This window comes from Silene latifolia, chromosome Y (assembly GCF_048544455.1).
Source record: "Silene latifolia isolate original U9 population chromosome Y, ASM4854445v1, whole genome shotgun sequence".
NCBI classification, from domain to species: Eukaryota; Viridiplantae; Streptophyta; class Magnoliopsida; order Caryophyllales; family Caryophyllaceae; genus Silene; species Silene latifolia.
In genome coordinates, this window is record NC_133538.1 from 275,733,327 (window position 1) to 275,805,415 (window position 72,089).

The 72,089-nt window shown below is 37.8% G+C and overlaps 5 protein-coding genes and 1 long non-coding RNA gene across 6 annotated transcripts; 5 read left to right on the forward strand and 1 right to left on the reverse strand.

The window, feature by feature from the left end:
* The first annotated feature begins 10,962 nt into the window (after nucleotides 1-10,962).
* LOC141630722 (uncharacterized) lies at nucleotides 10,963-12,434 on the forward strand. Its single transcript, XM_074443488.1, has 2 exons — nucleotides 10,963-11,588; nucleotides 12,101-12,434. Exons 1-2 carry the CDS (start codon nucleotides 10,963-10,965, stop codon nucleotides 12,432-12,434), a joined length of 960 nt encoding a protein of 319 aa, XP_074299589.1.
* A 7,249-nt stretch (nucleotides 12,435-19,683) lies between these two features.
* LOC141630723 (uncharacterized) lies at nucleotides 19,684-20,214 on the forward strand. Its single transcript, XM_074443489.1, has one exon. The coding sequence runs from the start codon at nucleotides 19,684-19,686 to the stop codon at nucleotides 20,212-20,214; it is 531 nt and encodes a 176-aa protein (XP_074299590.1).
* Nucleotides 20,215-31,696: 11,482 nt separating this feature from the next.
* LOC141626752 (uncharacterized) lies at nucleotides 31,697-32,549 on the reverse strand. Its single transcript, XR_012536338.1, has 2 exons — nucleotides 32,090-32,549; nucleotides 31,697-31,980 (listed from the first exon to the last, which is right to left on the reverse strand). It is a non-coding gene; the product is annotated as an uncharacterized LOC141626752 (long non-coding RNA).
* Nucleotides 32,550-34,126: 1,577 nt separating this feature from the next.
* On the forward strand, nucleotides 34,127-35,423 carry LOC141630724 (uncharacterized). Its single transcript, XM_074443490.1, has 2 exons — nucleotides 34,127-35,156; nucleotides 35,215-35,423. The coding sequence occupies exons 1-2, from the start codon at nucleotides 34,127-34,129 to the stop codon at nucleotides 35,421-35,423; spliced, it is 1,239 nt and encodes a 412-aa protein (XP_074299591.1).
* A 13,184-nt stretch (nucleotides 35,424-48,607) lies between these two features.
* Nucleotides 48,608-51,132, forward strand: LOC141630726 (uncharacterized). The gene is made up of 4 exons (XM_074443491.1): nucleotides 48,608-49,208; nucleotides 49,322-49,568; nucleotides 49,660-50,077; nucleotides 50,299-51,132. Exons 1-4 carry the CDS (start codon nucleotides 48,608-48,610, stop codon nucleotides 51,130-51,132), a joined length of 2,100 nt encoding a protein of 699 aa, XP_074299592.1.
* Nucleotides 51,133-51,231: 99 nt separating this feature from the next.
* On the forward strand, nucleotides 51,232-51,672 carry LOC141630727 (uncharacterized). The gene has a single exon (XM_074443492.1). The coding sequence runs from the start codon at nucleotides 51,232-51,234 to the stop codon at nucleotides 51,670-51,672; it is 441 nt and encodes a 146-aa protein (XP_074299593.1).
* Nucleotides 51,673-72,089: the final 20,417 nt, after the last annotated feature.

A 72,089-nucleotide genomic window follows, 5' to 3' on the forward strand; every position in this document is an offset into this window, starting at 1 on the left:
ATTTCCATTAGACACTCGATTATCATGGCATATTCAAATTGTTCTTCAAGCTCACTAATCTCATCATACTTAAATTCCATGACAAATTCTTCTTGCTCTTCTGTTTGTACGATGTTATCTTCAATTGCTTGCTCTTGTTCCATGGGTTGATATGCTTCCACAAGGATGTTATTTACTAATTCGGATTGCTCACGAGTAAGTTTTTTGTTGTCTAGAGCGGCCTCAAGAAGATCTACTTCCAATTCCCAATGCATATTTTTGGCCTCACTTGCTTCTAAGGCTTCCAATGCTTGCAAGGGGTCTTTGAAGAAAGGTATACTCAAGTGTTCCACAACAAAATAATCTATAATATCCATCTTGCAAAATATCGAACAACTCGAAAATAATTAGAACAAACCTTGAGGAGTTTTACTTCCCCAAGGCAAAGAAAGACACAACTCAGAACAATCAAAGAAAATCAAATCAAGTTAACACCGTCCCCGGCAACGGCGCCATTTTTGGTCGGACTATCGTTTTCGGTTACTTGTCGTTAGGAGCACCTAGACCAAAACAATATATATAACTTCACAAACTACTCTACTATTAGTAAAGAGGTAAGTAAAGATCGGAACCCAAGGGACGGGTATTGATGTAGGATTTTCGATTGCAAGTAGTGGTGTCTAAGGGCGTCAAATTTTGGTTGAGATAAGAAGATCACTAAACTAAATAACAATGTAAATAAACAAGCAAGATGATAAAAATGAGATGTAAACAATTGATTAAAAGCACTAGGGTATCATGGGTTCATAGGGGATTCATGGGAATTGATCATACAAATATATTCTCAAATTATAAGCAAGCAATTATTATTGTGATAGGATCGAGTTGGTTTATATCTTACAATCCTAAGAAAGTTTGGGTCCCGAAGCCGAACCGATTAGATTGTACAACACTTACAAGTCGACTTAATCCTCCTTACTCAACTATATGCATGGTCTAATGAGACTCTAGTTGGTTTATGTCTTACAAGTCTCATTGAAAAGGTAAGTGATGGGTAAAAAATGCAAGGATTCATAGGCTCACATTTCATCAAACATAACATGTGCATAAGTTGAGATCACAACAAGCAAGCAAATAAATTATGTGAACATATTAGATTAAGCATGAATCACCCCCAATGTTGGTTTCCCCTAATTCCCCATTAACCCTTGCTAAGGAAACTATTCACTCATTATCAAGTTTAACATGCTAACAAGGTTGTCAATCATATTAACAAAGCAAAACATGATGAATAAATGTAAATGATTAACAATAATTAAAACAAGGGTTAAGAGAATTATACCTAATGATGATTTCAAAATAATAAGCAAAGAATAATAGAAGTACTTGATGATTGATGGAAGGTTGTCAATCTCCCAATAATACCCAAATAATCTTCAATTACCCAAAATAAATGATGAACAATAGAGAAATTAAGGAAATGAGATTTGTATTAATGCTTAATTAAAAGTTGATTACAAGATTAAAATGAGATTAATATTGCATAAGAAGAACATGCTAATCTAATTAGTACAATGAGGTATTTATACTAAGGATTAGGTACATAAATTAGGGTTACTAAGGGCTTAAATGACGATTAAGACCCTTAAGAAGAGTTGAGGAAGTGCTCCTCTCGAAGAAGATGCTCATCTCCGCTTCGCTAGTCTTCAAGGAATATGCGCATCCCGAGTGGATCAAGGCAGAGGACGTTTTGCACTGTGAAGGAATCCGAGCGGCCAGATGGTCGGGACGAGCGGATTGTGGAAGTCCAGGACGAGCGGACTGGGTGATGGGACGCTCGGATTCTGGAGGGCTAGGACGAGCATCCCGAGGCTGCGACGAGCGGATAGTAGCTCAGCAAGCTTCTTCTTCATTTCTCTTTTCTTCTTCCAACAATCCTCAAGGATTTTGTTGGGGATGCAAGGATCTTCCCATCATTGCCCATCTACTACATTATTTACATAGGCCTTCTAGTCTTATCTTCACTTTGATGCTTGGTCATTAGATTCGATCAATTTAGCTCCATTTTGCCATGAAAATGCAAGGTTTTCACTCCTCTCCTACCAAGGAAACAAAACCTCAAAGAATATGCAAAACGAAAGACTAAAGATAGTAAATGACCCAATTATGCACTAAAAAGCATAGGAACGAGGCTAATTCGGGGACTAAATATGCTCTAATATGAGTCACATCAGTACATGTACATGACTCTACGACAATGTGTACCACCCGTAGGATACCCAATCATATAGCTGTATAAGAACCCGTATGCCTTAGTTCATTATTCTTTGCCCTTACTTTAATTATTCCAAACTTAAAAATATCCCAAAGATAGTCTCTTATTCAAAGTATATTATTTCAAAGGTTCGTAAGTGAACTATCTTTTTATTTTTTCAAAACAAGAAGCTTAGACTTCACTTTCAAAAGTATAAAATAAAGGTAAAATAAATTCAAAGTTACAAATTAGTAAATTTACTGTACCAAAGCTTAGAATAAGCCAAAGATTTAATGTATTTTAGTAAGATATATAATATAGGGCCTTAACAAGATAAACTCTTAGAATCAGATTTTAAAAACAGGACAGTGGTACTGTAAAATTCATAATTAAATACAGAAAAATCAAAATGACACAAGACCAATATTTTTGGTTTCAAGTAGCTCTTAGCTACAACTTTCATTTTATAATCAACTTCAGAAAACAAAAGCAATAGGGGTCTAATAAAAATCGACACGAATAATGTTTCAGTTCATAGAACGACTTTAAGAAAACATTTTAAGGAAAAGTAAAATTCTAAACAGAAATAGACATTCCAAAATTTATGTAGGAAAAAGATTAGCCATTGTAGAAGAAGTTAAAGTTATACTAAAAACAAGTAGTCTCCCTTGTGACATTAAGTATCCGTCACAAGGGAGAGACGGGTATAATTGATAACATATTATTGTAAATGGAGCAGATGGACCCGTCAAACATAAAAAAAATAAAGAAATTTGATTGGGACATGGATTTGACATTTTGGATTAAAAAAACAATTCTTTCTTCTTTCCCTTCTCCATGCACACGGGTAACCGCAACACAACACAATCACTTTCTTCTCTCATCAAAATTTTTCAAATCCCTTTCCTCTCTCATCATAGACTCCTCATCTTCATCTCCGTTCATCTTCATCTCCGCAACACAATCCCTTTAATTCTCTCTTTAAGCAATAAAAAACCACAACTTTTTTTCATCATCTTGATCGACTCTTACAGTGGTAACATTTGACAAGGAGGATGGGGAAAAAGCATATGGCGAGGAGGACACCACCGAAGAAACAAATGGAAGGTATTTCTTCATCTTTAATCGCCATTTTTTAGTAACATTTTTGTTTAGTAATCAGATTAGGTTTTAGGGTTTTTTTGGTAACATTTTGATAACAAACTAATGATGACATTGGCATAAAAATCTTCAAATGAGGGCGTAAATATGAGACAGTAATCAGATTAGGTTATAGGTTTTTTTCAAGAGAAATATGAGACAGATTAGTCAGATTAGGTTTTTAGGGTTTTTTCCAGAAAAAAATGCTTTTTTTTTCGGGTTTTTTCCAGAAAAAATGTTTTGCATGTAGCACAAAATGGCTTGGAATGTTGATCAGTTTAAGTTTTTAGGTTTTTAGGGTTAAGGGTAATTTTTGATTATATTTTTGTATTCAAATGTCACCAGGTGATAAGAAAGGAAAAGGAAAGGTTTGCATGCAGAAGGGTAAAGAGAAGGTCAGATCTGGGGTTTCCTTTAGAGAACTGATGGATACAGATGAAAGGGAAGACAGTGATGGGTTAGAAGAGATTTCAGACGAGACAGAAGCAAGTAGTGAGGGGGACGGGGAAGGCAGTGGTGATGACAAAGGCAGTGTTGAGGAGGATGGCAGTGGTTAGGACGAGAAGCAGGGGTCGGAATCAGACGATGGTTGTTTGGCAGAGGTGCTTAATAAAGTGGTGAAAATGGCAGCTACTCTTGGGGAAAAGAAGAAGAGGAAGGAAGATAAGACGCCAGTAGACGGTAAGCCTAACATCTTACCATTTTATTTGAGAAATGTTAGCAAAGAAACTGAGAAATGTGACCACATCTATGATTGTGAAGTATGTTTGTGGCATGAATTTGTGCTGATATGTCACCACATTAGTGTAGACTAAAATATATTAACATGGATTAAAATCATAACATTTATACATAAAACATAGTTACATATTTGAAATCTTGCTTATGTGACCACTATAGATCAACAAAATCAACTTTTCTCTATTATTTAAAGGTTTGAGCATCATATTGACAGGCTAACAACTATTCTAAACACATGGTCACATAATTCTGATCTTTAAAATGTGACCATATGTGGTGAAATATGACCACCTTACAAAGGAAGGATGTGGAGGATATAGGGTTTGGAGGTCTTCTCGAGCTGAAGGCGTCTAAGTTTATTCATACCATGGTTGATTGGCTGTTGGAACAATATGATACGCACACTAGGCTGATGTTGTTTAATAGGTTTGTTCATTTCTCAATTAGTAAGCATGATGTTTACGATGTCTTCATTTTACCGTGTGAAGGGGAGGATGTGCCAACTGTTACAGAAAATAAAGAGCTAGTACACATTTGGAGAAAGAGGTTTGGTGCTTTACCAAAGAAGGATATACATCTGGACAAAGTTAGAGGTGAGATGCTGCAATTGGTGGACGGTGGATCAGAATTTAAGAGGATGTTTGTGTTGTTTGCAATGGGATCGTTCTTGGCCCCGACCATGCACAATCGAGTCGACACTAGGTTGATTGGGGCAGTGGAGGATGTTGCTGCCATACCGAAGTTGGATTTGTGTTCGTACATTATGGATCGTTTCGACCATTTGGTTGAATCATGGAAAGAAAACGATGGCAAAAGCATTGGGGGTGCCTAATGGTCTTCCAGTTAGTGTACTTTCACCGCCTGATTTGGAGGGGTTTGCCTGAGAAGAGGACACTAATCATGATACGTCATTGGACCTATGACACAATAAAGAAGCGAGTTAAGTAGGAGTGCAAAGCTTACACCGTGCAAAGGGACTTTGGTATAGGGGTGTGGGATCTGACCACGTATCCGATACCGCTTAATCTGGAAAACACATTCTAAAAAGTTGCGGTTGACAGGGTTGATGCTGAAGTGACCACTATCAGGCAGGAGGCAGCTCGACCGGCCGAGATGGACGACGCTGGAGTGGAAGCTATCAGGAAGGAGGCGAGTCGTGCGGCCGAGAAGGATACAATTGCAGAGGATACTGGATGTAGGACTGTGACATTCACACTTCCAGATGACCTCCCTTCTGATGAGGATCTCCGCTTTCTGTACAACGACGTAAGTCCTAGCACTTTAATAAATTCAAAATCAATTTTTACTGAATAATATGTACAGACAATCCTTACACTGCTGCAGTCTGAATTGTGACAGAATCTTATGTGTTGAAATCTTTAAAATGGTCACATTTTGGTTAAAGTTGGCTACATTATGATTCAGTCCTAAAATGTGACCATTATAGTCGAAATATGCTGGTTTGTAGTAGAGATAAAATGGTGACATTCTGATCATAGATGGTAACATTATCCTTTTCTGTGATATGTTGGTGTTATAGGGCCAAATGTTACCATGGTAGTTGTACTACATTAAAACTAAAAATGGTGACATTCTTGCTTAAGATAGTTACATTTCGATTAATAAACTAAAAATATGACCATGGTAGTTCTGATATCTAGTTGTTTTAGTATGAAGTGTGAGAACATCTTCTTTTTTATTAATAAACTAAAGGGTGACATTTTGATAAATAATGGTTACATTCATATGGATTGTGAACTTGTGACCACTATATCTTAGATATGTAGGGTGTTGTATTATGAAATAGGACAGAATGTTGTCTGTGTGTAATATTTAAAATGGTGCCACTGTATCTGAAAATGGTTACATTTTTTTAAACATTTCTTATATTCTTATGGAGTATTGACATGTGACCATCATAGCTATGATATGTTGGTGTTTGTTGGAAATTTTAAATGCTGACATTTTGACTACAGGTGGTTACATTATGATCCATTGTTAAAATGTGAGTCATCTAAGTGTGATTTTTTGCTGTGTATTGACGTTAATATTGGTGTATTCACGTGACATATTATTTTGAAATGTGCAGCCGCGTGTACTTAAATGGTACCAGACAAAGAGGAACCAGAAGTTGATTTCACGCTTACATCGTGACATGGCAGTGGAAATGATGGCGGATCCTCCCCTGTCTCAGCAGGTGCGGCAACAGCAGGACGGAATTGGTGAAGCGGCAGGTGAAGCGGAGCAGACCTTCTCGCAGAGATTGGATAGCGACCCTGGATTCTATGCTGAGTTCATAACAATGCTTGATCGGGTGGACACAGCTTTGGAGAACCTGGTCTTCCCGCCGTCCTTTGATCTGGGGTTAGATGACATTGGAGGAAAAGCACCCGCCAGGTCGTACGAGCTAAGGTACACTCGTGCTCGAGACCGTCTACCAGGAGGACCCGTTTACAATGCCGCTCCGGAAGTAAGTCGTTCACCGAACCGTCCAGTACCAAAGACTGCAGGAAAGAAGAAAGTAGTTGCTGCCGTATCTCGTTAATTTAATTGTTGGTTTTTATAATGAAGACTTTGTAGTTGTTGGTCGTTTTGGTAATGTAGTATTCTGGGACAAAATTTTGTGTCCTTCGGGCTGTGAACGGACTGACAAATAGTCCTTGTTTTGTAAATGTTTTAACTACCCATGCTATGACATGGGTGCACTAATGTGGTGACATTATTAGCAGTAATGTAGTTACATTTTAAGCATGTCTTAAAATTGTGCAAATTTTATTAAGCAATTAAACAGCAACATGTGTTTTGCCTAAAAGGGCAACACTGAACCTTAAAATGGTGACACTATGGTAAATTTATATTGTGTTTAAAAATGGTAACACATGGCATTGTGATTGTTGACAGTGTGTATAATGTCGCCATTTTATAGAGTTTATGTAGTGTAAACAAATACAATAGATAATCATTGTCTTTCATATATATTGTCAATGTGTAGGATATAAGGTGACCATATTAGAGTTAATTGTTACCTTTTTGAGCAGAAATTAATGACTAGTCATAGAATGAGTTATTTTAAATATATTTTGTTAAAATGGTAACATATGGATCAAACAATGATACATTTGTTAGCAACAATGGTCACATATGGAGCAAAATAAGCAAACGTTGCTATATATCAGAATGTTTGCACAAAATCCGTGTCAAGGTAAATTTCCAAGTTGACCCAAAATAGAGGCATTTAGATAGCAAAACCCATACAACCAAACATGGGCACATAAGTCCACTGGTTTGGTGACATTAGTGATATTTGGTCCACATTAGTACAAAACAACTAAGGATTGCAACGTAGATGGTATGTCATATTAGACGCGGCACAACGACGTACATAGTACTCTCCCCTGCCCCAACTTCAGACCCTTTATTAGCCTTCTTCCTCGTACCCATGTTTCTTTTTTTTCGTTGACTTTGACCCTTAGTAGTACAATGTACGGGGTCAAGAATAGGAGGCACAGACACATCAACAGTTGGTTCATCTTCCTCCATATTAAGCTTAGAAAGTAACAATTCGACCTCCTCATTCACTTTAATAAAGAGCTTATCCACGACAGCTCTTGCATCAGAAACACTCTGACATTTGGTGATGAGATAGTTCATAGCCGTCAACATTGATCGACGCCAATTGATGGCGTCATGAGCGGCATTTCTGCGTATGTCGCTTGGGAGGAACCTCTCCCACACTATAGTATTTGAAAATTTGGTCCATCTACGGAGTATGTACCTTTCCGGTATCTCGACAACAGAATACATGTGGAGGACACGGATGATGTGACTGCAAAGCATACCCTTAACCTGGAAGTTTCGGCACGTACATTCTGTTAGGTTGTTCTTACAATCGTACGTCACGTGATGGTTGTCCTCCTAATGGGCAGCAGGGTAAACACGATACAACAACACCTGAGGGTCATCAATCGGAAGGATGACAGCACTAATACCCATGGCAAGCGCGAATTCTTTCTCAAACACTCGAAAGAGCTCCAATGTGTAAACCTGAGATGCATGTAGTAACAAATCCACTAGAGGGTACACAAAAGATGGTGTGGATCTTATCCCGTTGAATTCTTTATGCTCTTCCTCACCCCGCCATCTTTTGACCGTGTTTTCAAATATCCCAAAGAATTCGGTAATGGATGTAGTCTTAGAAGCTTGAAAGCCCATCGCATGGTTTTTGCTCTCACTCCTTTGGGACGATAAAATCCCGGCTGAAAAGAATTGATTCTTAAAAGCAGTGCTCCATTTGGATCTATGTTTGTACAATCTCTTAAACCATGAATGATTGACTAACCCATAATTTGACAATATTTTATGCCAAGTCTGCTCAAATTCAGCCTCATTGTAGCAACTATGAAGGCATTTGTTGAATAGGTTCTGGAACGGATGATCACCCTTTAGTTTCCCGAAGTGAGATATGTCATTTTGTTGAATGTGCCACTGACATAGACAATGTCTGGTTTGTGGATAAACCTGTCACCATTTTAACGTTATCAATACTGAAGTGGTCTATAGACAATATGGGAAAATGTAACCATATTAGCAAATGTTTCTATAAACAAAGATGGTCACATATATGGCATATTCTGCTGACATGAGAAAATAGGACATAATTTTACTATCTTAAGTAATGTTAGTGTTAAGCAAGATGGTAACATTTGTGGCGAAACATGGCGACACAAGACAATATGACCCAGTGTGACCATATTAGTAAAAAATAAACGTCATACCGTTTCAATTGCATTTGCTATTACTTGGTCTTGGTCAGTGAAGATAGAGACAGGATGACATCCTCACCCATGGATTCGTTGAAAACATTGAACAACCACTCGAATGATTCTTCCTTTTCATTCGACAGAAAAGCACAACCAAACATGACATTGGACCAATGGTTGTTAATACCAACAAAGGCTCCACAAATGAGATTGTACGTATTGGTGCGATAAGTTGTATCAAATATTTTAACATCTCTGTACAACAAATAGTCATCTCTGATCATCGCATCCTGCCAAAAAAGGTTACTTAATCTATCTTTTTTGTCAAACTGAACGCGGAAAAAGAAACCTGGCTCCTCCGCTTGCCTACTAGTCATGAGGTTGATCAAAGTGGCTGCATCGCCACCTTCAATTGATTTCATCTTCAATATGTTAACGTAATTAATATGGTCTCGATTTGTATGACCGACAAACGCATCACCACCAGCCCCAGCCGCAGCAACCCTGAATTAGACTGAAGGAGGAACATGTGCTTCAGTGATTGCCTTTATTAACTCACCCTCCGCTTCTGTAATTTTGCGCTCCGACCTATGATGATGCTGCCACTGGACGGGTGTGAAAGGATGATTATGCTCAAGCACGTGCTGCACTACCTCCCATAATCCATCAGCATTTACTTTTGTCCTAACATAGGCTTCACATTTACAGCGAGTAATTGTTGCGTTCCTACTACTGACTTCATTCCCGTTCGCATGTACACCTTCACAAGAGCATCTAAAGTATCTCTCAATCAGCGGCCTGTCTTTCACTTCAGCCCTACGAGATGTTGATTTCTTGATACTAAAGCCCTTGAGTTGCGAATGTTTCTTATACAAGCTGAAGATGTGTTCCGGTAACCGCCGATCCTGTAATTCCGGTGGCGAAACCTACTTGGGCTGAACGAATTTCCAAATCTCCTGTTGGTATGGAACTCCATTTGGTTCGTGGTTTAGCTGATAAAGGTGTTGTTATTGATGAAACTGATATTGTTGAAGAGCTTGATTACTGGGCTAATACTTTGGTTGGACAATTTATTGGAGGGAAGCCTTCTATTGTGCAGGTTCGGGAGTTTGTAAGTAAAAACTGTAATCATGTGCAGAAACCTGAGGTTTTGTACTATAAAAAGGGTTGGTTCTTCTTTCGATTTTCAAAGGATCAAAACCTTTGCACTATCTTGAGGGGTAGTACTTGGAGCCTTGGTACTCATTCTCTAGTTTTCAAGAGGTGGCATCCGAATATTTCTAAGGAGCTTGATACTGTGTCTAAGATTCCTGTATGGGTTACCTTGCCAGACTTGGACCCATTATTCTGGTTTGAGAAAGCTTTGAGCAAGATTGCAAGCAAGATTGGTAATCCCTTGTATGCTGATCCTGTTACAGCTCATAAGGAGAGGCTCTCTTTTGCTAGGATAATGGTGGAGGTGGACTTGTCTTAAAAGCTCACTGAAGATGTTCTCTTATATACTCCTTATTGTCAAGTTTTGCAATGGGTGGTATATGAATGGCTGCCATTTTACTGTACTCACTGCAAGAAACTTGGGCATGAAGAACATAAGTGCAGGCTGCTCAAAAAGAAGTCTGGGGATGCTCCAGTGGTTGAGAAAACTATGGTGAAGGATGCTGGGCCAGTGGTTGCTGCTGTTGTTGCTACAACTCCTGCTACTGAGGAGACTGTTATTATATCTCCTGCTATTTAGGAGACTGTAGCTACTGCTATAACAATGGATAAGGATGACCATAATGTGCAGGATATAAATTCTGAGGGCACTCTGGAGCAGAATGTGATGTAAATGGATTCAGTTACAGTGGAGAAACCTCTAGTCACTGCTAGGACAAGGAGTATGAAAATTATCCCTGTGCTTAGTGTTGTGACTGGGGACAAGGTGGAGCTGCATTTTGAGGAGCAGGATTATAGTGAGGAGGAGGACCCACCCCCCTTACTTTCTCCATGAAGATAGGAGTTTGGAACATCCGAGGTATGAATAAAGACTTCAAGAAACATAAAGTAGTGGATTTCTTTAAAGCAAATAAATTAGATATTATGGGAATAATGGAGACTAGAGTACGTGCTCCTAAGTTTGATTATATAAGAAGGAAAGGTTTTAGGTTATTTCATGTTTTAAATAACTATGAACATCACTCCAATGGGCGGTTGTGGGTGATCTGGAATAAAGCCAGTTTGAGGATTACTGCCCTCTCTAGTGGGAATCAATGGATTCATATTCAAGTGGAGGACCCTGGATGTGCAACTTTCCAGGTTTTTTTTGTGTATGGTCTTAATTCTGCAGAAGGAAGATATGATCTCTGGACCTTCCTACAGCATATTAGACCCCACCATCCTTGGGTATGTCTTGGGGATTTTAACTGTGTCAGAAAGGTTGAGGAGAGAATCAGTGATACTGTACCTAATTTGCAAGCAATTGATGACTTTAACGAAGCTGTCTATGGGGCTGGGTTAGAAGATTCGCTTACTCATGGATGCAACTTTACTTGGACTAATAAGCAGGAGCATGGGGATAGGAAGTGGATAAAACTGGATAGAGTGTTAGTTAACTCTGCTTGGCAGACTATCTTCACTTCTTCTTATGCTGATGCCTTGGCTGCTGGTGTCTCCTACCACTCGCCCTTGGTGGTCTGGGGGACACCTGATGAGCCTTCTAGGCCAAAACAATTTAGGTATTTAAACTGCTGGGGGGGATGAGCCTGCTTTTCTTAGTCTGGTTAAGGACACTTGGAATGAGGATATTAGAGGCTGCACTATGTACATGCTTCTGAAGCATTTGAAGCTCATTAAACCTAAGCTTAAGTCTAATACATTAGAGGGATTTCTCTAATATTAGTGGGAGAGTTAAAGATGCTAAGCTAGAATTACAGAGATGCCAACTCCTTCTTCAGCAGACACCTTTAAATGCTGAGTTGCTCAGTTAAGAGAAAATTCTCTCTCAGGAGTATTGTAAGCTCAGAACTGTTGAGTTGAGTATGGTTTATCAGAGGGCCAAGATACATGATATTAAAATGCAGGATGCTAATACAACTTATTTCATTGCTAAGATGGCAGCCAGGAGGAATAGATGTCAGATTAGCAGGGTCTATGATTTACATGGTCAGGAGTTCTAAACCTTTGTGGGCATCTCTGATGCTTTCCTTGAGTATTACAAGGGACTTTTAGGGACATCATCTCGGGTCAGGTGTTTTGATGAGGAGATTATTCTTTCTGGGACCTGTTTGGAGGACACCCATGCAGCCATGCTGATTTCTGATGTCACTGAGGATGAAATCCATGATGCTTTGTTCTCAATTGATGTGAACAAAAGCCCTGGGCCAGATGGGTTTTCATCTGGATTTTTTAGGCAAGCTTGGAGTGTTATTAAAGGTGAGTTTGTGAAAGTTGTACATGACTTCTTTAGGTCTGGTAAGTTGCTGAAGGAAATAAATTCCACTATTATTTCCCTCATCCCCAAAGGTGATAATCCTAGCTCTGTTCAAGACTATAGACCAATCTCCTGCTGCTCCACAATATAGAAAACCATTAGTAAAATTCTTACTAAGAGATTGAAGATGGTCATGCCTACCTTAGTAGGATTAGAGCAAGTTGCCTTTACCCATGAGAGATCTATTATGGATAATATTATGCTTGCCCATAAACTTGTTGCTGGGTATGGGAGGAAGGACTTATCTCCTCATTGTGTCATTAAAGTGGATATTAGAAAGGCATTCGATTCTGTGAACTGGGACTTTCTTAGGACCATTCTCCCCTTATTTGGTTTGCCTGTAAAATTTTGCACCTGGGTTATTAACTGTGTTACCTCACCCAGATTCTCACTCAACATCAATGGTACTTCTGTGGGTTATTTTGAGGGTCAGAGAGGATTGAGGCAAGGGGATCCCCTCTCCCCTTTGCTCTTTGTCCTATGCATGGAAGTTTTATCTCGAATTCTAAGAAGGTTACCTGAGCAACCTCTTTTCAGCTACCACCCTAAATGCTGTAGGATTGGGCTATCTCATCTTGTTTTTGCAGATGATCTGCTGGTTTTTAGGAGAGGAGATTATCCTTCTGTCAAAGCAGTGGAGAATTCTTTGGCTTTGTTTTCGAGTACTGTGGCTCCCACCTAACTTGACTAAAACTAACATTTACTTTGGTGGAGTGTCTCAGGAGGTTAAGTCCCTGATTCTTAATGAGACCAGTTATTTGGCGGGAGCATTCCCCTTTAAATACCTGGGTGTTCCTCTTCACTTCTCTAGGTTGACAAGGGATATGTACCATTCTCTGTTGCAGAAGATAACCCGAAAAATTAAGCATTGGTCTAATACTTTTCTATCTTATGCTGGAAAAGTGCAGCTTCTAAACTCAGTTGTTTTTGGTATTGAGAGTTTCTGGTGTGCCAGTTTCCTGCTGCCAAAAGGGGTTATGTTGGAAATTGATAAACTTTGTAGGGGGTTTCTTTGAAATTACCAGAGTAGTACCAGGAGAATGGTGTTCTTTTCCTGGCAGAAAGTTTGTAGGTCTAGAGCTCAGGGTGGTTTTGACATTCGTGAAATTCTTAGATGGAACAAATCTCTTATGCTCAAGATGTTTTGGAGACTCAGCCATGATACCCAATCAGTCTAGGTCCAATGGTGTAAGCATTACTATTTTCACAGAGCTGACTGTTGGAGTGTGTAGACAGGTTACAGCTCTACAACAGTTTGGAAAGCTCTGTTGGCCACTAGGGATGAGTTTATAAGCCAGGCTGGTTCCATTGTTGCTGCTCAGGCAAGGCTCCAATCATGGACCAAATCTGGTAAGCTTATAATGTATCGGGTTTATTCTACTTTTCATGGTCAGCATCCAACTTTGAGATGGGCCAAACCTCTCATGGATAGTGTTGTAATGCCTCGGCATTCTGTCATTGTGAGAATGGCTGTTCAAAATGGTCTTCCCACGGTGAACAATTTGATGAATAGAGGATTGATTATGGTTAATAGGTGCAGCTTGTGTTGTGCAGCTTTGGAAAGCATTCCTCATCTCTTTTTAATTTGTCCCTTTTCTAACTCAGTCCTGCAGCAAATTTTACTATGGCTTGGCATCACCAGAGGACCTTTGTGTCTTAAGCAAGAACTTCTTCGTCTTGCTAAGTACAAAGGTTGTGGTTGGAGGAAGAAATGGGCACGCTGTTGTGCAGCTGCAGTGGTGTATTTGATCTGGCAAGAAAGGAATAGACGGCTGTTTAATGGTTCCTCCAGGACTGTTGAGTAGTTAGTCAAAAACATTAAGTATTATGTCTCTGTTAGATTATTTTCTAATGTTAATGATAGTTTACTAGAGGAGATAGTAGCATCTTTGATTCCCTAGAAATTTGTAAGCTTGTTTAGTGGTTGTACTTTGTAAGAATCTCTTTCTTATTTTAATGGGAAGCTGATTTCTGCCAAAAAAAAAAAATAATATGATAAATCCGTACCTATGACAACATATATTAAGCATTGGTTAACAGGGGAACACTGAATGATAAACAACTTTACTAAGAATGTCACCATTTAAACATTATTAACACACAACATGCAGTCACATTTCAGACAAAAACAACTACATATCACACATATAATGGTCACATTTTCATGGTACATAATAAGGTTATCATATTAAGTCAGAATGTAACTATTTTAAGTTGTAAACAAACAAAACATTCTGTCACCTTTCTTACTAAAACGTCTACATATCAAGCTATCCTGGTCACATTGTAATATTTAATGAAAATGTAACCAACTTTAATCATAATGTCACCATTTTATGCTTTTTAATACAAAATATGATGTCACACTTAATACTAAACTAACAACAAATGAAGACTATAATGGTCACATTTTAGTAGAATATTAGAAGGTAACCATTTTCAGTGAGAATGTCACCATTTTAAGTTGTAAATACACACGTCATGTTGTCACGTTGTTACTAAAACGTCTACATATTATAACTATCATGGTCACATTTTACAAGTAAATAAGAATGTAAGCAACTTTAGTCAAAGGTCACCATTTTAAGTTAAACAATTCTCTCAAATTTCATACTAAAACCACTACAAATCACAAGTATAATGGTCACATTTAATAGTACATCAGAAAGAAACAATATTCAGTCAGAATGTAACCATTATAAGTTGTTAACACACACAACTTGCTGACACGTTTCTTACTAAAACGTCTACATATCATGACTATCATGGTCACATTATAATAGAATATCAGAATGTAAACAACTTCAGTCATACTGTCACCATTTCAAGTTTAAATATTTATAGTTAAAACGTCTACATATCATGAGTATCATGGTCACATTATAACAGAATATCAGAATGTAAACAACTTTAGTCATACTGTCACCATTTCAAGTTTAAATATTTATAGCTAAAACGTCTACATATCATGACTATCATGGTCACATTATAACAGAATATCAGAATGTAACCAAATTTAGTCATAGTGTCACCATTTTAAGTTTAAATATGTTCTAACATTTCATACTAATGCAACTACAAATCAGAATTACAATGGTCACATTTTAATAGTAAATCAGAAGAGAACCATATTCAGTCAGAATGTCACCATTATTAGTTGTAAACACACACTACTTGCTGTCAGGTTTCTTAATAAAACATCTACATTTCATCACTATCAGGGTCACATTTTAACAATACATCGAAATGTAACCAACGTTAGTCATAATGTGACTAATTTAATTTAAAGGGTAATAGCTAAAACAAAAGAATGGGTTTTGACAAAATAATGCGCTTTGCTTAAAAGGGCAACACTGAACCCTAAAATGGTGACACTATATCGTAAAATGATAATCTGTTGAAAACGAATTTTGTGCGTCTGTCAGGTTAGCAGCTGTAAGCTTATATGCACGGTTAATCTTCATCTTCATCTTCAACTCCAACAACATCACAAGCTTGTCATTCACATAAAAAAAAAGCTCATTCTGTATCTAATGAACAAAAGCTTAATAAATTGAATGATCAAATGAGCGAAAAATTCGCTTATTTTTTGTCCCATGGTGTTTCCTTATGCACCTACCAATATTCATCTAAAAAATTTACCTAACACCTCATAAACACACAGATCTAAATCGTGAAAAATGTCATTCAAAAAAAACATGGTAAAAAATATACCTAAAATCTCATGAACACAAGATGAAAAAAAAAACTTCACAAATACAATCCTTTATGCAAGTAAATATGAAAAATTAACCTAAAATCGTCCAACAAAATCATGAAGAACACAAAGATTGCATATTTATGCGAAGAAATTAAAAAAAATCAAACAATTTGATGACTATTGCATATCGTCCAATCAAAACATCACCATAATCAAAACAAAATAAAAAACAAAGCTTTGCTCATCAACATCGTCGCAAAATCATCGTCTTTACCATCAAATAATTCAAACTCAGCAGTCTCAACATTACCAAAATCCGGTGCAGGCTGAGCGGTCTCAAAATCAACAATTTGTTAATTATTATCATCCTCCATTGCCGAGTTCTCATCCATACCCATGGTGTTGTGAGAAAACTTGTAAGCGATGATTATGATTGTGATAATTTGTATGAATATTTGATGATAATTATGAATTCTTCTTTAGAAAACCATCAACAATGTGATTAAAAAATGGAAATTTGAATGAATGTTTAGGGTGTTAGGGTTGAGGAAAGTGAAAGCATGGGAGGAGTAAGGTCATCTATCATCAGTAATTTGGGACGTAACGTTTGATTTGGTGGAGGATTTCATGCAAGATGGCTTTTAATGCTAATGTACCACTTGTTCTCCACTCAAACCCCACCACTAATTTTATATATTATTTGTTTGCCCCACCCATATGCACTACCCCATTTACAACAATGTGGTATCGATTTGCCCCGTCTCTTGTTTGTGACGGATAGCGTTCGTCACAAACAAGAATCTGCGTACTAATAAAAGTAAAAATCATTCTTTTGACTAGTGACAGATTTTTATTTTACAGGCGATCTGTTCACAAACAATTTATTCTGAGAAAACTATACATCAGAAACCAATGAAATTTTACAAAGGTAATCTATACTTAAAATAAACAGGAGTCTCTTTTTTAATTTTTCTGGTTTGAGCAACTTAATCGGACGAAATGCATTTTACAAACAGCCTGACAGAATTGATAGATTTCATAACGGTTTTCACAAAAACTTGTAAAATGCCTATAAAATCGAAAACAATGTTTCACAACCTAAAATTTTACACACACCTAAATCTACAGTGTCTCGGCCACATATTAAATTTTCGAGAATTAACATTAAGATTTGGTATTTTAAATCGAATTAAAATAGTTCGGCATTACTAATATCGCATAAACCGTATAAACATTATAAAATGCAAAATAAATACTAAAAATCCGAAAGAAATACCACAAAAATTCATGGTAGCATAAAATCAAATATAAACTCCAGAAATAAAATTTTCTCCAGAAAAATAGAAATAAAAATCGAATTAAAAATTCTAATACCCAAAACAACGATTAAAGCATAAAAATGATTATATCACCCAAACAAATTTCTATTTGACAAAATAAAATACATATGACCAAAAATTACATAATAACACCATAAAACCATATTCACATAATTTCGAGAATTATATAAATATGTAAATCCTCATAAAAACATCCTAGTACATGCAACTATAACATAAATATCGCGTAATACCGAGTAACATCGAAGTTACCTCAATTCGCTATCCGAGTCAACAAGAGATTTATCATAAGGATCCTTTTGAATCTCGATAGTCTTGACAAGGAACACAAAAATCAAACGAATCCATGCCTCTAATCAATTTTGCGCACCAATCAATCGTCCACTCCGATCAAAAACAAACTTGAATTAAATTAGGAAAACAAGAATATTAACTGTAGTTGTACATGGGTCGAAATAAAGAAGCAAGAAGGTAAATACGTACGTAGAATCGTTTACATATGGAAATGAAGAAGTAAGAAGGCAAGCACGTACGTAGTATTTTTTTTTTTAAGATAGCGTAACATTTGATTTCTTTTTCCTTTTTTTTGTTTTTGTTTTGTGAATGATGATAGAATGAATGTGGTCTAAGTTAAGAGAGTTTAAGAGTGAGTAAAAAGAGGAAAAACAAATGAATAAAATCTTTCTTTGTTATGCTATCTTGACGGACCAAGGAAGGCTAAGAAACCAAAGACAAAATATCTTCTTCCTTTCTTGTTAAATAATCAAAGTTAGTTTAAATAAAAGAATTAAAGAATAAATCATGTTAAATGATTAACTTGTTTAAAAGTAACAAACACACAGCCCAAATGAAAATGGGCCACCAAAAATATATTTTCCAATTGCTTATAAAATGTGTCATTTAAATAAGAAGTCGGTCTGAGAATAAATCAGACTAAAACAAGATGTAAAATGGAATAAATTCAACGATTTAACGAAAACCGATAAATTAAAATTAAAACTTTAAATCTCATAATTAAAAATAAAGTAAATGCGACTAAAAATTTACGGGTGTTACATTGTATCTCGGCTACTCACCAATTTCTTGTAAAATTTGATTTGATCTCAATAAAAAATTCCGGTTTTTTTTAAAAAAAAAATAAAAAAAAATAAAAATAAAATAATAATAATAATAAGAAGAAGAATAATAAGAATAAGAATAAGAATAAGAATAAGAATAAGAATAAGAATAAGAATAAGAATAAGAATAAGAATAATAAGAATAACAATAACAATAACAATAACAATAACAATAACAATAACAATAACAATAACAATAACAATAACAATAACAATAATAATAACAATAATAATAATAACAATAATAATAATAATAATAATAATAATAATAATAATAATCGATGGGCATGAAAAGCCCCTACGTCTGGCGGATCTTTTGCTTTATTTTTGGGACAGGGGAAGAGATGTGTGTGTGAATTTGACTGGATCATCTCCTTTGACTCGGTCCAGGATGTCTGACTTTATGCCCAGACGCGTGGTGGTTGATGCTGCGGAGCGCAAGTGTGCCAAGTATCGTAGCTTGTGTGAGGCAGTTGGATATGGGTTCTTACCTTTTTCTTTCTTTTCGTTGGGGGAGTTGGGGACGGATGTTGTTGCTTTGCTCAAGCAGATTCATAATTTTTCTGTTTCCCAGGATGTCGGGGCTCGCGCATCTACTTTTATTTTTACTAGACTCAGCTTTGCTATTGTTAAGGAAGTGGGTGCCCAGATTGTATCTCGGCTACTCACCAATTTGTTGTAAAATTTGATTTGATCTCAATAAAAAGTTCCGGTTTTAAAAATAATAATAAAATAATAATAAAATAGTAATAATAATAATAATAATAATAATAATAATAATAATAATAATAATAATAATAATAATAATAATAATAATAATAATAATAATAATAACAATAACAATAACAATAACAATAACAATATTAGAAATAATAATAATAATAATAATAATAATAATAATAATAATAATAATAATAATATCTTCGCTATGGCTCGAGGGAGAGGCAGACCTCCAAAATCCAGGATATCTTCGGACCCTCTACTTCTCCTACTGTGGTTTCCCCTCCCTCTGCTACTTGTGTTCCAAATGCTAAGTCTTGCTCCCCTAACCCTAATAACCCTAGTGTTCTTCAGGGTAACCCTAAACCTAGCTGGGCTGATATAACAAAGAAGAAAACCCAGAAAGGTATGAGTCTCTTCTTCTATTAAGAAAGTGCTAACTCCACTGAAGTGGACATTCACATGGAGGAAGTAGCAGATGAAATCTCAAAATGGAAATTTACGCTTATGGGTAATGTGTTGGGTGCTAAACCCACTCTGAAAACTATCACAGAGTTTGTTCAAAAGCATTGGAATCATGGTCCTTTGTCTCTAGTTCAGTACTTCAAAAAAGGATGGTTTAGCTTTAAGTTTGATTGTGAAGAGGACATGAATGAGGTCTTAAAGAGGGGTCCCTGGACTTTGGGGCCAAACTCTCTAGTTCTCAAGCAATGGTCACCCTATTTTTCCTGCATCATGGAATGTGTGTCAACTGTCCCAGTTTGGATTTTGTTCCCTGACTTAGATCCTTACATGTGGATTGATTCTATACTAAGCAAAATGGCTAGCAAGATAGGCAAACCCCTCTTTCCAGACCTTCACACTACCTGTCAAGCAAGGCTCTCATTTGCCAGGGTCATGGTAGAGGTGGATGTTGCTAAAAAGCTACCTGAAGATGTTGTCATTAATGCCCCTTTCATTCGAAACTCTGTGCAAAGAATCATTTATGAATGACTTCCTTACTATTGCCATACCTGTAAGAAGCTTGGGCATTTAGATTCCTCCTGTAAGAAGAACAGGCCTGTTGCAGCAAGATCTGATACTGTTGTAACAACCCGGATTTTCATACAATAAAATATGAGATAAGTAAAGTGAATTTCATTGATACAAATGCCCTCGGTGGCGGAATCACCAAGGTAAAATTTACAAATTTCAAGACTCGAAAAAAATTATAAAATAACAAGTGATATAGATTCATTCCTTTTCCAATTCGCAAGCTAGCCCAAACCAACCCAAGCAGCAAATAACATCATCAAACTTTCTACAACCTTTCAGTCATAAGAATGACAGCCACAGTCAGTGGGGAGTAACTCGGACGTCCTCCCAGCCATATTACATCATGATAAAACAACAAGTAATTAAGACGGAGCAACAATGTACAAGTGACATATCAACTAGTTTATTGTGCACTTTAAACTATATAACTCATTCTGAATTATTAACGGTTCAAACTAGATAACTCAAATAGCTCATTTAACAATCGTAACCTTATTATACAAACATATTGACTCATTTACCACTCAGTAATGCAAAACGTCAAGGCAACCCGTCACTGTTACCTTATCCCCATGGTAGGACAATGATACTATATACGGTCCTAGTCTAAGTATGGCCACACTCTCGGGATAAACATACCCCAATTCGACTATCACCAAGCCTATAAACATCCGGGTTGATGACCCCATAGACGCCCAACAATTAGGCTTTAAGAACCGGGCTAACGGAACGACCCCAACCTGTCTAGACCGGCTACACCCCAGATACTAGAATGCAAGAGAAGTGGATATCATAAGACGGTTCTTTATTACTTGAGTTGGTTTACTAATTAATACTTCCTCCTTTCCATTCATTCCTATACATTTGCTTTTTGCACTAAAATTAAGGTGGGTTATGTAATTACCTAATTACCCTCCCACAACTTGTTTAATAGTCAACCTTTTTTGGCTGCTTTAGGCGTGTGATAATTTGGGTCCAATTTTTTGGCTCCAAATTTGGCTCCAATTTTTATGACACCAAATTTTGGCTCCAATTTTTTGGCTCCAAATTTTGGTCCAATTTTCTTGGCTCCAGTTTTTTATGGCACCAATTTTTTGGCTCCAAATTATGGAGCCAATTTTCTAGTTTCAATTTTGTCACCTTGAAAAATTCAAATAATAGAAAAATTCATTTGATATTCAATATTCCCTCCATCATCTACTATAAATACACTTAATATCCATAGTTAATGCATCAAACTTACTCATGTCATCTTTTACAATTAATAGTGGCTTACCACCACTTCAACCACTAAGTCAAAATAACTACACCATTTCCTCTGCCATTTCAAATCTACAAAATACACCACCATGGGTTGATGAGGAGCAAGTACTAACAACTAGAAGTGGCATTTCCTCTGCCATTTCCTCTGCTAGGCAGCAAGAACAAGGCAATAGCAGTAGCACGCAGCAGCAGCAGCAAGGTAGTATGGTAGGGCAGCAGCAGCAAGGCGGTACAACAGGGCAGCAGCATGGGCGTATGGTCCAACGCACACAAAGAAGGAGAAGACAAAACGAAGAGACGATATTAGTAGCACGTCAACAACAACAAACCATTTCAAAAATAAGGGGGTGGGTTAGTCAAATTGCAACAACTGAACAACAAGAAACACCAACAAATGAGCCACTTATAATACCAAGAATCAAACAAAAAAGGTTAAAAAATGAGGAGAAATCAGCAATAAGTCAAGCAATGACATTGAGCTATCGAAATGGAAAACTCAAGCATGGGTATATCAATGAACTGAGTGTACAGTTTGGGGTGACAAGGCTCACAATTAGCACAATTTGGAAGGATGTACGTGAACAACTAAAGGCGGGAAAGGTGATAAACGTGGCCAGAAAATACAAGGGAAGCAAGGCAACAAGGTTCATTGATGTCGAGAAGGTAAAAACTATTGAACTTAAAGATAGAATGTGTCTTAAAGATTTAGCATTTGGTTTAGGCCTACCCATCACCACGGTTTGGAGATTAGTTAAGAAAGGTGAAATGAAAAGTCATACTAGCGACATTAAACCATCTTTAACTCCACAAAACAAAATAACTAGGTTGCATTGGGTCTTAAGTAAGATAAGTGCAAGTTCATTAGGTGGAAATTTAATTTTTGATGCCATGTATGATGTTGTTCACATAGATGAAAAGCATTTTTACTTAACTAGAGTCACTACAAGGTATTACTTGTTGCCAAATGAAGAAAAACCACATAGAACATGTCAATCAAAGAGGTTTATAACTAAAGTTTGGCGGCCGTTGCAAGGCCTAGATATGATGAGGATGGTGATGTTTTATTTGACGGTAAAAAAATTGGTATTTTTCCATTCATATATGAAGTGGAAGCAATGAGGTCAAGCAAGAATAGAGAAAAGGGGACTTTGGAAGTAAAACCCATTGAAAGCATAACCAAAGAGGTTGTTAAGCAATGCCTACTTGAGAAGGTCATCCCCGCAATCAAAGCTAAATGGCCTCTAAATGTAAGTGGAAAGATATGGATACAACAAGACAATGCCAAACCCCATATTTCACCAAAAGACTTAGATTTTCTAGAAGTTGCCAAGTCGGATGGGTTTGATATGGAACTAATTTGTCAACCTCCAAATAGTCCAGATTTAAACATTTTAGACTTAGGATTTTTTAGATCCATTCAAACCCTTCAACATAAGAAGTCATCTAAGTCTATACTTCAACTTGTGGATGTGGTTGGTAGAGCTTATGATGAGATTGATAATGAGAAGTTGAAATTTGTTTGGGTTTCACTACATGCATGTATGAATGAAATATTAAGGGATGAGGGTGGTAATTCATACCCAATTCCACATGTTGGGAAAAAAAGGTTAGATAGGGTTCAATTGCTTGAAAATAAAGTCAAACCCGACATGGTCTGTTTAGAAAGGGCACTACATGTATTGGAGAACATGAACAATGACACCCAAGAACCAGCAGAAGTTTTTACAGCAACACAACCCAACAACCAGCAGCAGTAGAAGCATAATGGGTTGAGAAAAGGCTATTTTTTGCAAGCAAGCATATGAAAAGCAACAATCAGCAGCAAAGGGCTGTATTTTTTTGTAAGTAGCTAACAACCGACTAGAAGTTTTTGTAAGTAATTAAGCACTGATGACAGATTGGAAGTTTTTGTAAGTACTCAACTATGGAATGGAATGTGCGATATGTTGGTTTATATTTAAGTTTCTTAAATACAGTAGAAATTTCTGAAAATTTCACATACACAATTAAACAAATTTTATGAAATGTGAACAATTAACAGTAAACATCAATTGCTAATGGTCGATTGAAAAAAAAATCGATTAACAGTAAACATCAATTAACAGTAAACAACACAAGCGATTAACAGTAAAAAAGCGATTAACAGTGAACAATTAACAATTAACAGTGAACAAAAATCGATTAACAGTAAACAACACAAGCGATTAACAGTAAAAAAGCGATTAACAGTGAACAATTAACAATTAACAGTGAACAATTAACAATTAACAGTAAACAAGCCAAGCAAAACAGGCGAACTAATACTCTGGACGACTGAAAACAGGCGAAACAACACAAGCAGGCCATCAATTAATCCGATTGAAATATAACCAGAAAAAAACCCTAAACCCCAAATAAAAACAGAAACAAAACATACGATTAACAAGCCTACTTCAATTAACAGTAAGAAAAAAATAAAAACAAAAAGAAATCGGATAAAGAAATCATATCCAGATTAATTATGGTCGGATTTTGTTTTTTTAGTAGCAGGATGAGACGACACCTCGTCTTCAGAGCTTGTTTCCTTCGGTTTCTTACGTTTACAGAACTGTCTATTCCAAGCCGAGTCCGAATCAAGAGATCCTTCGTAGACAACCAAGGATCCGTCATCATAGCCAACATAATCACCATCCTCATTCAACCAACACCCTTTATAACCTCTATACCCAGGCCTTGAAAATGTAAATGTTGCCTCGGATGAACTTTTATCATCACTGTTTGTATCTGGACCCGAAATATCCTTAAAAAATTCTTCGGGATCGATATCGTTGATATCTATACCCTCCCACCGATTACCTACCTTTGCAACCTTCTCCTTACCTTCAACTTTCTCCTTCCCTTCAACTTCATCAACCTTCTTCTCGGAATCAACCTTGCATGTCATAGATTTAGAGGAAGACATGAGTTTTTGTGGAGAAATTGAGGGACGATCGAATGAAAATAAATGAGATCTGTTTTTGGTGCACAAAATGAACGAGAAAGAAGAAGAAAATGAGGGAGATTTGTGAAGAGTGAAGATGGCAATAAGATTTATGAGTGACAAAGAAGAAGAAAATGAGGGAGATTTGTGAGAGTGAAGACGGGTGAATGGAGAGAGAGAGGACGGCTGTTAGAATGATAGGGTTTGGAGGTGGGTTGGGTGATAAATTAGAGAGGGGTAATATGGTCTAATTGATGTAAAATATTAGATTGAATTAGAAATGGATAGAAATGAATGGAAAGACCATAAATGGAATATGTATAGGAATGAATGGAAAGGAGGAAGTACGAGTCACAATTTATAAAAGTTACGATGGTTAATCAACTATCAATACGAGCTGGATACAATGCAGTCATTACTCAAAATCCGTAATTTCCATCAAATATTTGCGTAAACATTTAAAATAATTATTAAACAAATCTCAGCCACTCATATGTTATATGAACTACTGGTATGTAATTATATTCCCACAAGTAATAATTCACATTAGAAAACTGGCATCACAAATAAGACTTAGATACGACACCAATAATCAGAGTATAAATCCAAAAGTTGTTTAATCACCGCCATTTATCCAATACCACTGTATTACTTATACTCTTACATAAGCGACCCTGAATATAAATGTCATCATCATGTAACTCAAAGCCATAGATCGCATCATATTCTTCGTTACAAATAAGTGGTAATAAACCTTTCGTACAAGTTGCTGTTAACCAAGAATTTCTAAACAACATAAAAACACATGGGATTAACAACCAACAATTATCAACCAAACTAGCATTCAAGACCGCAAAACCGTGACGCAATAGCGAAGACTATCGTCTATGTTACCTTTAGTGCTTAATATTCAATGGCGGCGTCAACGACGTAAGAGTCGGTATTTGGGTCGTCCAAGTTTGAACCTATGTCGAAATTGGAATGGAATGACGTTAAACATATACGTTTTCAGCCACTGGGAAACGCTATACTTGAGATGAAGTGGAACGAAACTAGTACGAATGTGAAGCTTACCCCAAGATGAAGAGATTGGCACAAGAATCAAGAAAAACCACTGAGAAACGAGAGAGAACTGAGTTAACGAAGATGAGTGTTTGAGAGCAACAAGGAATGTATAATGGTCGTTCGTGGAACAAGGAAGGGTGGAGGTACTTGATTGCCTTTTCCTTTTTAAATGGAGATAATGCGGATCTAACACGAGAATCATGGGCTTGACCCACCACACCCATATTTTACTAGTTTTGACTTGGTCTAGTTAGTTGGGAATTAGTGCTTAAATTCTTTCATCTCAAGACTACCTAACACGATGATAAAATAAGAGGTACAATAAAAAAAAGGGTTAATTTATAGGAATAATCCATACTATTACCCGTCTTCTCAAAATAACCCAAACTATATTTTAATCTAAAATAAACCTAACTTTGCATAATCTCTTCTCAAACTACACTAGCTTCATTTTGACCTGTTATTTCAGGTTACTTATGACCTGCTAAATCAAAATATCCCCTCTCCCTTCAGAATCATAATTGAAGCAAAACTCTCACCGGCTTCTCTAAAAACACATTAATTTACAATTTCTCAACTTACCCACCCATAAACACCAACAAATTACAACTCCTACGCACATCGCCTAATAATAAAACTTAACTCGAACTAAAGCAGGTACATTGCCACTAGTAATCCACACCCAAATGCCCAAATTAAATTTCCCATATTTTTCTCGCACAAACCATCCTATGCTTCATCAATGGCCATTTCACCATCAGATTCATAAAGACCATGGCAACTCACCATCATTACCATCACCAATCGCCGCGCTGACATTGACCTACAACCACGCAGGTACATCGACAATCAACATCACCTTCGCCCACCATTCGAGTCGTCATTGGCTCGACCCACCTGCATCCGAGCACCGCCCTGTGGTGCGAGCACCATCATTGCTCAAGTCAAGCTACTTTATTTGCGTGTTCAAGCACCGTGTGAAACGAAATGAAGGAGATTGTGAAGCACTCAAGCACCGAATAAACCATGATTTTTCAAAACCCTAGATCCCCATTTCAATTGGATGGTAATCGTTAATTTGGGATTATGATGGTTGTGGGGTTGCGTTGTTATGGTGGCCGTGGAGTGGATGTAGGAGGTCCGTGAGTTGGGATACCGGTTGTGGTGGTCGTGATATGGTGAGGGAGGAGTCAGGACTCAGTAGGGCCTAAGTGAATGGGATTGAGAGAGGAAATAATTAAGAAGGGGTTGGGATCAGTTAGACTAAAAAAAATGAAGTTAACCGGTTAAACAAGTAGCCAGTTACTCAGACTGTTTTGAGAAGAGGGAGGTAATAGTATGTATTATTGTGAGTTAAAATAAAGTTCAGATTAATACGAGAAGACGACCTATTGTTTGGATTATTCCTATCAAATAACCCTAAAAAAAATATGATATGATAATAATTAAATAATTATGCTCTTTACAAAATGACTTTACGACCTAACTAAATACGACTATTTTATAGAAAATTTTATTATTATCTTATTTAAATAAAGCTCAAAAACAATAATTATTGTGACGAAAAATCGTGGGTGTTACATTATCCCCTCCTTTTAAAAAGTTTCGTCCTCGAAAATAGAAATAAAAGTCAGCGGACGTGGGCAATAGCCAAGAGCTATTTCTTAACTACATGATGTTTGTAAAAATAAGAAACTATAGTTTGATAATGGACGGCACGGATTCTCGCTGAAGTCAAGAACACTTACGAATCCACATATAAAAAAAAAACATGGACGGAATAAAAATTTCAAACTTTTTAAATAAGCGTTAGTAAGAGCAAAATTGGTAATTAGACGTCTCCAATTTCCATTTCGAGTATCATACTATACGCAAAACAAAATGAATGAGCTTAATTTACAAGCTTGCAGTAAAATGCCAAATAGGAAGCATATTTTTAAAATAGTTAAAGTACAATAGTGTTAATTTAAGGTAATTTGAAACTTTTACTGTAAGGAAAAAGAATTAATGATAATATAATAAAAGTGCACTGAACAATTCAATGATCACTGAGAACAAACGTATAAACGAAATAGATAAATGGGAAAACTCGACCTTCTATAAATAGATAGTTGAGTTTGAGAGAATAAGCGAATTGCGAAGAAGGGGTATCCTTGGAAGGCGGGGAGTATATTTTAAGGGCAGAAATTTATAAAATTTAAGGTAAGAAACAATAAGGGTGAACAGAGAACAGAGGTATAACTAATGAAACTCATCACGGACAGAAATGTTGCGCACTCTGATCCTGCGATAATTAAAAAAAAAAAAAAAAAAGACTGAAACGACTCCTTGTGTTTCTCTCATATCCCAATTCTGTAAATGACATGGCTCAATTGAACATTCTAAAAATCAAAAATTGTCAAACTTGACATACACAATCAACCCAACGAATACCGATATCCTCGACAATTCAGTAATTCAACAAATTCTGAATCGTTAATTTCCTTCAAGGAATTTCTTATCCATTTGGAGACTAGATTTACTAACACAGACCCTAATAAGTTCATCCACATCTTCTACTAGTAATTGAGAGGCTCAAAACTCAGCAAATTCTTCAAGCAATGAATCATATCTTCAGAATTTTAACCTCTCATAAATAACTCCCAATTAGAACTTTCAAGTTGACTTATAGTACTAATAGCATTCCGTTGTTTCTGTGATACCACAACCTCAATTAAAACCAGAAGCTTACAACCAAAAGTTTTCAATAAGCATGACTGTTTCAAAGTCAAGTTATTGACACCGTTAAGTGCCACGACAAATTACTATTTACTCCTCAAAGATCAACACCAATCACCTAATATTTTACAAGCTAATATCTCGCGTCCTCAAACCTTTCAACCATGATTTAACAATAATACTGATCAAGCCTTCATGTTCGGAGACAACTCAAAATTTCGTTAGTTAAAAACTGGACGACTATTCATAATCACTCTCTACTCGAGCACCACTTCCTTAAAACATAAATTTATCTAAGCAACACAAATTTTAGAATCTGCTTCTCTCAATTCAGCTCTTAGGTGCGCATATAGCTTAACGATAGCAAACGAGGTCTCACATTCACCTCCAACCTCAAAATAACACTCAATGTCTCAACATGTAAACTTATCGTTACTACTAGGGTGGACTACAACTACTAAATTATACTCAATGCAACCTTAAACTTACTCGGTTAGCCCAAAAACATAAATTAAGCCCAAAGCTCAAACACCACTAAACCAATATCCAACAAGGTCTCTAAACTTAGCCACTCAAATTCAGCCTCCTGACAAGGAAATCACTATCTTATACTCCATACAAGATAGGTAGGATACGAAGAGAGAAAAATAGATTCTGACGTGTTCGAAGGATAGGGTAATTATAGATGACACCCATATTTAAGTGGTTTATACGAAGGAATATTTGAGATGAAGATTATAGGAGTCCACCAGACTAAGAGACGAAAAAAAATTTGGGACTAGGAGAAGCAATTCATATTAAACTTATTATAACCAATTACCTCGTCATGTGAAGGAAACAAATTCCTTAGATGACACAGAAATAAAAAGTGAATCTAACTCACAATTCACAAAATCCTAACGGGCGCGATTAGGATTATGCTCCTTCAGAATTATGGATACCTTTAAAAGTTAAGCTTCTAAATACCAAAAACCGGTCTCAAGAGTTCGACAAGGCTTTTAGTCAAATAAAAAACATTTAGTTGGTCGCTCGGCAAAATTAAACCCAAAATAAGGTATCTTACATTAAGACCTTCGTATTTAATGGATACATGCCCTAATTTTAGCCCATGAATAAAAAAAAAAAAAAATCAAATACATCCACCTTCAACCTAGCCTCGAACCTCAGACTCTGAATTAACTACTACAACATAAATCTTGTTACTCAAATGTTCCCTCATTTCCTTCACAAATCTTTATGTCAAATCCATATATCATAATATCATTCCATAAGTCACTCGGGGTGTCAAAAAGGTGACAAATCGCTCAAGTTAATCAAATAACAACGATTGGAACTCGTAACAACACGGAAGATATATAATAAAAACCTCACCTGTCCAAATTGAGTTATAAAACCCAAAATTTTTACATCTTATCTTTTAGATGTCTAAGGAGATCCTTTAAACAATAGTGATGGTTTTGTGACAAAATACGAAGCGGATAAGTGGTAGTTGAGTATGTGCAATCACAACGCCAAAAATATAAAATCCTGAATTTTCGGCATATTCACATTAAAAGTAATATTTCCTAAATCGTAAACCAGTTCTAGGAAAGATCAATTGTATAGGAAATTTAACTCAAAATTCTATCAAGAAACTTAAATCATAAAGATGACAAAACCGCGCGATATTATGTCCTTCATCTTCAAGCTCACTTAACGAGTTAACTATCATAGCAGCACCAATAAATTTCCCAAATTACTACTATAACCTCGCCATCAATCCATCCAAAGACTCAAAATCCTTTCACAAATCACCCTGCTAGGTCCTTATAACTCTCAACCCAACACACAAGAGGACGACAACAAGTTTATAAAAGTAGAAGCAAATATAGGCACCAGTATATAAACAACAGTTGAAGATGAATAGAATAGTGTGGTCAAAAAAACATATTTTTATTAATTAATGAAACAATATGCGAACATGTATAATATTAGACAAACAAATGACATCAAAAGGTGAAAAACAATAGTCGATACAAGGTATGCCCCGAAGAAAGAACAACATTATGCAAGCATTCAATTACTCAACTCAATTAGGAAACACCTATAATTAAAGACAAGTAAGACACCATGTAATTTTTTAGGGTGTTCTACCCAACTCTCATTTAGTCATCATATTAAGGTGGTCTAATATCTAATTCTTTTTATTTGGGTTATCGAGAAGGCGTCGGGGGCGAGAATGCTCTAATACCAACTGTAACAACCCGGATTTTCATACAATAAAATACGAGATAATTAAAGTGAATTTCATTTATACAAATGCCCTCGGTGGCGGAATCACCAAGGTAAAATTTACAAATTTCAAGACTCGAAAAAAATTATAAAATAGCAAGTGATATAGATTCATTCGTTTTCCAATTCGCTCGCTAGCCCAAACCAACCCAAGCAGCAAATAACATCATCAAACTTTCCACAACCTTTCAGTCATAAGAATGACAACCACAGTTAGTGGTGAGTAACTCGGATATCCTCCCAGCCATATTACATCACAATAAAACAACATGTAATTAAGACGGATAAACAATGTACAAGTGACATATCAACTAGTTTATTGTGCACTTTAAACTATATAACTCATTCTGAATTATTAACGGTTCAAACTAGATAACTCAAATAACTTATTTAACAATCGTAACCATATTATACAAACATATTAACTCATTTATCACTCAATAATGCAAAACGTCAAGGCAACCCATCACTGTCACCTTATCCCCACGGTAGGACAACGATACTATATACGGTCCTTGTCTAAGTATGGCCACACTCTCGGGATAAACATACCCCGATTCGACAATCACCAAGCCTATAAACATCCGGGCTGATGACCCCATAGACGCCCAACAATTAGCCTATAAACAACCGGGCTAACGGAACGACCCCAATCTGTCTAGACCGGCTACACCCCGGATACTAGAATATAAGAGAAGCGGATATCATAAGACGGTTCTTTATTACTTGAGTTGGTTAACTAATTAATACGAGTCACAATTTATAATAGTTACGATGGTTAATCAACCATCAATACTAGCTGCATACAATGCACTCATTACTCAAAATCCGTAATTTCCATCAAATATTTGCGTAAACATTTAAAATAATTATTAAACAAATCTCAGCCACTTATATGTTATATGAACTACTGGTATGTAATTATATGCCCACAAATAATAATTCACATTAAAAACTGGCATCACAAATAAGACTTAGGATACGACATACATAAACCATAACCAATAATCAGAGTATAAATCCAAAAGTTGTTTAATCACCGCCATTTATCACATACCACTGTATTACTTATACTCTTACATAAGCGACCCTGAATATAAATTTCATCGTCATGTAACTCAAAGCCATGCTCATTATGTGAGACCATCCTAATTAAAACACCAATTAAATACTCATTGGATTTTATTCAACAAATAGATCGCATCATATTCTTCATTACAAGTAAGTGGTAATAAACCTTTCTTATAAGTTGCTGTTAACCAAGAATTTCTAAACAATATAAAAACACATGGGATTAACAACCAACAATTATCAACGAAACTAGCATACAAGACCTCAAAACCGTGATGCAATACCGACGACAATCGTCTATGTTACCTTTAGTGCTTAATATTCAATGGCGGTGTCAACGACGTAAGAGTCGGTATTTGGGTCGTCCAAGTTTGAACCTATGTCGAAATTGGAATGGAATGACGTTAAACATATACGTTTTCAGCCACTGGGAAACGCTATGCTTGAGATGAAGTGGAACGAAACTAGTTCGAATGTGAAGTTTACCCCAAGATGAAGAGATTGGCACAAGAATCAAGAAAAACCACTGAAAAACGAGAGAGAACTAAGTTAACGAAGATGAGTGTTTGAGAGCAACAAGGAATGTATAATGGTTGTTCGTGGAACAAGGAAGGTTGGAGGTACATGATTGCCTGTTCCTTGTTAAATGGAGATAATGCGGATCTAACACGAGAATCATAGGCTTGACCCACCACACCCCATCTTTTACGAGATTTGACTTGGTCTAGTTAGTTGGGAATTTGTGCTTAGATTCTTCCATCTCAAGACTTCCTAACACGATAATAAAATAAGAGGTACGATAAAAAAAAATATGAGATGATAATAATTAAATAACTATACTCTTTACAAAATGACTTTATGACCTAACTAAATATGACTATTTATAGAAAAAATTATTATTGTCTTATTTAAATAAAGCTCAAAAACAATAATTATTGTGACGAAAAATCGCGGGTGTTACACTTTGGTCCAGGAAGATCCTGGGGTTTATGAGGGTGTAGGTCAAGCACATAGGAATAAGCCTTCTGGTAACAAGAAGAAACAAGTTTACATACCAGTTGCTCCTAGAGTTGTTTCTGCTCTCCCTGTTCAGAACAGTGCCTCAGTATGCCACAAGCTAGGTGGTACCTCTGCTCCTCCAGTGGAGGTGGTAGTAGTGGACCCAGTAGCAGAGGGTTCAGAATGCACTGTGCTAGGCCACACTGCTCTGGATCAACCTATTTCTGTGTTGAAGCTAGTGTCCTCCACAGTTAGTGTGATAACGTGTATAAATCTCTTATAGGTTCACAAGGTATACTTAGTATTTTATCAGTTGATTAACGTTTACTAATAACGGTTGGCTTGCTAGAAGTTTGACGTTATTATCATACTGATGGCGGTGATCAACTGGTCCCTAAAAGTCACACCTAAAGGATGTGTTTGAGAGATGTGATTATATGAAAATATAGTCACATTGATGCCTTATATGACTAAAAGGTTAGTCCATGTATTTGACTAAAAGGTTAGTCAATGTGATGATGAGTCGATTATTTTATACAATTAAATAATATCAGCTGAGACGAATTAATTGTTAATTCGTAAATTGAATATAAACTGTTATATTTAATTAATGTATATAATGTTAATTAGCTTAAACGAATTAAGATATTAATTCGTAATTAAACATAAACGGTTATATTTAATTAGCAAATTATAAATATGCGATATTTATAGTTAATGTATATATTATACAAAATTGTCATAATAAATGATGACAGACCGGTATTAATAAATCGACTACAAACTGTTGTGTGTGGACTTATTAATACGTGACGACATAAATGACAATTGATAATGATACACATTTTATACAATATGATAACAACCTAAAATAAGAAAATTTTTCTCCTTATTTGTTTGGTTGTTACATGTTTAAAGGGGAGAAAAATAAGAAAAAGATCTTTCCCTGTTTTCTCCTTTTGGACGGTTAAATAGGAGAGAGGGTAGGATCATTTTCTCTCTTGATTTTTTCTCGATACTCTCATCACAAAACCCTACAAATTATTAGGAATTAGGGTTCTCTTTCTAGCAAGAAAAAGGCATTTCTCGGAGCATTTTGGGTGCAACGATTAGGAGAATATCGATCTTGATATTTGTTCTTAGGCCAAATTGCTAGGACCGTAGGTTAATTCTAATGTATATTCTTTTGTTTATGCGTTTTGTTTATGACTCGTAATTTCATATTTCATAATTTCGTTATAATCCGAATTTTCTTGATGAAATATACCGATATTTCTAACATTCTGCCCCTTTGGAGGGTGCTGTAATGCACTCAGAATGCTGTGTGCTAGGGCCTAGTTTTGAGCAAGTTGAGTATATGACTAGCTCCATGAAATGTCTGACCACTGACACAGATGGGATTCTAGAGGTGGCTGCTACATCTACTTCCTCTCCTAACAGATTCCATGTGTTTGGTGTAAGGGTCTCTGAGTCATTGGTGCAATGTGATTCCTTATAGGATAAGCCCCCTGATAAAACAACACAATGATTATAGCTTCCTGGAATATTAGAGGATTCAATAAGCTTGTAAAGCAAGTAGAGGTTAGCACTTTTCTTAGAAATCATAATAATGATATTTTAGGCCTGCTGGAGACTAGGGTTAAAAAGAATAAAGCCCCTAGGATTTTACAAAATAAATTCCAGAGGTATCATAACTATACAAACTATACTACACACAATAGTGGGAGGATCTGGTTGCTTTGGAATCCTTCCACCACTTCTGTAAAAATTGTAGAGGAGCATAGCCAGGTTATCCATTGCCATGTTAAGCACTATGCTACTGGCATATCTTTCTCCTTATCTGTGGTCTATGGAAGCAATAGTGCTGAAACTAGACTGAGCCTATGGCAGTCTATGGGTGCTTTTGCTCAGAATGCTGGTCCATGGGTTGCCATGGGTGATTTCAATGTGGTTAGGCATTTCCATGAGAAAATTAGTGATACCCCTCCAATCTTTACCGAGGTTGCTGAGTTTAACTCTTGTCTTTTGGAGTGTGGTTTGGATGACCTTCAAGGCACTGGGCACAAATTTACCTGGTATAACAAGCAGGATCCATCTTCTAGGGTTTATTCTAAACTTGACAGAGTCATGGTAAATGAAGATTGGCTACACATGTTTGTCCAAACAGCTGCCCAATTTTTGTCTCCTGAAATTTCGGACCATTATCCTGCTCTCCTGACCTTCCTTGGTGATCTAACACCGAGGAAGCAATTTAGCTTCTTAAAATGCTGGATTAAGCACCCAGACTATCTATCTCTGGTTGCTAGAGCCTGGGATTGTCACATTGTGGGTAACCCAATGCACAGACTGATGGGAAAACTCAAGCATGTTAGATTAAGTCTAAAAGGCTTGCATACTGGTTTTTTCTCTAACATTACTCAAAGGATCAAAACTAAGAGGCAGGAGCTTGCTCAGTGTTTCCAAGACCTGCAACAGAATCCTTCCTCTCCTGCTCTGATTCTAACTGAGCAAACACTATCTAAGGAATTTTCTCAAATTCTGGCAGCTGAATCCAGTATTCTGGTTCAAAGGGCAAAGCATCATGACACTAAACAGGGGGATATCTCATCCAGCTACTTCTTCTCCAAAAATTAAAGAAAGACAGCAAAGTCAAATCATTGGAGAAATACATGGCATTGATGAGATTTTGTACTTTAGACTGCCTGCTGTTGGTGATGCTTTTGTTCAATACTATGAAATGTTGCTTGGCTCTTCTACTCCTGTGCAACCTCTTGACCTGGCCATGTTGCAAAGTGGGCCTTGTGTGGTTGAGAATGACTAGGATAGGCTCATTGATCCAGTTAGTAAGGTGGAGATTAAATCTGCTCTTTTCTCTATTGGCTCTAATAAGAGCCCAGGTCTGGATGGGTTCTATGTAGGCTTCCTTAAATCAGCTTGGGATATTGTTTCCCCTGATTTATGCATAGCAGTGGAAGCTTCTTCTATAGTGGGTTCATGCCCAAGCAGGCAAATGTCACTCAAATCTCTCTTATACCCAAGAAGAAAATTGTTCACTTTGTTAAAGACTATAGACATATTTATTGTTACTCTGTCATTTACAAGACCAATACCAAAATACTGACTAATAGGCTCCAGTGTGTTATGCCTAAATTGGTGGGAGATGAGCAGGCTCCTATTATCCAAAATAAGAGCTTGTTTGAAAATGTAATGCTTACCCAGGGTCTGGTTAAAGGCTATTGCAGGAAGAACCTCACTCCTAGATTCTTGTTAAAAGTAAATATAAGCAAAGATTTTGACAAACTTCAGTGGAGTTTTATACAGAGTATGCTTTTTGGCCTCAATTTCCCTCCTCGTTTTATTCAATGGATCATAAGCTGTATAACTGGCTCTTGGTTCACCCTTAAAGTGAATGGGACTAACACATGCTTCTTTAAGGGTAAGAGTGGTGTTAGGCAAGGAGACCCCATATCTCCTAGCCTTTTTATCCATAGTATAGAAGTTCTATCCAGGTGCTTGCAAGCTATGTGCAGTAAGCCACACGTCTCCTTCCGTCCTAAATGTGCTAAAATGGGGCTCAATCGTCTGGTCTTTGCTGATGACCTGATGATTTTTACCAGAGGAGATCTTCCCTCATTTAAGCATGCCACTGATACTCTTCACATTTTCTCTACCTGGTCTGGCCTTAAGATTAATATAGACAAGACTGATGCCTATTTTGGAGGGGTCAATGCTGCACTAAAACAAAAAATCCTTAGTGAGACTAAACTCAGTGAAGGGTCGTTCCCTTTCAAATATTTAGGGCAAGCTATTTACCCTTCCAGACTGAGCAGTAGCATGTATGAGGGGCTCACTGTTAAACTTTCTTCTCTCCTCCAAAGATGCAAATCTAAGTATCTCTCCTATGCTGGCAAAATTTAGGTAATACAGTCTATTGTCTTTGGCCTAGGGAACTTCTGGGGTAGCAGCATCCTTCTACCAAAGAATATTTGTAACTACATCAACCAAGCTTGTAGAAAGTTGTTATGGGGGTCACCTGGTAAACAAAGAAGCATGATTTTTAAAAGTTGGCAATCCATTTGTATTCCATGGTCAGAAGGAGGGTTCCACTTCAAAGATGTTTGCATCTGGAATAGGGCAGCTATCCTTAAATGGTTGTGGCATATAGATCATGGTACTAGCATTGTCTGGTGTACCTGGATAAGGCATTACTTTCTCAAAGAATGCAGCATCTGGGACCTCCAAATTAAAGAGTTTCATCCAGAATGCCTCAGTGGGGTCTTGATTGCCAGGGACAGGACTGCAAATCAGCTGGGTGGGATGCAGCATGTGAAAGAGCTACTTCAGACTTGTCTCATCAAGAACAAATTCTTAGTTGGCACTGAAAGATCATAGATCCTAATTAGACTCTCTAATTAAAATTCAAAGTATCTCTTAATTTGTGTTTATGTGATCTATGTAACATGCATGCAATATTAAAGCATATTAATATAAAAGATGAGGAAAATAATTTTTCTTACATTGAGAAATGGTAGTATTTGGGCACAACCAAGATCACCCATCTTGGTTGGTCTTGAGCTATTCATATTGGCAATATCCTCCTAGAATCCAAGTCTCTAAAAGAGAAGACCTCCTTACATAATGCACCCAAGAACTTACCCAACAACCTTACAAATATTAACTAGATATTTGGTAAGATTACCCTTGAAATAATATGTGAATAATACTAACTCTTAGTATTAATTTTAATCACTAACTATTAGTAATTTTATGTGTTTTTATTTTTTAGAGAGATGTAAGAACTTTTTACACTTTATCTCACATGCAAAATGTTCAAGTGTGTAAAAATGAACCAAAAAAAGATGGAGTGTAGTAGAGGGGAGGCCGGCACATGTAGAGGGGAGGTGGAGTGTTGATTTTGTCTTGTTTTAATATGCCCAATGGAGCATAGATTTAAAAAGAACAAAAATATTATGGGAAGTGAAATTGTGTAAGTGGAATGATTATGACCAAAGCAACACTCAATCCCATTGACACGATTTCCATTACCCATTTACGGGTCCATATTGGTTCTTATATTTGTCACACAAATACGTGTAAATTTTATTTAAACATCGTTTTATGTTTTAATGCTTCCCAATTAATTTGGTCTAAAACACTCCGTAAATATACGTGTACAGCTACACATATATTTTACGTACCAATACTAATCACATTAGTCAATTAGTACTAATTTAACAATTAACTACTTAATAATAAATTCCCGTCTCAAATAATTTATTATTTAATTAGCGCATAATTAAATAATAATTTCCTCGCCTCGAGTTCACAACTCAATATCTCTCTAAATTAATTAATCAACTAAATCTTAGTCAATTTATCAAGGGAATAATTAAACTGTATCTCATACAATTAATTAGTTTTCATGTTGGGGTTCGTTCCTTTAGGTGTGACCGAAAGGGATCAGCTGAACACCGCCGTCTCACGACAGTAACATCAAACCCTAGTTGGCCAACCGTTACCGATATACGTTGATCAGCTGACTAGTATTGCCAATGAATATCCCATGCATATTCCTGAATGAGATTTAACAATATTATCACGCACTATTGTGGAGGACAAAACTCCAACAATCTCCCACTTGTCCGAGACAATGCAAGTTGTGCGATGATTATAACACAAAATTGTGGATAACTCTTTATCCCAACATTATCCTGCTTGTACTCTACAAGGGTGTGTTACCGATTCTCTTGTCCATTTTAACAACAATCTCCCGCTTAATGCAAGGTGTCTTTCAGGTCGCACTTGCACATGAGCATATCGTGAGTGGTTTTCTCGATCGGGAGTGTGACTGCAAGACCGGAACAATCTACCATAGATTACTTCCGAGCGTGGCCAAGCTTTTCCCAGTCACAACTCCTCGAGTGGCCTAGATATGTTTAAACCCAACGTGGGTGGACAATTCCTGTCTGTCCTATCTATCCTTTTGCACAATACAGATCACCATGACCCAGTAGATGTCCTTTGGCATCCTTTCACGGCACGACCTAGGACAAAAACTAAAGTCACTCGGAAACTGCACTTGCTCAGATAATAGTCTCCAGTTTAAAGAAACGATTCATAGGAATATCATAGAAGTCCCTGCCACGACCAGGCGTCTATAATAGATCTAAGGGACTATAAATGTCACTGCCCGGCAAAGTGTCCCACAGTCTACCTAAGTAAACGACTAGTCATCCTTATGACCTTATGGTGCTGAACCTACCATCAATTGTCTTATAATATAGTCACTCCGAGACGTCACCTCATTAAGTGACTAGGGCTAATACAATGTTCATTCTATTCACTTGAATTGGGGTTCTACATTGTCTCCACAACCAAATCGAATAAACAAGGTATTCATGTTTTCAGTCAAACTGAATAAATGAGTTCTTAAAGAGACTTAAACAATGAATGTGATCATGACTTACGTAAATATTAATACTCTATCCAATATTTACATAACGATCTTCAGCAATTAAGGTATATTCCTCAATCACATTGAGATGACATAACCATCATGTCTACCTTATGCCAACGACTTTGGTTAGAGGATTAGCAACAGTTGCATCACTCTAATTTCCATTGCTGTTTTCTTTTTTGTTCTATGCAATCTTTTCATCACATAGAGCCTTTCTAAGTACATGTCTAAACAAGTTTTTAGACTCTGGTTCTAAAGCCAGTCAAACACTCCCACTGTTTTCACAGTTGATACCGTCGTCAGGTACCAAAAATAAATACCTAGCTACTACTAACAGAAGTCAGCGATAAATAGGGTCGATCTCCATAGGGAGGCAGTCACTATCTACTCGTCAATTCGGTCTGTCTATGGTCACAGGATGGGGGTTTTAATTGATTTAACTAAACTAATGAGATTAAGGCAAGAGAAAAGGTTAAGAGGAATTAATAAGAGAGAAAGGAAAACTAGGATTGCCGGGTCATCAATGAAGATCAGTTAATTTCAGTTAAGGTCACAGATCAGTCAATTGTATCGGTCTAAGGGGCAACGAATATCTCCTTCCGGTCTCAATTAGCCCTAAAATACTATTAGCTTAGCTTCCGCCCTCACTAAAGCATCTTATTGTTCACTGCAGGTCTCACCCCTTCCAACCTTCCGGTCTAGGTCAAGGCTTACCAAGGTTAATTAAGCTAGGTGCATAGATTCAAATAGCTAGTTATAATTAATGGCAGTGATTAACAACATAGACAAAACAACAGCGAAGGACCTGTAACCTAGTTAACAATTAACATCAGTTCACTGACTCCCCTAAATCCTAGCAGGGAAATTAGCTAGACATAATAAATAAAATAAAAGCAGAAGATGAAGAAGTAAATAAGATTGCAAAATAAAGAGAGAATAGAGAAAGAATTACTAAATAAGATCCGGAAGAAAGGCAGTGTTCCACAGAGAGAAAGGGAAAAGATTAATGTATGAGGTGGTGTCAAAGTGATATGTCGTCTTTCCTATTTATAGGAAAGACAAATTATTTGATCTAAAAATGAAATAAGACTAAAAAAGCCCGATTCAATAGAAAACCACTCGATCGAACAATTTAGAATCACTCGATCGAACAGATTCTTGGCAAAACCTCTCGATCGAGTAGAAAACCTACTCGATCGAGGAACTCCAATTATGCGCATTTCGATCGAACATAAATGTTACTCGATCGAAGACTTCTTTTATCCAAAACTACTCGATCGACCATAAAAGCTTTCGATTGAAGGACTTGGACTCAACCAGCTACTTGTTTCGTTGATTTCAGCTTTGACTTGGTTATTTAGCTTCCGAAATGACTTCACGCATCCCATAACAGCAGTATTCCCGCTCCAAATCTACTCATCCTCCAAATGCATGCAAAAAGGACGATAAAAAGCTTGATTCTACCGCTTTCGGGTCCATTCCTGCAAATAAAGCAAAACAAACCAAAGTAGAATATTCGGGGCATTTCGTAGCATAAAACTACGAGAATAGCATAGAAATACGTGCATAAAGAGGCTTAAAAAGACTATATAAAATGTACGTATCAAATCTCCCCAAACCAAACCTTTACTCGTCCTCGAGTAAACTAAATGCAAACTAAGGAACGGATAAGAAAACTCAGAGCTAGCTACGAATGCCCACTTAAACCAATTTAATGCAGCAAACTAACACTTATAGCAAAACAGTCAAATGCAAACGAATTGTAGGATGTTTATAATAAAGTTGAACTGTCGACCTTACAAGACCTTTAATGATGGACTCTCACGGGTCACTCTTCTCTCATGAAGCAAAGGGTAAGCAATTAAATGTAAGAGAGAAAGAAAATAGTCACTCACCTAAACTTCGACCCACATAAACATTCATGCAGCTGATATGACAGACAATTCTAGCTACCGTACATACATTCCAACCAAACAAGGTCATGTCACAGCCGAGGGCTTACAAAAGTATGGTAAAGTGAGGCAATGGGTAAGAAAACGCAAAACAATTATGGGAATGTGGAGGTATAGGTGGCTAAGCTAGTACCTAAACATAACCATGTAACAACATCCGATTCTCACTCAATTATAGAATTAAGCACATGTGCCTTTCATTTGGCACCAAAACTCACCAAACCGAACTGAACATACTCCTCAATAGATATAAATAAAGCATAGAAGTGAAACCGTCAACAAACATTTTTCCATTTTTTCAAATTTTTTCTTCCTTCTTTTTTTCCGGTTTCTTTTCCTTTTTTTTCTTTTTCTGTTTTTTCTTTTCAATTTTCAATTCTCTTTTTTTTTTTCATCTCATCCTCCTTATTTCCATTCTACCAACTCCCATTTAATATAATACAAACGAAATTCGGACCAATAAAATATATACCGCAAAACCATACACTAAACTAGCTTGACAAGGCAGGCTAAATCTGGATGTAGATTGGGGTCAACAAGCAAATTTGGCTAATGTGGAGTTAAATGGGTAAAAAAGAAAGAAAAAGGAAATGTTAACACCTCCCTGCATGTGACACCAACCACTAACCCGAATGTATGTAGGCAAAAAGCAATTGAATTTCATATATGTGCAAATTAATGAACATGTTATGCAAGGAGTAACTACTCACAATCCTACATGAATATGGTCACAAATGACACCAGTTTATACGGCTCTAAATCTTAGAAATTTTAAGTAGCTTGCCAAAATTTTCAGGTCAAGTCTATTCGTTCAGCTAAATTTTAACATTAACTAGTAGATATGCAAAATGACAAAGCTAAAAAGATAATAGTTTTTGCAAGGCTTAAGCAAAAGACAAATAAAAGTGCATTTCATCATTGAAATCTACCGTTCCGACTCAACCTATATGCTAAAATAAACGTGAGATTTTTTTGAATTTTTAATTTTTATGAGATTTTTGAATTTTTATAAAAAATAAACAACAATGCATACATAAATTAAACGTGATAACAGAAATGCAATAAAAACAACACGCAGACACAGATATGGATGTATAACCTCCTCAAACCAAACCGTACAATGCCCTCATTATACGCAAAATAGGGAAGGGAAATGCTAACTAAAAAGGAAAGAGTGGAGATGCGGAAAACTCAAAAGAATACGCGAAGCAAGGAGCTCCCCAAACCAGCTAGCAACATGGGAGGTCGCCAGTAGCCGCATAACAGCATCATAGGAAGCGAATTCAAGCAGAAGCACTCGATCGAAATGACAGAATGATCGATCGAGTGAAATGGGCATCTAAACAACTCGATCGAGGAAGTAGGGCCCCTCGATCGAAAGATCCTTTTTGGAAGGCACTCGATCGAGAAGAAGTTATACTCGATCGAGTGAAATCAGCAGCAAAAGGGTTCGATCGAGTATATAAAGTACTCAATCGAGCCATCCATAATAGATTCCTGCAAAGACGCAATAAAACAGCACGCGAAACTAACAAAACAAGCTTAACTGATCCAGCCTATGGTTTAAAAACCAATTATTACACACAATTAAAATGTTTGAAAAGCAACTAAAAATTAAAACTCCGGGTTGCCTCCCGGGTAGCGCTAGTTTCAGACAGGTCCCAGCTCGGCCTTCTTTTCTTCAATGAGCCACTCTAATTTAGCCTGGTCAAAACAGCTCAGAGCACGCAGCAACCGATCAAATAGCTGCGCATGTGCTACACAAAACTGTAAGTAGCACCATAATATAGAAATAAAATAGGAAATTATAACATGTAACCATTTGAGCCTAACGAATTTCCTATGACATCTCCCAAATTTATCCACAAGGTAAAGGAGCTCAGGAGCACTTAAAAATAATCTAAGGTGCCATTTCAGCCTAATGAATTGCGGACGACAGGAATGGTGAAAAATCGTTAAATTGTTTGTCCAGCCGGGAGGGGGTAGAGCATCGAAAGAAAAAGCAGGAATCATATGAGATAGCGTACTATTAATATCAACAATAATAAAGTTATCGTTAACTACCTCGGTTTGGTTTATCTCAATGACTGAATCATTGACAAAGGAATTTATTACCTCTTCCGTACTAGGAGCAATCACTGACTCATCTGTCTTCTCGTTACCCTCCTCTGTGGGTTCTACCCCGTAAATCGAAGCCTCGAGCGCATCTAACTCGGCTTTGGAAAGGAGAGATTCACCGTAACTATTGTCTTCGTCCATATCGTCATCCAAAGCGGACCAAAGTGACATATCATTACGCTCCATGGCCAAAATGGTTGATCTAGTAGAGATAATACTCGATCGAGAGCTTTCCTCTTGAATTTTGCTCGATCGAACAAAAGAATCTGCTTGATCGAGAACTTCCTCATAAAAGCTGTTCGATCGAGTGGTATTTTCTGTTCGATCGAACATTTCCTCAGACATATCACTCGATCGAACACAATAATCACTTTTATGTCTTCTTAAATAGATACAAGGTTTTTATATCTACTTAACATTACGGTAAAATTAACGAAGTATATATATAACCAACTATCGGCCTTACACATCCGTATGTATATGGTTAATCACCTCACTATTGTGTTTCTTTCCTGCAAAAGAAAACACAATACATGCACACATACCATAAGATTTTCAATCAAATGGCTATTCGATGTGCTAATCGTTTATACGATAAACAAATTTACTTGAGGTTTTATCAATTGGGTTCACCGGATTAGAGACTTTAAAATCTACAAGATAGTATAATATTTAGTTTTCTTGAAGAATGTAAAATACCTCTAATTTGAGTGGTCTAAATCAACCACCAAGTTATCATAGGAGTAAGTACAACCTTTTGTTTTAAATCACCTGAGTGATGCTTTCTATGTGTAAACATAGATGATTACATTCTTCTAAAACCAAATTTAGGTACATTTGTCCCTATCAAAATCGTTGCTACTCTAGCATCATTTCGATACAAAAATGTCCTATGCTAGTCGTCTTACGTTTTATCAATTCATGTAAACTTCTTTACAAAGAAATGACCCGTACTTGGCATCTCATACCAAGATAGTGGAACTAGCCTATCCGTTGAGTAGATGTCTCCTTCAACTTTGTCCTATTGCATACATCTAGGGTTGCTTATTCTTAACTCCCACTCACTTTTATATTCCTCTTTGCTTCAACAAGCAAAAATGAATCTCATGAAGACCTCTCTTCATGTCATTCGTGATATTTTATACACTAGTAAGAGTAAATTACAATAAGGTGAGTGCAAGATGTGGCAAAATCTCAACTTCTTGCGAAATTGGACTACCTTACCATTCAATTATCATCATATGCCAAAACTCTTTAGCGCATAAACAATCGATTTGGCCTTTGTCGAAGTGAGCCATTTGACGGTATCATATTGGAGTATTCTATGTGTTTTTGAAAAATCTTTTCGGAAACTTTTGAATTACTCTTGAGTAATTAAAACTAATATGTCATCATCATGACAGAGGTGTCACTTTCAAAATCAAGACACTCTTGATAAAATGTGACTCCATTTAAACTCGTAATAAGAGTTTGCAACATGAAACCCTTTTTTTAATATGTATGGACGTTAAATTGTATAATAATCGCAATAATTGTTGTAAGCTTATGTAGGTGATTTGGTAAATCATGTTACCAATCATAGCTACCGAATTCCTTCAAAGAAACCGCTTTCTATGAAAGAACGAAACAAGTATAATAATAAATAGAGGATGAAAGGAGGATGAAATGCATGATGTCATAGTAAATACATTAATGAAAATGAACGAGCAATAAGGAAAATCAACATTCAATGTTATAAAAACTTGATAAACATTTTTAAGAAGTCCATTTATATAATGACCTCTCACTTAATTATATAAATGATTCCAAGATCCGTTTTTAGACAAAAATAGGCATCGCTTGGGCGAAACATCCCATAATTGTGTAAATTCTGTAAGTCAACGCTTGACTAATTCTACCTCTAGAACTCTTAGTTGACGAATTTCCTTAAATCCATCTATTAGCCCCGGAATACAAGACCGCCTTATACCCCGTTGAGTCCAACCAACTTTAGCACGTGATAACCGTTTACCACCCTACTTACCCAAGGTAAAAAGAGAACACCCCGCTTGGGCGAGCGTGGCTCTAATGAACAAGGGATTCATAGGTGTTGCTAATTGGTAAGGCTAATCTCAATTTTAGTTATGTGAGAGATCTTGTCAATTTAGTCATAAATTCCCTATAAGTGAACTAAGTCGGTGAATGTTACTGACATGAGTTGACAACCGCGAAAATAAAATGCATGTGAATGGCAATTTTGGCATGCGAGAAAAAAACAAAAGCAAGCATATGAATAATCCTAGTATGGCCTCCTAGTTAATAAAAACTAGACTATTACATATCGGAAACCAACTCCTTGGTCCCTTGCCTCTTCATTCCAAAAGTGGCTCCTTCTTGTGGGATTTGAAACACCTTTCCAAAAATAGACTCCGTCTCGATGTAAATCCGTCTTTTGGAAATGCCGGTAAGAATAACTATTACAATTGAATTACATAGCTATTCCTATTATATATTAATTAATAAAATAAATAAAACTATTAATTAATTACAAACCAACGTTACGAGATCGTATTTAAATTACAAACAAATAGTTATTCCCATTTATTTCGAGTAATAACGATTAAAATAAACTAGGCCATACTAGGCACAACAAAATAAATACTTTAAATAAATGAAAATCATTCATTAAACATAAATAAATATGCTTAAAATGCTATAAAATGATGCCAAAATCGCCCTATCTTACAATCGTTGGTATCTTGCTCGGTTTTGTGGATTTAATCGATTTTTAACTTGTAAAAATCAATAATCAACTCTTAAATCTCATTTAAATCCAAAATAATTGTCCAAACTGTTTTGGACCTCAAAATTAGTCCTTATTAATTTGATGATGAATAATTAGTTTGATTTGGTGATATTTGCTAATTTAATCGGTAAAATCATTACTTTTAAGTAATAAATCCAAAATAATTGAAAATATTACCAAAAAATGAAACAAAAAATTTTGAGTGTTTTGGAACACTACCAAGAACACCAAAATATCAGAAAAAAAAAGCCCAAAAATTCGGATAAATTTTTATGAAGAAAAAGATCGATATTTATCTGTTTTTAACTAATAAACATCAAAATAAAGTGAAAATACATTTTAAATGTCACTTTTAACTTTTAAATCATATTTTTAAATGTACATAAATTTTGCAAGGCAAGAACAAATGTTTCAAATATATGATTAATTTATTTCACTTTTATCGACTTTTATCTCATAAAATCAATAAACATGCAAAACTTCAAACCAACCTTCGAAATTTTACATACAATCTGTAGAAAATATGCATGAAACACCATAAAAATTTCATGACCCGAATCAACTTTTAACTATTTTTAGTTAACTCTTAACCAAAATACGACATTTTTTACTCGATTTTCTACCAAAAATCATTAAAAATAGCAAAATAACTTCAGAAATCACCAAATTTTACCACAAACCTTTTGAGATCAGTAGGTATGCATGTCTAAAAATTTTCGTGCTAAAACCTCTTTTAACACCATTTTTGATTTTTCCAAATTATCTCATAATTTGTTTAATATGCTTAAAATCAACATGCAAATTACAAGCCTAAGCTCTGATACCACTTGAAAGATCCTAGATCCTAATTAGACTCTATAATTAAAAATTAAATTATCTCATAATTTGTGTTTATGTAATCTATTTAACATGCATGCAATATTAAAGCATATTAATATAAAAGATGAGGAAAATATTACCAAAACAACAAAAACATTTTTCTTTTTATGCATTATCAACGACGCAATGTTCCTTGCTAATCCATGGCGCGGACTAGAGCTCGTATAGCGAAGCTTCATACTGATTTGGGAGCTCCTAAAGCTTCGCTTTCTTATGATAGTTCTCTTGGAGGTAATGGAGTTGTTTCCATGGCGGATTTTCAAGGTCCTGCGGAATTGGGTACGGGTAACGAGCTGATTTCCTCTGCGATTAAGGAAGCTGGTATATCTCGTTCTTCACCTTTTTCTTCTAAACCTTTTTCTGCTACTACTGTTTCACCATTAGTTGCTCCAATTGTGACAAACCCTAGTTCTTCATCGACTGTGATTGAGACTGTTGTTTCAGCACCTTTAGTGGATAATCCTACGACTCTAGTTTCTTTAGCGGATAATTTTGTTCTTAATTCAGCTTCTCTAAATAGTGGTACTATAATTCCTGATGCTGTGATAAAAACTCCTGTCATGGCTAAATCGTGCTCTCATGTAGTTAAAGCACCCCAAAACATAGGTATGAGTTTACATTTTTGCCAAAATAGTGCTGCTGCTTCTGAGATTGTTATTGATGAACTATATTTTGAACATGAGCTTAAGATTTGGGAATTCACTTTAATGGGTCATGTAATTGGGGCTAAACCAACTCTCAAAACTGTTCAGGACTTTGTTAATAAGCATTGGGTTAAAATTGCTACTCCAGTAGTTCAATACTATAAGAAAGGGTGGTTTTCATTCAGATTTACCTCTTTGGAAGACATGAATAAAATTCTTAGACTTGGGCCTTGGATGATAGGGGGTAATTCTTTGATTCTTAAGCAATGGATTCCGTGCTTTTCTGGTGACATGGAACGGGTTGCTAAGGTTCCTGTATGGATCCTCTTCCCTAGCCTGGATCCTTACTTGTGGTCAGAAACTGTTCTTAGCAAGATAGCTAGTAAGGTTGGTAAACCACTCTTTGCTGACCCAACCACTACTAATAAAGAAAAGCTCTCTTTTGCTCGTGTTATAGTGGAAAACTGATGTCTCACAAGAGTTCATTGATTCAGTAGTCATTAACACTCCTTTTCTGGGGCAAATCACTTAGAGAGTGGTTTATGAATGGGTGCCTTTCTATTGTTCTAGATGTGGCAAACTGGGACACAAAATTGCAACTTTTAAATGGCATAAACCTCCTAAACCTGTCCCTGAAAACCCACCCACAGTTTTGTCTGATGATTAGCCTGAGTCTATTCCTACTAAGGAGAGCATTGATGAAGAGGTTCAGCTCACTGAGGTCCCTGCTCCTTATGATACTGACCCATTCCTTGATGGTACTTTTAAAGAAGTTCATGAGGAAGCTTTGCAGGAGAGTGATGTCCTTCCCTCTTTTCAGACTATTTCTGGTCTGGCTCTTGTGAATCAGTATCAGGTTCTTTAGCCAGGGGAAATCCAGGAGAATGCTTCATCTGTTTCTGAGCAGTCCTTAGAACTAGGTAATACTTCATAAGGAGATCAGAGAGGTGTGGTGTCTACCCTGGAGAATGTAGACTCATGAGGCATTATGCTAGGTTAGAGGTCTTCAGTGGTACTGCCTCCCTCTTCTGGTTCTTCTCCTGAGATGCACTCAGAATGTTCCACTAGTATTTTGGAGGTTGAGTCTGTTGTTCCCCCAGATAAACATTCATGAAGATTGCCTCCTGGAATGTAAGAGGTTTTAATTGTCCTATAAAACATAGTGAAGTTATGGATTACTTAGGGGTGGATAAAATTGATATTATGGCTCTTTTGGAAACTAGGGTTAAAGAGCATAAGGCTTCTAAAATCATTAAAAAGAATTTTAATAATTGGAATGTGGTTTGTAACTATTCTCATCATTATAATGGCTGGATTTGGGTTCTCTTTAATCCCAGAACTGTTACTGTGATTGATAAGACCATTGAGGACCAGGTTATTCATTTTAAGGTTCATCATCATGAGACTTGTTTGACTCTCTACTTAAGTATGGTTTATGGTTGTAATGATGCTATGGATAGGCATAGGCTTTGGAATAGCTTAGCTGCTGCCTCTACTTCTGATCCCTGGTTTGTGCTTGGTGATTTTAATGTGGTCATGGAGCCATCTGAAAAATTAAGTAATACTTCTCCAGTTCTTCAGGATATGCTTGATTTCAATGACTGTCTGGCTACTTGTCACCTTGATGATCTAACCTGTACTGGGTGTGATATGACCTGGACTAACAAGAAAGAACCTCTTTCTAGGGTTTGGTCTAAATTGGACAGAGTGCTGGCTAATCCTTGCTGGATTATTTCTTTCCCTTACTCCTTTGCTCATTTCCAGGAGTCTGGTTTGTCTGATCACTCTCCTGTTTTAGTTCATGTTCTCAGGACAAAACTATTGTCAAGAGATTTAATTTCCTGAATTGTTGGGTTGATCACCCTGATTACCTTCAAACTGTAGCTAATGCTTGGACTTCTACTAAGAAGGGTAGCCTCATGTACTGTCTTTTTGAGAAACTCAAGAATGTTAAACACGCCCTTACTCAATTTCATAAACAACACTTCAGCAGTATATCCCTTAAAATTCAATCTGCTAAGAATGCTCTTGTAGAGTGTCAAAAACATCTTAGTTCCAATCCTTTTTCTGCTGCTCTAATCCAGAAAGAGAAACAACTCATTGCTTCTTATAGTAAGCTAAGAGAAATTGAGTTTACCATTCTTGCTCAAAGAGCAAAAATTAAGGACATCCAGGGTTCTGATTGTAGCTCTAAGTATTTTTTTTGCCAAGATCTCTGATAGGACCCATCAGCAGGTTATTGGTGCCATTAATGACAAGTATGGCCAACTCCATATCGGGTTTTTTCCTGTTAGTAATGCTTTCCGGGAGTATTATCAGGACTTTCTGGGGAAGAGTTCCCATGTTACTGCTCTGGATACTGATGTTTTGTCTGCTGGTGCTCAGGTTGCTCCTTCTGATAGTATTAACTTGCTCAAGGACATTACTACTGATGAAATCAGAGATGCTCTTTTTGGTATGGATTCTAACAGTAGTCCTGGTGTTGATGGCTTTTCTGCTGGTTTTTTTAAATCAGTTTGGCAGCTTATTGCTAAGGATTTCTGTAAAGCTGTGCACCATTTTTTTCACTCTGGTCACATGTCTAAGCAAGCCAACTCCACTGTCATTTCCTTAATTCCTAATAAGGCCATTGCTAATGCTGTCACTAATTATAGGCCAATCTCTTGTTGTACTGTTTTTTTATAAGACAGTTAGTAAAATTTTGGCTAACAGGCTTCAAAAAGTCCTCCCTTTCATTGTGGGTGCAGAGCAAGCTGCCTTTATCAAAGGAAGGAGAATCTTTGAAAATATTATGTTATCTCAAACATTGGTTAAAGGGTATAATAGAGCTAACATTTCTCATAGATGCATGATCAAACTAGAAATCAGGAAAGCTTTTGACTCTTCAGTGGGAGTTTTTTGCTAATATGCTCACTGGTTTTGGCTTTCCTAAGCAATTTACTGATTGGGTGCTAGGTTGCATCCAAAATCCTTGGTATTCTTTGAAACTCAATGGTGAATTGTCTGGGTTTTTTCAAGGCCAAAGTGGGATCAGGCAAGGAGATCCTCTTTCCCCTTATATGTTTATCCTCAGTATGGAAGTCCTTTCTCGATATCTTAGGAAAATTTTTGATCAAACTCTTGTCTCCTATCATCCTAAGTGTTCAAGGCTTAATCTTAATCATCTTATATTTGCTGATGACTTGATGATCTTTACTAGGGGGGATGTTCCCTCTGTTGCAGCTGTTAAACTCATTCTTAATCAGCTTGCTGGGGTTTCTGGTTTGCATGCTATTATTGAGAAGACCAAAATTTATTTTGGTGGGGTTCATCCTAATGTGAAGGAGGCAATTTTGCCTGGTACTAGGTTTTCTGATGGCCAGTTTCCCTTCAGATACCTAGGAGTCCCTTTATCTCCTTCTAGGCTTTCTATGACCATATTTGATTCTCTAATTCCGAAGATTAAGCATGTCATTCAGCACTGGTCCACTCACCTCCTTACCTATGCTGGGAGGGTTCAATTGCTTTCATATGTGGTTCTTGGTCTTGAAACCTTTTGGTGCTCTTGTATTCTCTTGCCTCAGGAGGTTCTCAAAAAGATAAACAAACTTTGTAAAGATTTTTTCCGGGGCATTCCTTTTGAAGGAAAGAGAATGGTGTTTAAGAAATGGCAAGATATCTGCTTGCCTTGGGTTGCAGGAGGTTTCAACATTTAGGATCTTTCTAATTGGAATGCTGCTCTGCTGTGTAGATGGATTCATCTCATATATCATGCTAATGTGGGGAGTTGGGTAACCTAACATCACTCTTATGTCATGCAGCATCAGAATGTTTGGTCAGTGAAGTCCTATGATAGCTTCTCTTCTAGTCTTAAGGGTATTCTAACTGTAAGAGATAGGTTGATTGTTCTTGCTGGCAATATCCCTAATGCTAAGGTTCTGCTGAATAGTTCGTATTCTAATGGCAAGTTCAGTGTTAAAGCAGCCTATGGTTATCTAAGAGGTGGTGTTCTGGCTGGCTGTTGGACTAAAGGTTTAGTTCATCCTCGAATTGTCCCTAGTCATAGAATTGTTTGTTCTCTGGCTGTTCTGAAGCAGCTGGCAACTGTGGATAATTTGCAGCACCGAGGGTTTCATGTGGTGGTTAGATGTTCACTGTGCGAGGCAGCTTTAGAGGACCACAATCATTTGTTCTTCACTTGTCCTTTCCCTAGTGTAGTCTGGGAACAGATACTCAATTGGATGGGTCTCCTCTAAGCTCGTGCAAGTTTGCTAGAGGAACTGAAACTGGCAGGCTCAGGAAGTAAACCTGATTGGAAGGTGGCATTGTTTGGTACATCTTTAGCAGCTGCTGTGCATCAGATTTCGATTGAACGAAATTCTCGTCTGTTTCAGGGAAAGATGACTGTTGTTGCTAAGGTGTTTTGTAGAATTAAATTTCTTGTTTCTACTAGAATGCTTATGTGGTCTAATCATAAGCATTACCATGGTATTGTACATAGTCAATGGTCCTCAAATGTCTAGTGGATAGTCTTTGCAAAAAAAACCACTTGTAATTTCTTTCTTAAATGAATGAAATGATAATTTTTTGCAAAAAAAAAAAAATAAGATGAGGAAAATAGTTTTTCTTACATTGAGAAATGGTAGTATTTGGGCACAACCAAGATCACCCATCTTCGTTGTTCTTGAGCTATTCATATTGGCAAGATCCTCCTAGAATCCAAGTCTCCAAAAGGGAAGACCTCCTTACATGATGCACCCAAGAACTTACCCAACAACCTTACAAATATTAACTAGATATTTGGTAAGATTACCCTTGAAATAATATGTGAATAATACTAACTCTTATTAATAATTTTAATCACTAACTATTAGTAATTTTATGTGTTTTTATTTTTTAGAGAGATGTAAGAACTCTTTACACTTTATCTCACATGCAAAATGTTCAAGTGTGTAAAAATGAACCAAAAAAAGATGGAGTGTAGTAGAGGGGAGGCCGGCACATGTAGAGGGGAGGTGGAGTGTTGATTTTGTCTTATTTTAATATGCCGAATGGAGCATAGATTTGAAAAGAACAAAAATATTATGGGAAGTGAAATTGTGTAAGTGGAATGATTATGACCAAAGCAACACTCAATCCTATTTACACGATTTCCATGACCCATTTACGGGTCCATATTGGTTCTTATATTTGTCGCACAAATACGTGTAAATTTTATTTAAACATCGTTTTATGTTTAAATGCTTCCCAATTAATTTTGTCTAAAACACTCCGTAAATATACGTGTACAGCTACACATATATTTTACGTACCAATACTAATCACATTAGTCAATTAGTACTAATTTAACAATTAACTACTTAATCATTAATTCCCGTCTCAAATAATTTATTATTTAATTATCGCATAATTAAATAATAATTTCCGTGCCTCGAGTTCACAACTCAATATCTCTCTAAATCAATTTTTTTTGTTTTGCAAAAGAGTTATCATTTCATTCATTAAAAATGAAATTATAAGGTATTTTGCAAACTATCCTCTAGACTAGGAAGAAAACTAGGTACATAGTCGATCTACAATATAACTATAAGATTTGTGTGTTTTCCACATAAACATCCTAACACAAACCAAGTATTTAATTCGACTAATACTGGCTCCAATAGTAGACTGCCTATTCTGGAAGATCCTAGCATTACGCTCTCCCCATATCTGATAGACAGCAGTAGCAACTGTGACTTGAAACCAGGCTTGCTCCCATCCAGAGTGCTTTCCCTTGGCCCCAGAATTCTCCAATATGTCAATCAGATTATATCCTAAGTTAGCATAGCTCATCCATTGGATCATTCCATCCCAAACTGCAGCTGAATAAGTACACTGGAAGAAGAGATGCTCATGACTTTCAAGCCCATTCTGACAGAGAGAACACCTGTTAGCCATCTAAATTCCTCTAGTTTGGAGTTTATCAACAGTGGCTAGTTGATGTTGGACGGCAAAAGAGCAAATAATCCTATGAGTAGGCATTATTCTGGCATGCATAAGAGACCTTGACCATCCACCAACATCAGAGACATTTCTCAAATAGCTATAGGCTGAAGCTATACTGAACTTAGTTCCACACTACTAGCTCTGTAACAGGCTTTTTGATATCTGAATAGTGCCAGCCAGGGAGATAAATCTATCTCTAACCCCAAGAATGCCTTCAAAGCTTGAAGAATAACTATCTTTACTCTGCACATACCAGATATCTTCAGTTTTTAAAACATAATACTGATGCCAGGTGGCCCAAACACTAGAGTTTGGATGAGAGAGCAGAAACAACCATTTACAGAGCAATGCAACATTCCAGGTTTCCAAGTCTTTGATATTGAATCCACCAGCATCCCAAGGCTTACAAATATCCTTCCATCTTTTGAAGACTATTTTCCTTTTACCAGGAAAATCCCCCCAGAAATAACTTTTGCAAGATTGATTAATTTTCTTAAGGATCTCCTTGGGGAGAAGAACACTTGAACACCAAAAGGTCTCAATGCAAACACAACAGATGTCAAGAGTTGAATTCTGCCAGCATAAGTAAGTAATTGAGAGGACCAGTGCTGAATGACATGTTGTATCTTCATAATAAGAGCATCAAACATATTCATTGTGATTCTAGAAATAGACATGGGAATGCCTAAATATCGAAAAGGGAACTGCCCTTCAGAGAAACCAGTGGCAGCTAGAATGGTGGCCTTGATATCAGAGTGAACTCCACCAAAATAGATGTTAGTCTTCTCAATATTAGGTGATACCGTCGTTCCAGTACACTACTACAGATACAGGCTATAACAACGGGTAAAAACCGTTGTTAAAACAAAAAGTGGACGTTGTAAAAGGTATTTACAATAGTTAGGTTATTTACTAAAACCGTTGTGGAAATTATTCACAACGGTTAAAAGCCGTTGTTGTTGCGAGTAAGTCGTTGTGGAAAGTTTGACAAAATTTTGGTGGGAAAGATATAATAACGGTTATAATATAAAAAATCGTAGTTGTATCTTTCCCACCAAAATTGTGAAGACTTTTAACAACGGGTATACGGAACATAACCGTTGTTGAAATTGTTAGTAACACCGGTTCATCTTTTAAAACCTGTGGTTGAATATTATGCACGGGTATTTGTGAAAGGTATTTACAACGGTTCTTCTTTTAAAGCATGTTGTTGAATTTTATGCGCGGGTATTTGTGAAAGGTATTTACAACGGTTTTTTTTAGTAACCGTTTTTATTACTTTTTCTTAATTTTTTGTAAAATTAAATTTGTTTCATGCCATTCAAAATCCTGCATATATCAGCAGCAGCATAAATCACAGCTGGGTTTATCAGAACTCAATAGATACAATTCAACCACAATAGCAGCATCATACTTATAATTTGTTTCACTTTCAGATTAATTCATACTAACAATTTGATCACTTTACATGAACTAATTCCTAAAACTGTGCATCCCCCTAGCTCTATCTACAAAGATCATTCCCTAAATTCAACAAAAAATTTACTAAGCTGATCTAAGCTCTAAGTATCATGCATTTAGTCTTCATTGCAATGTTCTAAGACGTATTTGCCCAACAAGTCCCTTACCTCGTCTATTTGGTGTCTTTTGTACTCAGGTACTTGTGGCGCGTTGATTACATACTGCGGAAAAAACAAAGACAAGACATTATAGATTAACAGTAGCATTAGTGTTGTTCATTAGTGCAACAACATACATCATTCAGCATAGCAACATCATGGTATAGCAGCAAGGAAGACAACATTAGCTCTAATTTAAAAAAAGTAATAAACACATTATTAAATTACTAACCTTTTCTGGAATAAGGATATATCTTCGCGTCATAACCTCCAACATGAACCGACAAACGTAGTATCCACATTGTATGCTATCCGGCTGGCGAGGGACCAATTATTACATAAAAAATAAAGAGACGAGAAGGCCCACATCAGAATCTTGCACTTTAGGTATTGTATTTGCGCACGTATTATTATTAAAGACAGATTTTTGCACTTAAGGTATTGTATTTGAGCATGTACCCCTGTTATCGTAATAAAAGTAGGCTCATCATCAGAATCTTTCGTGGGTTGATCCTCGTTAGCTCTTTTCTTCTCAAAGGCCCTTTTGCCCTTTTTTTATTTAAAAGAAAGGAGGCAGAAACTCATATTTTTGGGTCAAAAATGAGCTTTTTGCTATAAATAAAAATTGAAACTTAATGTTATTATAAATAAATCAGTATTATAAACTTACTTAATAATCAAGCCCTTAAAGGTCTCGCTTGGTTCTCTATGCAAAGAATCCAACAAAAAAACTTTCTTCTTGGTCGGCATGATGGCTGCTAGCACCCAATGTCTCCTACATCAAGAGACATCATCATTATTAACAAGTACATATATTAGTTATGAAAATACAATTGTAGGTGGAATCATAATATTAATTTGTTTATTACCCGATTTCATTATAAGGGGCAAAAATGATCTTTTTGTTTGTCGCCAATTCCCGAGTAATATAATCTACCTGATATTCGTAAGAAATCAACTTGATATGCATAGGTAAAATATAGGGGCACAAGAATCCGTATAGATCACATGGAATCTTGTTCTCGGGGTTCACTCTCGATTTCAAGAACCTACATTATTACGGTATTACATCCGGTATTTAAAACACTATCTAGTCAGAATATTAGATTATGAAATTATTTATTAAGATACTTACTTCAGCCAAACAAATAGGTGTTGGACATCAATCTCGAGAAGGCCAGCCCAAAGGCCTAGCAGCTCCCATGACAGAATTGCTTCGCGCTCAATTCCTAAAATATCCTCATCGAGCGAAATAATTATCAATTGCTCGTTTGCTATGCGACGGCTAGCCTCCATATACAGTTCCCTCATCGTCAACGTTCTTACTTTTTGCATGTATTCGCTCCCAGAAAAATTAGTGGAGGTTATACTCCTAACATCTTTCACTTCGGGGAAATAATGCTTTTCTCTTTTTGTACTACTACCATCCTATATATGTAGATAATAAAATAATAAAAAATTCAAAGGTAACATATCCTAGTTGGAGTAATAAAAATAAAAGAGTACTTAAATAAATACCTCATCAACCTGCTCTTTCAATGATGAGGCAGTAGTAGGCATGTCTGGGGACTTAGGTTGTTAGGCCTGGAAATCCGCAGGAGCCCCTGATCAATATCTCATCTCAACCTGACCATCAGGCTGTCAGGATGTCAATCTATCAGGGCACACGAAGATAGGCGCCAGGCCATGGAGAGGACAACGGTCAAAATATCAGGACGATATTAGACCATAAACGCGTATTATAAAAGGATTATATACGCAGCATTGAATGAGAAGATCTCGCAGTAAATGCAGTAATTAAGGGAGGAATATTTAGCAATTATTACAGACAATAATGGAGAATAATCCGCATTCAATACAGTATCAGGCAGCCGTTCAAGATTGGAGCTTATATAAGAAACATTTTGAAGACATTGGGATCATCTCGTTCTGGCACAAGAAGAAGCATACACTTACATACACAATACTTAGAGAAATATAAGCATTGTCATTGTCATACAATAATTCTCCCAAATTACATAGTGAAATCCTCTCTTGGCTTGGTGCCCGTGGTTTTTTCCCATTCAAGGGTTTTCCACGTACAAAATTCTTTGTCTCATTATTGTTATTGTTATTATATTTACAGCTTTACATTTGACCCTGACGCCCTGACCAATAGACCATTTAGAGCTAGTTAACCTTACAGAACTCTACCCTGACCTGATTTCGCATAACGCAAAATCCACACAAAATAATTGGCGCCCACCGTGGGGCATCTAGCTCTTTGAATCCTTTTTTCTTATCTTGCAAAAATTCAAAAATCCTACAAAAATTGCCTAACCTACCGTTGAAGAACAATTGAATGCAGCTCTCCAGCAAATCGCTGAGTTGGAAAGCTTGAAAGAAAAAGTATCCCAAACTGAGGAAGAAATCCTGCAATTGACAGAATCTGAGTCATTGTATCAAGGTACAAGCTCCAGATTCCAACCAGGAACCCCATTTGCATCAATCATCAAAAATATCGATTTTTCCAGTTTTGGGAGCCCAAGTGTTTCTAAATCTATTGATGTTGATGGTGATGGTGAACCAAAGAACGACAAGGAAAAACCTGATGAATCTGCAGCAGCCATCATGATGGCAGTAGTTCAGGAGATCAAGGACCTCAATGAAAAATTCGATAAGATACCCGGAGTACCTGCCAGCATGGAAGAAGCTACCCCTAACAGCTATGTTGATTTGCCTTTCATAGACCCAAATAGCTAAAGTAGACCTACCAAAGAAGTTTGTAGTTCTATCCATGAGGGTCTATGATGGAACCACGGATCCACAAAACCACGTGGCTCTTTATAAACAAAAAATGTTGGTTGCGTCTATCCCCAGCGAATTTAGGCAGGTCTGCATTTGTAAGGGATTTGGAACGACCCTGACTGGCCCTTCCCTGCAGTGGTACATCAACCTGCCAACTAGGAGCATCCATTCCTTTACCGAGTTACATAGAAGCCTGATGAAACTCTCAGGACATTCCTCGCAAGATTCAACAAGGAAAAAGTATCCATACCCAGGTGTGACGTTGGAACAGCAGTGGAGGCATTCAGGCAGGGGTTACTACCATATAGTGACTTATACAGCGAGCTCACTAAGTATCCCTGCCACACCTTCGAGGACGTTCAGGCCAAGACTCTTGCCTTCATCAGGCTAGAGGAAGATAAAAGCTATAAACTTGGATCACCCAGTAGACCAAAGGATCATGAAAGGAGTAATAGGAAGAGCAACAAAGGAAACAACTATAGGCCTACTCCATATTCCAGGCCAGATCAGTCAGAAGTTAACCTGGCTCATGAGTATCAAGGTAAGGTTAAAGTTTATCCACCTATTTCCGAACATAACTTCAGTGTTGATATTGTAGGATTAATCTAGAGACTTGACAACATGGGATCGGCTGTCAGATGGCGCAGGAAGTCAGAGAATCCAAATCCCAGGAGAGACAGTTCTAAATGGTGTGACTTTCACATGGATATTGGACACACCACGGATGATTGTTTCACCCTGAGGAAAGAAGTGGCCTACCTGCTAAAATATGGATACTTTAAAGACCTGATCAAGACAAAAGGCAAGAACGCAAACCAGGGTAAAGAGAATCAGGAGCATAATCAGGATCGTAGTCTCCCTCCACCACCACCAATTTATGAAGTAAAATTCATATCTGGCAGTTCAGAGATTTGCGGCTTGACAAGTTCAGTAACAAAGAAGATAGCCAGGACGCCAAGGACCGTATCACCTTGCAAGCCGGATCATATCCCAACAATCACTTTCAATGATTGTGACCTAGTGGGCATCCCTGATGTTCATCATGATGGCTTGGTAATTTTTATGCAGGTTGGAACCGCCACAATAAGAAGGATCCTGGTAGACGGAGGCAGCTCAGTGAACTTGATCATGCTTGACGTACTGAAAGCCATGAAGATCAACGAGGACCAAATCATCAAGAAATCCAGCGTCCTAGTGGGATTCAGTGGTGAAACCAGGAGCACCCTAGGAGAAATCCACCTCCCAACCTACGTGGAAGGAGTCTCATCTTATGAGAAATTTGGAGTCCTTGACTGCCTGTCATCCTACAACGCGATCTTGGGTAGGCCTTGGATTCATAATGTCAAGGTCTTACCGTCAACCTATCACCAGTGTATCAAGATACCAACAGACTGGGGCATAGCCACAATCAAAGGAGATCACAAGACAGCCCAGGAATGCTACACAATAGCCTTGAAGCCTTCCAAGGCAAGTAAGTCCCTTGCATAGCAATTACAGTACCCTGTCAGGAGCAATTATGTAGCGCCTCCCAGAATGGAAACAGATCAGGTAATCCTGAACCTTGAGTATCCTGACAGGTATGTTTTAATAGGATCTGATGCACCAGATAGTGTCAGGCCTGAACTAGTAAAGTTCTTTAAAAATAAATCATCTTGGTTTCCTTGGTCACCTTTTGATATGATTGGAATTAGCGCTGATATATTTACACATAAACTCAATGTTGACCCATTTTTTAAGCCTGTACAGCAGAAAAGGCGGAAATTTGCATCTGAAAGAAATACCATTATTAACGAGGAAGTAGGAAAACTTTTGGATATGGGAATGATCAGGGAAGTAATGTACCCTGATTGGCTGGTTAACGTAGTTGTTGTGCAGAAAAACAATGGAAAGTGGAGAGTCTGTGTAGACTACACTGACCTGAACAAAGCCTGTCCTAAAGATCCATTTTCCTTGCCACATATTGATGCCATGGTAGACGCCACAGCAGGCCATGCGATGCTAACATTCATGGATGCTTCCAGCGGATTCAATCAAATAAAGATGCACCCTGCTGACCAGGAGAGTACTGCATTCATTACGAGGCATCGAGGCATATCTTGTTATTGCATCGCCATGCCTTTCGGCCTGAAGAATGCAGGGGCAACGTACCAGCGCCTGGTCAACATGATGTTTAAAGACCAAATAGGTGACATCATGGAAGTATACATAGACGACATGGTGGTGAAATCCAAAAATGCAGAAGATCATGTGAAACATCTAGAAATAGCATTCGAGATATTGGAAAAATACAACATGAAGCTAAACCCTGCAAAATGCCACTTTGGAGTCTCTGCAAGCAAATTCCTTGGATACATGGGCATAGAAGCCAGCCCTGAACAGATAAAGGCTATCCTAGAGCTACAATCACCCAAGTCTGTCAAAGATATCCAGAAATAGACAGGCCGGGTGGCTGCCCTGAATCGTTTCATATCAAGATCCTCTGAGAGATGCAAAACATTTTATAACCTCCTCAGGAAGAATAAACAGTTCTAATGGACGGATGAACACGAGACAGCTTTTCAGGATCTAAAATCCTATCTATCATCTCCACCCTTACTGGCTAAGCCGGAGAAGGGAGAGCCTTTGTCAGTATACCTATCATCTTCATCACAGCAGATCGTGTGATCCTAGTGAAAGAACAGGATGGTCAGCAACATCCAGTCTACTATGTAAGTAAAAGCCTGCTAGATGCTGAGTTGAGGTATGGATTGCTTGAAATATATGTCTTAGCTTTAATAATGTCATGTACTAAATTGCGACCTTATTTTGAAAGTCACCTCATTATAGTCAGGACCTATTTACCCATAAAATCTGTCCTACGTAAGCTTGAACTTTCAGGCAGGATGGCCAAATGGTTAGTACAGATTAGCATATACGACTTCTCCTTTGAACCCAGGGCAGCGATTAAATCGCATGCCCTAGCGGACTTTGTTGCTGACTTTAGCCCTAACCTGGAACCAAACCTGATAAAAGAGGTCAACCAACTAGAAAAAATAACCCCAGACCAAGAATGAACCCTATTCATAGATGGAGCATCCAACACCAGGGGGACAGGGTTAGGATTAGTACTTAGATCACCACAGGGAGACGTGATAGCTCAGGCTATAAGCTGTGAGTTCAAAGCTACCAACAATGAAGCAGAATATGAAGCTCTGATAGTAGGCTTAAAGGTATATTTAGACCTCGGTGTTCAAAACCTAAAGGTAAAAACTGATTCACTCCTAATTACTAATCAAATAAAGGGAATTTATACGGCCAAGGATGCAAAAATGATTTCGTATTTGGAATATGCGAAAAACCTTACCGCTAAATTTCCTTTTTTTGACATAGATCAAATATCAAGAGACCTGTCCACCCATGCTGATGCTCTGGCCAGCCTAGGTTCAAACTTTACCCCCACTGTCTTCGACAAATTACCAATTGTGCATTTACTAGAGCCAGCCATCAGCAAACCTGAAGAAGTCAATCATGTCAATCATGACAATAACCCTTGGACTAAACCCTATTATGATTGGTTTCTCCGAGGAATACTGCCTCAGGGCAGACATGAGGCAAGGGCTTTTAAAATTAGAGCTTCAACTTATGCTATCATCAATAACACTCTGTTCAAGAGATCGCAGGCTGGACCCTACCTGAGATGCTTGGAGCCTGACGAAGCCAAACTAGTACTTCAAGAAATACACGATGGACACTATGGCAACCACAAAGGAGGAAAGAGCTTGGCAAGCAAAGTTCTCAGGACAGGCTACTACTGGCCTACACTGAGGGCTGACTGCCTGGAATACTCGTCAAAATGGGAAGTCTTTCAAATTCATGCACCAATCATACATCAGCCATCTGAACTCCTCTATTCAATTTCCGCACCCCTGGTCGTTCATAAAATGGGGCATGTATATTGTTGGAAAACTGCTCGTAGCACCAGGACAAAAAGTATTCATGTTGGCTATGACTAATTACTTCTCCAAATGGATTGAGGCTGACTCTTTCAGGCAAGTAACTGAAAAAGAAGTAATATTCTTCATCAGGACAAACATCATTTGTAGGTATGGAGTCCCATCAGAAATAGTATGTGATAATGGAACTCAATTTGTGGGGAAAAGGACCCAAGCATTTTGTCAAGAATGGAATATCAACCTGGTAACATAAACCCCTGGATATCCAAAAGCCAATGGCCAAGCCGAATCAAGCAATAAGGCAGTCATAAGCTCCCTAAAAAAGAAGCTAAAAAGAAGACGAGGCAGATGGGCTGAAGAGCTTCCATTAGTACTATGGGCAGACAGGACAACTCCAAAAACTGCAATAGGCCAAACACCTTACTCTCTGGTATATGGTTGTGAAGCTGTCATTCCTGCGGAAGAACGAGTACCAATATCCAGATACAGCCTGAACAATGTTGAGGCGAATAGAGACCTAATGCAAGATAACTTAGTTCTAACAGAAGAGCTAAGAGACGCTGCCAAAATCAAAATGGCATCATATCAACAAGCAGTCGCCAGGACTTACAACAAAAAAGTCAGGATTAGGGTCTTTAAAGAAGGAGACCTTGTCCTACGCAAGGTATTTCCAAATAAGAAAGAAAAATCAGCAGGCAAACTGGCTCCCACATGGGAAGGTCCTTACTTAATTGATTCAATCGTTGGACAAGGAGCATACAAGCTCCAAACGCTAGAAGGGGAAATGATCCCGAGATTATGGAATGTAACTCATTTAAAATTATTCCATATGTAAAGATCAGACCAGGCTACAATCAGGTATAAATTCTATCATTACTCAACCTGACGTGCTACCTGATGAACTACATGTTTTAAATACCTTGTGTTGGGCCCAAAATTATTCTGCCTGACCTGACGAAGGCCAGGCGACATCCAAAGACAAGTTCTAAGCAAAAGACATATGAAACCAGGCATTTATTCAAACACGGATAGGCACCAAGCAGGAGTTGATGAAAGACAGGCGAAAGATAACCAGCAGCCTGAAAAGGAAAAGCACCAGGCCACTGCAGGCGACAAACAGGCAGTTGATATATGTTCCCTACAAAAAAGGAAGACCAATTCCAGAAAGCTATGATATAGGAAGCAGTCAAAGCAACGGCTAATCAAAAGGCAACCACCTCCGGGTAAATAGGGCACATTCCCTATTTACCAGGAAACCCTAAACGGCATAAGAAGGAAGGAGAGATCAGCTATAAATAGAAAAGAAGAGAAGATCAGAAGGATCATCAGATATACCCTTACTTTTACTTATATTTTTATATTCTTAAGCAATCTATTCATCATCACGCCTGATATAACAATACTCTGTCAGGCTATCCAAAACCATAGTAACAATCACTCCTGGGTTGGTGCCCTTGGTTTTTTCCCTTATTCCCAGGGTTTTTCCACGTATAAAAATCTTTGTGTCATTATTTATTAGTTCATTTTGCACTTAACTATACCAATCAGGCGAGTTGTTTGAGTTAGATCACCCTACATATAAATCCCTGGCAGGACAATCAAGATCAGTAAAAACCCTGCCAAAACAATTGGCGCCCACCGTGGGGTATCTAGCTCAAAAATAATCAAAGACCATAACTAAACACCACCAAAAAAGTAAGAAAAGATGGCAGGAGATAGCGTTGAGTAACAATTAGCTGCTGCCAAACAACAGTTGTTGGAGATGGAACAACTGAAACAAAAAATGGTCCAGTCAAGGAAGTGGCAAAATTGAAAGAATCAGAATCCACCTAAAAATACGGTGGGAGAAAAAGCTTCAGGATCAAAGTTGAAAGTCCAGCCTGGCACACCATTCTCCTCAATCATAAGGAACATTGATTTCTCCAATATGGGTACTCCTACTCCATCAAAGTCCAAAGCAGGAGAAGAGACAGACTCAGGAGAACTCCAAAATGAAGAGACCTCATCGGATCAGACTAACACGGCCATTATGATGGCTATGCTCCAAGAAATCCAAAAACTTCATGAGAGATTTGAAAAAATTCCAAGAGTTCCTACCCGAATTGAAGAAGCAAATCCATAGAGCTATGCTGATTCACCCTTTATGGATGAATTAGCAAAAATAGACCTGCCAAAGAAATTTGTGATTCCCTCAATGAGAATCTATGATGGAACCACAGATCCACAGAACCATGTTGCCTATTACAAGCAAAGGATCTTTGGCGGCATCAATTCCCGATGAACTACGTCAAGTCTGCATGTGTAAGGGATTTGGAACAACTCTGAACGGACCTGCCCTGCAATGGTACATAAACCTGCCAAATGGAAGCATCAAGTCCTTTGCTGACCTGGTGAACTCTTTCAATCATCAGTTTGCTAGCAGCAGGGAACTAGAAAAGAGATCCAGTGACCTATACAGGGTTAAACAAAAGCCTGGAGAATCCATCAGATCCTACATGACAAGATTCAACAAAGAAAAGGTTTCAATCCCCAGATGTGATGTTGGAACAGCCGTTGAAGCTTTCAGGCAAGGGCTACCCCTGGACAGTGATTTCTACGATGCAATGACCATGAAGCCCTGTCATACCTTTGAAGATGTCCAAGCATTAGCCATAGGCTATATCAGGCTGGAAGAAGACAAAGGCTATAAGGCAGATAATGCTGACAACAACTCAGGATATGACAAAACCAACAGAAAAAGCTCTAACCACAGAGGAAGCAGTTCCAGGCCATCTCCCTACACGAGACCTGACAGATCAGAAGTCAACTATACACATGAACAACGAGGTAACTCCTATACTTATCCTCCTGTCCAAGAATATAACTTCTCTGTTGACATTGCACGACTAATCAAGAGACTTGACCATATGGGAGACATTGTCAAGTGGCCAAAGAAGTCAGACAACCCCAACTCAAGGAAGGACACCACCAGGTGGTGCGAATTTCACATGGACATAGGGCACACAACAGAAGAATGCCTGGGATTACAGAGACAAGTGGCTTACCTGCTAAAGAAAGGATACCTGAAAGACTTGATGCCAACAAAGAACAGGGAAGATGATGGAACAAGAAAAAACATAGAAAGGCAACAACGTGACTTACCCCCTGCACCACCCATCTATAAAGTCAAATTCATCAATGGAGGATCAGAAATTTGTGGCCTGACCAGCTCAGCTGCAGAGAAAATTGCCAGGGAGTCAAAAATGAAATCTCCTTTTAAACCTATCAATTTACCTCAAATTACTTTTGACGACACTGATATGCAGGGCATTCCAGACCTCCACCATGATAGCCTGGTCATCACCATGCAAATAGGGACTGCACGTGTCATGAGAATCCTGGTAGATGGAGGCAGTTCAGTAAACTTGATCATGCTTGATTTCCTTAAAGCAATGAAGATTGATGAAAGACAAATCATAAAGAAGTCTAATGTCCTAGTAGGATTCAGTGGAGAAACAAGGAACACACTGGGAGAAATACACCTGCCCACATACGTGGAAGGAGTATCTTCATACGAAAGATTCGAGTCTGGATCGCTGTCATCCTACAATGCCATATTGGGAAGACCATGGATCCACAACGTAAGGGCCATACCCTCCACCTATCACCAATGCATCAAAATACCAACAGAATGGGGAGTAGCAACCATAAAAGGTGAACATAAATCTGCCTAGAAATGCTATACTGAGTCACTGAAGCCTTCCAAGGCAGGTAAGTCTCTCGCCTAGCAATTACAGTACCCTGTCAGGACAACTCATGTGGCAGAAACCAAAATGGAAACTGATCAAGTAATTTTAGACCCTGAGTACCCTGACAGGCACGTACTGGTAGGATCTGATGTCCCTGATAACATCAGGCCAGAATTAGTAAATTTTCTTAAAGGTAAATCTTCATGTTTTGCCTGGTCACATTTTGATATGACCGGTATAGATGCCAATATTATTACACATAAACTAAATATAGATGAGTCTTATAAGCCTGTCCAGCAGAAAAGAAGAAAGTTTGCACATTTGAAAGACATGCTATCATTAATGAAGAAGTGGACAAATTATTGGACATGGGGATGATAAGAGAAGTCATGTACCCTAACTGGCTAGCCAACGTAGTGGTGGTACAAAAGAGGAATGACAAGTGGAGAGTTTGTGTAGATTACATAGACCTCAATAAAGCCTGCCCAAAAGACCCATTTCCGCTCCCACACATAGACGCAATGGTGGATGCTACAGCAGGGCATGAACTCCTGACATTCATGGATGCCTCAAGTGGATTCAATCAAATCAAGATGCACCCATCGATCGGGAACATCTTTGCATTTATCACGGAAAGAGGCATATCTTTGCTACACAAAGAATGCCCTTTGGCCTGAAAAATGCGGGGGCAACATACCAACACCTGGTCAATACAATGTTTAAAGACCAAATAGGAGACACCATGGAAGTCTATATTGATGACATGGTAGTTAAATCAAAGAAAGTCAAGATCATGTCGGGGACATGAGAGACGACCTTTAAGATCTGGAAGAATTTAATATGAAACTTAACCCATCCAAATTCCATTTTGGAGTATCTTCAGGCAAATTCCTAGGTTACATGGTGACCAAAAGGGGAATAGAAGCCAACACAGAACAAATAAGAGCCATACTAGAACTGGAATCCCCCAAGTCAGTCAAAGATATTCAAAAACTAACAGGACGAGTTGCAGCCCTGAATAGATTCTTTTCCAGATCATCAGTAAGGTGCAAGGCATTCTATGACCTACTCAGGAAGAACAAGGCATTCAAATGGTTGCCTGAACACGAGACAGCCTTCCAGGAGCTCAAAACGTACCTGACTACACCTCCACTACTTGCCAAACCAGACAAAGGAGAACCCCAGACGGTCTACCTATCATCATCACGAAAACAGCAGATAAGTGGAGTCGACCAAAGAAATTGATGGCCAATGACATCCGATTTACTATGTAAGTAAAAGTCTCCTAGACGCAGAAACCAGGTATGGCTTACTTGAAAAATATATACTTGCTTTAGTAATGTCCTGCACTAAACTTCGACATTATTTTGAGAGTCACCCAATTATTATAAAAACCAACCTGCCTATCAAAACTGTCCTGAGAAAGCCTGAGTTGTCAGGCAGAATGGCAAAATGGTCAGTACAAATTAGCACATATGATATAACCTTTGAACCCAGGACGGCAATTAAATCTCAGGCACTAGCAGACTTCGTGGCTGAATTCAGTCCTACCCTAGAACCAGACCTCATAAAAGAGGTCAATCTTCTTGCCACCCAAAAGATAGACCAGGAATGGACTCTCCATGTAGATGAGGCAACAAATATGAAAGGCACTGGCCTAGGACTAGTCCTAAAATCACCACAGGGAGACCTAATTGCACAGGCTATTAATTGTGAATTCAAAGCCACGAATAATGAGGCTGAATATGAAGCCCTGATTGCTGGACTAAAGGTATGTCTAGAACTCAGTGTAGCAAACCTCAAGGTAAAAACTCACTCTCTCTTAATTTCCAATCAAATCAAAGGAGTATATGCTGCAAAAGATTCAAAGATGATACTCTATTTGGAATATGTCAAAAACCTTTGCAAAAAATTCAAAACCTTTGACATTGACCAAATACCAAGGGACTTAAATACCCAGGCAGATGCCCTAGCCAGCCTGGGATCAAACTTCAGCCCTGCCGTGTTTGAGAAAATACCCATCGTCCACCTGTTGGAACCAACCATAGAAAGGCCTGAACAAATTTGCCCAATCCAGGAAGATACAACCTCCTGGACTAAACCCTACTATGATTGGTTCTTACAGGGGATACTCCCTACAAATAAAAAAGAAGCAAGGGCCTTGAAAATCAAATCATCCACTTATACCATTATAAATAACACCCTGTTTAAAAAGTCTCAGGCTGGACCTTACTTACGTTGCCTGGAACCAAATGAAGCCAGCCAGGTCATAGAAGACATACATGATGGATACTGCGGAAATCATAAAGGTGGAAGAAGCCTGGCAAGCAAAATTCTCAGGATAGGCTACTTCTGGCCAACCCTGAGAGTTGACTGCATAGCATATAACTCAAAATGTGAAGCCTGCCAAATCCACTCCCCTTATATCCATCAACCATCAGAGCTAATACATTCCATCTCAGCCCCCCGGCCATTCATGAAATGGGGCATGGACATAGTAGGCAAGCTACCTCGTGCGCCTGGACAAAAAGTCTTCATGCTAGCAATGACTGACTACTTTTCCAAATGGATAGAGCGAGACTCTTACAGGCAAGTCAAAGAAAAGGATGTCATATCATTTATCAAAAGGAATATCATATGCAGATATGGAATACCTTCAAAAATAGTCTGTGACAATGGTACACAATTTGTGGGAAAAAGAACAGCAAACTTCTGTGCACAATGGAATATCAACCTAGTCACATCTACACCAGGCTACCCTAAAGCCAACGGCCAGCGCGTAATCAAGTAACAAAGTAGTAATTTGCCTGAAGAAAAAGCTGAAAAAAAGAAAAGGAAGATGGGCAGAAGAGCTCCCCTAGTCCTATGGGTGACGGGACCACACCCAAAATGACCACGGGCCGGACACCATATTCCCTGGTCTATGGTCTGCAAGCGATAATACCAAATGAGAAATTCATGTGCCAACTACCGAAGTAGCTGAACACAATAAAAGAGAACATGCCCCTATTACAGGATAACCTACTCTTAACAGAAGAACTGAGGGATGCAGCCAAAGTCAGGATAGCCGCCTACCAACAGGCAGTAGCCAGAAGTTACAACAAAAATGTCAACATCAGAGTATTCAAAGAAGGAGACCTGGTCCTAAGGAAAGTTTTCCCCAACACCAGAGAAAAGAACGCAGACAAACTAGCCCCTACATGGGAAGGCCCGTACTTAATTGATTCAATAGTAGGACAAGAAGCTTACAGCTCAAACTTTGGAAGGAGAAATGATCCCCAGGATCTTGGAACATTTCCCACTTAAAACTATTTCATATCTGAGAAGCAGGTAAAACTACCCACCCTATATACATGTCAATAGAACTTCCTGCTATGTACTAAATTGCTTGCCTGTTATTCTTAGCTTCATCTAAAACTTTATTTCAAATCCTGAAAACTTGTTTTACGCCTTCTTTTCACTTATTATATGTTACACTTTAGGCTTAAACAAATGTTCAGGATTGAGGGCCACTCCACCCAACCTGAATAGTATTTCTAAAAATGCTCTAATTTGGCACCTGCCTGCCTGACCTGAAAATTAAAACTGAGCTCAGTACACAAAAAGACAAGTACAAAGGTGGAATAGACCAGAGTACTTGTCAAAGAGGCCCTCATGACAGGCTGAGGGCCATAAGCCCTCCTGACCGGCAACCACCCTCATTCTTAAAAGCCCTCCTGACAGGCAAATAGAGCCACCATTCCCCATAAACACAGGAACGAGGGCCATAAACCCTCCTGACAGGCATCACTCTAACAGAAAAATATGACATGAATGTACAGATACAAATTCCAATCAAACACAGCAAGAAAATCAAGAGAAGAAAGGATATATATATTAAAACCTACCCAGGAATATACCCTTCCCAGGCAGAAAGAACAAACCGTTTATCCAGGAAAAGCCAACAAAAATCAAAACAAGTTCTAAATTGTTTGTTCAGGGAACATCCCCCCCCCCCCTGAATAGGCCAAAACAACACAAAATTCCACAATAGAAAAAACCAAACTAGCCCGCCTTGGACACAGTAGTAGAGCCAATCCCTCATCAGCAGCCTCCTCTTCTTCATCTCCCTCCCCTTGAGCATCACTATTTTCCCTTTGAATGGAGGAGAGTCCACTTCCTCGTCAGCATGCAACTTACAAAGCTCAGGATAAGTGGTATTGAGATCAGCCAACTCCTGATCAGGATTCCAAAAAGGCCTGACTTCAGCAGGCTCCTTCATAGCATCCACACGGCCCTTGCCAAAGAAATACAGTGCAACATCTTTGTACCTAGCCTGGACCTCATCCCTCTCTACAGCCAATTCTTCATTTACCTTTAACTGCTCCTGCATAGCCTGCTTTTCAGCCTTCAATTCTTCCTGAGCAATATCAAACTTAGCCTGAAGAGCTTTCAGAGCATCCTGAGCAGATTTCAGCTTAGAAGACTCCACCAGCAACCGAGCCTTCCCTGCCTCATTATCTTCCTTCAAAGAATGATTCTCAGCCTTAGACACCTCCAACTCAGATTTAAACTTGTCAGCATCTTTTTTGAAGATTTGTACCTCCCAATCCAAGGTATTTTTTAGACCATGGACTGATTCCAGTTGACAGGCGCTCCTCAGCACATCATTAACATTCTAAACAAAAGAAAAATGCCTATCTAAGCCACAAAAAAGAAAACACACACAAAAACCCATAATAAACAAAGACAGAGAATATATACCTCCTGAAGCATGGTAATCAGGTTGGCAGCATAGTCTCTGGAACGACATAGCATAAGCCAAAGCACGGGCGGAAGCATCCCTGCACTGGTACTTGAAATAGGGATCATCAACCACAAAAGCCTCGAGCTGAATTTGATCCTTGGCAAACTGGACCTCATCCATACGAGCCCGACCCCCCGACTTCATGAACTCCTCCTAAAGACTCATCCACTCTCTTCCTCTTCTCAGGACGGTCACTATCATCCACAATCTTTTCAGGCGACGCCAACTGAACCTCCTGCACAGGTTCCTGAACTTGAACAGCACTATCACTTCCCGTTGCCTCACTGCTCTTTGACTTCTCCCCTGTAATTTGAGAGACCCCTGCCTTCACCAAAGACAGACCAAAACTAGCAATTCTGGCAGAAGCCCTGGTAGCTGCACGACGAGTTTCTAAATCAGCAATATAAGCATGAATCCAATACAGGAAACAGAATGACAAAAATAAGCAAAAGAACTTACTCCTTGACGAAGATGCCCCTGGAACCTTAGTGCTCTTCACAGGCTTATACGTACTCAACTTAGCCTTCTTAAAACGAGGCATAGAAGCCTGCCCCAGACAGGCAGGCCAAGCCCTCTCCTCTTCAGGCAACGCCATAAACGCTGATATCCGGTCGGTACCCCCTCAAAGATCGGATCATTCACCCAATCATTTACTAAAAGAAAGCATGGGCAAAGTAAGTAAACTCTCCAAAACATATTATTACCAAACCAAAAATAATGCAGGAAAGAAAGTTACCTCCTTCAACAGCTGGGTAATTGAGATAGTCCAGGTCAGGGGCAATTGAATCAGCCTTGATAAACATATAGGTTTGAGCCCATCCTTTATCATCCCCTGAATCAAAGTTGGTAATCAGGTGAGCCATCTTTCACCTGACTCGAAAATTGAACCTCCCTGTAGAATGACTCTTCAGGTGATAGACATTCTTGAAATCATCCAAGGTAATAACCAATTTATGCTTAGAACATAAATGCTCAACAGAATGGACAATTTTCCAGACCATTGGCATGAGTTGAAACGGAGGAACCCTGATAGCCCTAATCACCTCAGTCATGAAAGGAGAAAGGGGAAGCTGACCGCCACCCCTGAACGCCCACTCAAAAATACACAACCAACCTGGGCTACTCCAATTAGCCCTGACAGGACCGTTCTCAGGAATCCAAACCTCAGCCCCATGAGGAATAAGGCCCCTGCCCTTTATATAATGCTCAAAAGCAGGTTTCAGTTGATTGGCTTCTTGAAAAGAAGCCGCCAAAGCCTTTTAGAAGAATATTCAACCCCCTTATAAGACATGGACAGAACCTCTGGAGGAGCAACAATCTCCACCACATCATCCTCAGGGATGATATCAGGGACCCTCTCAACCTCAACAGAAACCATTTCAACTTCAACAGGAACTTCTTGGACCAAAGAAGAGCTTTTGAAGTCATTGTCCTTCTCCACGCCACCGGCCATGTCTTATTTTTTTCGGAAGATGAATTTTTCAAAGAGAGAATTTTTTAGAAAGGGAAAGAAGAAATTTGGGGATTGGAATGTGGAAGCAATCACGGCAAAGGAAGGATATTTATAACCGCAAATCCTAAACGGCTAGAAAAGCAAGTGGTAGAGACTAATCATGACTCTCCTAGGGTTTTGTGAACCTATCCTATTAATGGCAAATAGCCGTTACTAGAAGCCAAATCAAACACTAATTCTAATCCGATAAGAAGTCCCTACACAAATCACTTGCCTGGCCCAAATTTTTATCTCCTTATTCCTGGCCAGACCCAATAATGGAATAAGCACATAAGGGGCAATTGTTGGGCCCAAAATTATTCACCGACCTGACGAAGGCCAGG

Bases quoted from the DNA above. Each gene is read 5' to 3' on its own strand.
- LOC141630727 (XM_074443492.1), top strand. From the start codon at position 51,232: ATGCAGCATCAGAATGTTTGGTCAGTGAAGTCCTATGATAGCTTCTCT.
- LOC141630726 (XM_074443491.1), top strand. From the start codon at position 48,608: ATGGATTACTTAGGGGTGGATAAAATTGATATTATGGCTCTTTTGGAA. The intron at 49,569-49,659 runs GTTTACCATTCT...GATCTCTGATAG, and splicing joins AGTAAGCTAAGAGAAATTGA to GACCCATCAGCAGGTTATTG. The intron at 50,078-50,298 runs GTCACTAATTAT...TGATCAAACTAG, and splicing joins ATAAGGCCATTGCTAATGCT to AAATCAGGAAAGCTTTTGAC.
- LOC141630722 (XM_074443488.1), top strand. From the start codon at position 10,963: ATGGAGACTAGAGTACGTGCTCCTAAGTTTGATTATATAAGAAGGAAA. The intron at 11,589-12,100 runs GTATTTAAACTG...ATCTCGGGTCAG, and splicing joins TCTAGGCCAAAACAATTTAG to GTGTTTTGATGAGGAGATTA.
- LOC141630724 (XM_074443490.1), top strand. From the start codon at position 34,127: ATGATTATAGCTTCCTGGAATATTAGAGGATTCAATAAGCTTGTAAAG. The intron at 35,157-35,214 runs GTATTCTGGTTC...TATCTCATCCAG, and splicing joins AATTCTGGCAGCTGAATCCA to CTACTTCTTCTCCAAAAATT.
- LOC141630723 (XM_074443489.1), top strand. From the start codon at position 19,684: ATGGAGGAAGTAGCAGATGAAATCTCAAAATGGAAATTTACGCTTATG.